Below are 72,089 nucleotides of genomic sequence, written 5' to 3' on the forward strand. Positions count from 1 at the left end.
TGAGGATATTCTAGTTAGTAAGCAAATTCAACAATAATACTTTAAAAATGAGTTTTAAAGTAAAATTACCAAACCAGATACACTGAACCTAATAAAAAAGAACGTGGGGGGAGGACCTCAAACACATGGACACAGGGGAAATTTTCCTGAATGGAACACCAGTGGATTGTGCTCTAAGATCAACAATAGACAAATGGGACCTCATACAATTGTAAAGCTTCTGTAAGGCAAAGGACAGTGTCAATAGGACAAACCTGCAACCAATATATTGGGAAAGGATCTTTACCAATCCTATATCTGATAGAGGACTAATATCTAATATATACAAAGAACTCAAGAAGTTAGACTCCAGAGAATCAAATAACACTATTAAAAATGAGGTACAGAGCTAAACTAAGAATTCCCAACTGAGGAATACCAAATAACTGAGAGGAACCTAAAGAAATGTTCAACATCCTGAGTCATCAGGGAAATGCAAATTAAAACAACCCTAAGATTCCACCTCACACCAGTCAGAATGGTTATCAAAAAGTCAGGTGAGAGCAGATGCTGGCGAGGATTTGGAGAAAGAGAAACACTCTTCCATTGTTGGTGGGATTTCAAGCTGTGTACAACCACCCTGGAAATCCGTTTGGTGGTTCCTCAGAAAATTGGACATAGTATTACCTGAGGATCCAGCTATACCACTCCTAAGAATATACCCAAAGATGCTCCAACATATACCAAGGACACATGCTCCACTATGTTTATAGTAGCCATATTTATAATAGCCAGAAGCTGGAAAGAATACTGATGTCCTTCAACAGAGGAATAGATACAGAAAATGTGGTACATTTACACAGTAGAGTACTACACAGCTATTAATAACAATGACTTCATGAAAGTCTTAGGCAAATAGATGGAAATAGAAAATATCATCCTGAGTGAAGTAACCCAATCACAAAAGAACACATGTGGTATGCACTCACTGATAAGTAAATATCAGCCCAAAAGCTCAAAATACCCAAGATACAATTCACAGACCACATGAAGCTCAAGAAGAAGGAAGACCAAATTGTGGATGCTTTGGTTCTTCTTAAAAGGCGGGACAAAATACTCACAGGACAAATACAAAGACAAAGTGTGTAGCAGAGACTGAAATTAAGGCCACCCAAAGACTACTCCACCTAGGAATCCATCCAATATACAGCTACCAAATTCAAACACTACTGTGGACACTAAGAAGTGCATGCTGACAGGAGCCTGACATAGCTGTCTCCTGAGAGGCTCTGCCAGAGCCTGAAAAATATGGAGGTGGATGATTGCAGCCAATGATTGTACTGAGCACAGAGTCCTCAATGGAGGAGTTATAGAAAGGACTGAAGGAGCAGAATGGGTTTGCAACCCCATAGAAAGAACAACAACATCAACCAACCAGAACCCCTCCCACCCATAGAGCTCCCAGGGATTAAACTATCAACCAAACAGTACACATGGAGGTACCCATGCCTCCAGCCACATATGTAGCAGAGGATGGCCGTGTTGGGCATCAGTGGGAGAAGAAGCCCTTGGTCCTGTGAAGGTTCAATGTCATGGTGTAGAGGAATGTGAGTGCTGGGAGGCAGGAGTGGGTGGTAGAACACCCTCATAGAAGCTGGGGCAGGGGAGTGGAATAGGTGATTTCTGGGGGGAAACTGGGAAAAGCAATAACATTGCCAATGTAAATAAAAAATATGTCCAATAAAAAATTATGTTATATACATTGGCTATAACATTCTGGAAAGACAGAGGTTATAAAATGAAAATCATATTACAAGGCATGAGATACTCTTTAATAAGATATTTGTCAAGGAGACACCAGAGTTATTCAAAACAACATGCTCATTTATCATTGCTCATGTTTACCCTCCATATCAACCTTATATGATCTCATACCACCTATACACTTTCGTTGCAGGAACAGAGAAATCCACTCCAATCTTCACAGGATACCTCTTCCCTGATGGCTAGCTTTCCCAGAGCCAGGAAGTACAATGCAGACTGATAGAGTAGGAAAGAAGTCAATGTTCAGGCAAATCCAACTTTTACAAATTGAAAAACTGAGCTATGAGTCAAGATATGCCCTCTGCACTGTAGTGGCCCAACTGTTATAGATGGAAGTTGTGTCGTGGTCCACAGGCATAAATTTCATACATTTTATTTTGATCCAGATCAACATCCCATGGCTGAGGAGATCATAGGCCTTAAGGTTGAACATGCTATTCTGCTAAATGGTTATGCTAATTGCGTTCTAAATATTTACGATTTTATCTATAGACCTGGGTTTCACTCAATCTTGATCTGAGAATCCTCTTTATGCTGTGGGAACATTCAATGAAACAATGTATAATAGTTAATGTACTCAGTATTAAATGGAATATCTGTATTAAATACACTACCAGGAACACACCGAGAACATAATGAAATTGAGGCAGAAAGAATGTTTACAACAAAGGATGGAGAAAAGTGTTATTAAATAGTGTCTACTGGACTTGACATGACTATGACTGTCATGAACTTCCAACAGCTGTGGTTTCCTGCACCTGACCTATGCAAGATAAAGCTAGATAAATTTCTAGCGTAGGTGGGGCAGATATCATTAAGTGCCAGATTAGTTGAGGAGTGCGGAAGATGAAATAGGTTTTGAGAGGAAGGAATCATCCATTATTAAAGATGTTATCAATGGCAGGGGTTTCATTTTCCAGTGGATGGTATCAAACCTATGTACATATGGGTCACATTACTTGGACCTAGTGGGTTAAAAAAAATAAATCTTGTGCACTTTCCAAGACTGGTGAGGTTCATGGAACTTGCTTTTACCAGTTATCTTCTTTTTCTACAGGCTTGACACTGATTGTACAGCCTAATCTGATAATGCCACCTGAACCTACCCTTTCTATGACATGTTCAACCTCCAAAAGTAATGGATGAGTCTAGGTTCATTCAAACACCAAAGGTAAACCATGATAAATCAACAACCTAAAAATTCTTAGAGATTAAAAAAATGAATAAAAAGACTTGGATCTAAAAACAGCCCAGGTCTAGTTGAATGTTTTTTATTGATTTTTTAAAAAGGTGTACAAATAATACATTTTAATTATTTAAACAAAAGGAACACAGAGAGCTCTCCCAACCTACTTTGAGAAAATATACACACAAACACATACAAACTTATGCATATACACAAACAGACAAATGAAAAATTATGTCACAGACCAAAAATTTGACAAAAATCTTTTAATCAAGGCCAATATCAGAATATTACTGTAGGAGAAAAGATAGTTTAGAAGTGAATTAAATGGATGTTTATTGAGAGTATAATGCTTCATAAAAGGTATATGAAACTTGAGAAAATATTTGATTTGCTATCAATCAATCATTAAATAATAGTAATCAGAATTTATAATTAATTATAGTGGAATTTTAAGGCAGTAGAATGACTGCTCTAACAAGAGGTCCTTCGAAGTCCGTGAGATTCAGCTGGAATAACACAGTTTTACTCCCTCTTACTGAAGTACAAACACACCCTTAGTACACATCTTTAATGCTCCCAAAGTGAAGGTAAAGTTAGTTTGTAGAATGAAGCTGCCATGTTTGAAAGTGACATTTTGATGGGTTAAAAAATATGACAAATCAGAGAAAGATTTGACAAAATAAATCAGAGACAGGATTGAACAAAAAGGAGAGTCAATTTAAGAGCAGCATGGGATGCGGAGGAGATAGTTTTTCTCAGTTTTACAGAGACAAGCAAGACAGAGGTGAAGACTGAGAATGAAATGAGCCAGAAAATTGGAATATATTGCCACTTTTTAGTAGAGGCCATGTAGAACAATTCAGTGAGAAGCTGAGAAAAGCTAGATTGAGTCAGTCAGCTTGGGAGATTAGACATGATGGAGGCTAGAAACTTCTAGGCCTAGGTCTAAGGATAGTTAAAACAGAGAGAGAAATTCTTTGGACTCAACCTAAGCTGTGTATTTGGATATCTTGGTTATAGATTTCTTCTCATTACTTCAACTGAGGAAATAAATGCCATATTTATAATTAACAATCATTTGGAAGTACATCAAATACCTAAAGTTGTTGTCTACTGACTTGGAAAAAAATTAAAATTAGTACCTGCTTCATTTCAATAATAATTGTTAAAATTCTAAATAATAAATCACAATAATAGAAAAGCCTGCCTACCTTGAAATGTTATTGAAAAAATATTGGAAAAATGATAAATTTTGTATGTCATTAGACATCTAGACTGCAATTGGTAAACATGCAATACATTTTTAAAGTATAAATAACCTTTCAATACATCATACTTCTAGGAATAGATTTCACATATATAATCGTAATATAAAAATCTGTTACTGTGTCTTTTTTCCTTTCTATTAATTTACTTCCCATTTATAGTCTCCTCAGTCACATACCCACCAATCCCCTCTCCTTCTCATCTGATAAAGAAGAGCCTTCCTTGGGTACCAACTGACCTTGGAACATCAAGTCATGGAAGGACTAGGTACATATCTCCTCCTGAGGCCAGACAAGTCAGAGAAGAGAATCTGGTGATTCTCAAAGTATAGATTAATGAGAATGTGGATGAAAACCTGCAATAAAAATAAGCATATAGTAATGTATTCATGCAGAGAAATACCACAAAGCAAACTAGTTAACAATCTAAACACTGGCATTAGAATCACTGTGCCTCATAACTGCAGTTCTGACAAGTGAGCATATTTTCCTAAAAGGGTAAATTAAATCATGATTGTTGCTACATGGTAGCATTTATGCAGTTTTATATATTTAAATTAATACACATATTCACAGATACATGTATACATACACATAGATCCCTTAAATAATTCTTTTTGCCCTCAATAAAATTTAGTCTGATCTACTACAATAAAAATAATATCATTCACAAAAGGCATAATGTTAGATTTAGATTCAATGTTCATTTGATTGTGTCTAATGTGAATATTCATAGAGAAGTACTTCTTATGAAACTGACAATTTCATTCACAAGTCCATATACAAGCCTGCTTTGCATTTTCTGAATCTTGAGACAATGAGTTTCCTTCTACAACTTCATCTGGGAATTGTATTAATTTTTCTATTTTGCTCAGGCAGTTTTATTTCTGTAGAATATTTAGACTTTCTATAAATTTGTTATTATAATATACTATGCTGTATGATGAAATAGGAGGTCTATAAATTTGAGGCCAGCCTAGTCTTTATGATAAGACCGTGTCTTAACACAAGTGAGATGCAGTTGCTTGTGCTAGCTTTTCCAAAAGTAACTAAAAGCTATGAGATCATGAATAATGATTACTATTTCAGGCTGCCTGAAACTGACTAAATGTGTTTTAACCTTGGCTTTAATTGAAAATAGCATTTTCAACAATTTATAATTCTAGGTATAGATGTCACATTGAAGGCTATAATGGGTCACTCTCTTCCTGTATTTTTTATTAGTAGTGAGAAACTTGAAGATTCTCAGTATACATATTTGTGGGAGTATCAATGAAAACATATAATAAAAATCAACATATAATATTATACCTATGCAGGGAAACACTGCCTACCATTGACCTCTCATCCGAGTTTCACTCTCACCCTGTAAAGTGGACTAGTAAAATGTTACTCCTAAGCAGATTTTGACCTAGCAATGATTCAAATATCCCACTAGCCTAGCATGGTCCTTTAGTTACTAGCTTCGACATTCAAGAAGAATATGCTGACCATCTTCGGGAATCACTAGAAGAGGAAGTCATTCTACTTTCAAGTGAAGCATCAGGTGGATCTTTCCATGTTATTGAGAACCTTGCAATAGTTTTCATATTCATAAATCAAGTTAGTAATATCATACATACACAGAGGCAGCTTTGAATGGAAAACTCAAACACTTTAGCGCCTGATCAAGAGTGTTACTTATAGGTCACATATTTAATTATGGGAAACTAACCCTCTAAGTTACTCAATATATTATGATTCTTTTACAAAAGCATGTAACTTACAGCATCAATCTTATTATTGCCTTGGGTGCAAATTATGATAATGTGTATATGCATAAATAACAATCTTGAGAATGGTTTTTTTTCAGAATTCTTCTTGAGAACTCCCTTAGTTTGGAAGTAAATTTTGCACATTCAATTATAGTCTCAGTTGCTTATGTATTATAAGCTCTCTTCATTTGTTAATTGGCAAAGTGGTCATGAATTATATTTGCTTTAGTCTAGGACTTTGAAATCAGAGGGCTATCCCATGAGCTTGTACATCTATAAATCAGTGTTAGCTATATTAAAGATGTTTAGAGGGTCAGCCATTGTGTACCCCTTTGTGATTATGTCAATGGGAAGGTTATGTCAACATCAACATTTTCTTTTTCTTAATTGCACAAATACCTATAACCAGTTGTAAATTTTTAACTTCTTCCTGGAAGAATATCCAGAGATATTTGTAGGTTCATAGAATATTAAACATGTGGTTATTTTAATCCCTGTGATGATTATTTTAATCCAAGGGTCTTATAAAATAATTTCCATACTGTTAAATAACCTCTGAAAAAGGTTGAATGAGGCACTTATTGATGGGCAAAGAAGTATGCTATTGGGAGTCATTTAATTGCTATGTTCCTTTAGCAAAATAATATTTTCTCCTAGCCCCATGACCTATCTAGTCTCAGGTTCTTGGTCACTTTATCAGTGTCAACAGGACTTATTTACATATGAAAACCAACAGACTGTGGCACCCTTCCCTAGACCTTCACATGTTCAAGCCATATGGGCTATCAGAACTGAGAAAAGAAATAGACTGTAGTGGTTTGGATAGGATTGGCTCCCATAGACTCCACTGTTTGAATGACTGGGCCATAGGGAGTTGCACTATTAGGAGTGTGCCTTTGCTGGAATAGGTATAGCCTTGCTGAATGGTGTGTGTCACTATGTGCTTCCATAGGCTATGAGGTCTTATAAGGCAAGTCTGGCCAGTGTAGCACAGTCCCTCCTTGCTGCATGTGGATCAAAATTAGGACTCTCGGCTCTGCTTTCAGCACCATATCTGAATGCAAGCTGTCATTTTTCTGTCATGATGATACTACAGTCAACATCCGAAACTGTAGGACAGATAAATGATTCCATTTTAATATTGCAGAGTGCCTTTTTCACAGCAATAAATCCCTAAATAAGACATGGGCACAGGGTCCCAAACATAACCAAGGATCTTTTTGCAACTGATACCTGATGGCAAATGAAAAATATATTTTTTTTCAATGAAGTGTCACTGAGTATATCAACCAAACTCCAGAGCAGGCCCCACGCTCAAGAACATTTTCACAACAGAAAATGAAATTTATGTTCTATTTTCTTCTTATTATTTCCACATTTCATTTTGTTTTCTCCTTGTTTTATGTTTTATTTATCTGTCACTTGTTTGTTTTGACTTTCATCTATTGGATATTATATATTTTTAGTTAGAAGACAGAAGAAGAAGGAAGGAAGGAAAGGGAAATAAAAATAAATAGAGAGAAACAGAGAGCGTGGGAAAGAGAGAAAGGGAGGGGAGAGAACATGGTAAATGAATATTTTATGACCTTTTAAATAAAAAGGAACCAATCAAATAAAAACAGATAAACATGAAACAAGGTTAACTTTCAATTGTTCTTTTGATAGAAATTTCTGGAAGGAATTTCTTTACTTGAATCTCAAACCCAAATACTGAGTTATTAGTTAAGGTGAGGCATTACCTGTAGGAAAGGGGAAAAATATATTTCCATGTTGAGTGAATTTAGTTTCTTGACTATGTGGGACAGAAACCAAAGTTTTATTCACAGTTGTCAACTGGAGAAGGGGTTTTGACTTGATGTAACCCATTTCTATTTCTTCTTACTATTTTTTTTTCTTAATCTTGAACCTAGTAGACTCATGTTGGGACCTCTGATGTATATTTTACTGTGTCTTTGCTTTTCAAGAGGTATAGGAAAAACATGATCTGTCTTATTGTGCCTGTAGGTAGATTAGGCCTACTTACAAAATAAATCTGCACTAACAAGACTTTAAAAGAGTATCAACTTAACATGTATATGCCTTTTTGGCATATAACAACTTATCTACAGTAATAAAGGCAACAGAGTACTAGTGTTGCGGGTCATTTAGAATTCTGACAATCATACTCTGGCTGTAGTATCTCACCCACATGTTTCAAAAACCTAAAGTCATGATGTTAAATCATAAACCATTCACAATTCATTAACACAGTACAACTGCTTTAGCTCTGGAACTGGATTAATTGGTTAATTTTTTGTGTATAATCACTAGTGTCCTAATCACATATTTTAGAACAGATATTTTAATTTTGCAAATGACCCTTTCTGTGTTTAGCAAATACATCATTTTTCAAGGTATTTTTAAATATTGGAACATTGTTACACTTTTCTAGCCATACACAGCTTAATATTTATGCAGATGTGTGTATACATATATATGTATATATTCATATATTATACAAAGCATGCTCTTCATCAAATATTTACCTAAGAGACTCAGAGATCTGTGGATATTGGTATGCCATATGCCATATGCCATATGGTTGAGGCCCTAAATCTAAGAAATTCAAAGGGGCAACTGCATATATACTTATAAGCTTAGGAAGTAGGCTTCAGACAGGAAAATGACTTTGGGCTAGGACAGAGAAGTAGGCTCAGATACTTTGGTCATCCTGATAAGTCCTTAGAAACAATGACCACATCATTGGGTTTAATGCCTTGCTTTTTCTTTGATTATTTGTGTTTATTGTATTACTTGTTCCTTGACTATTTGCATCTATTGTATTGCTAGATCCTCAATCGAGAACTGACCTTAATACATGCATGTAATCAAAATGGTATAAAAGCGTAAAGGAGGAGGGGTGATGGGACAGGAGGTTCTGGGGAGAGGAAATGGGGAAAGAGGATGACATCTGTACTGTAAATAAATAAAATAGCCAATAAAAAAAAGATGTTCAAAGGGGCAACTGCATATATACTTATAAGTATTTTTTAAAGGCTGTAGTTTACAGTTATGTAAAAGGTACCATCAGTCATTTAATAATTTACCCACTCTATTCTCCCTCAGGACTGGTCTAAGAATTAAGGCTGTTCATTAAGGCTGTCCCTGTACTTTGTCCAAATAACTATCTGTGTCAATACTAACCTAGATGCTGGGGAAAAACTCAGCAAATATTCATCTCAGTAAAAAGAATAATTTATTAACCTCTTAGACACCACCGGCAGTTATAAGAAAATCATAGAAACAACACATTTTATTTCACATGTTGGATTCCAGAGTGGCAGAGCAATAAGAAATATCATGAAACAAAATTGAAGTCTGTTATTATTATTATTATTATTATTATTAATTGATTACTTTATTTACATTTCAAATGTTGTTCCCCTCATCTAATCCTCCCTTCCCTTTGCCCTAAGAGGGTGCTCCCCTACACACCTATTTACCCACTTTCACCTCACCCCTATATCAGACCCCTATGCTGGTGTATAGGGCCTGTGCAGAATCAAGGGCTTCTCCTCCCACTGATACCAGATAAGACAATCCTCTGTCACATATGTAGCTGGAGCCATGGACCCATCCATGTATACTCTGGTTGGTGGTTTAGTCCCTGAAAGCTTGAGGGGGGCATTTAGTTGATTTTTTTTTTTTTGGTATGGAGTTTCAATCCCCTTTAGCTCGTTCAGTCCCTCTACCAACTCTTCTATTGTCGTCCCTGAGCCAGGGACCCCGATGAAGTCTTTTTTGTAAACAAAACTAAGGCTTATTTTCAGACATTCGCTATGTCTGTATCCAAAAGTCATCTTCTCAGAATTGGTCTTTAATTTAATTTTAATTTGAAGTTGGGTAAGTTGTATGAAATGAGATTTGTTAGCAATGAAATTTAATAAGAAGTTTGCGTGAATGTACCCTACTGTTTCAAAAAAAAAAAGAATGAAAAATGATCTCATACTCTCATGATGTATATTCTTTGGAAAGCAGTGATTCTAATTAATTAAATATGTTTTTCATAATTGCTATTTAGTTAATGACTATGAGTAAAATAAGACACTATCATAAGGTATACTATGCTACATGCTCATTATTTAAAACATATGTTTAAAAGAGGATCAATTATAAATCAAGTTTTGTAAACTTAAACTGCAATAAATAGATCCATAGTAACTACATGTATATTCTTAACACGTGATACTAATTTCAGTAAGTTTATATTCTACAGTTAAGTGAAATAAAACAAAATATTGTGTTTACACTTCAAAAGCTATTTATACTATCAAATTTATTCCATCTAATTCTTAATTTAATTCTCCATAAAAGGACAAATCTTGTGGTTGCCACATTTGAAGAAAAACAATAATTCATCAGTGTAACTTCTGGAAAGAATGTCAAGTAGCACCATGCAATTGAGTGCGGTATTTCGTGAGGGATTTTACAACCTGATCCATTCTAATTTACATTTAACTGAAACTGTTGATATAAATAATCATGAGTGCAATTCTTTAGAAAGCAATGTCATCAGAATTGCACTTTGATTTATATCCATCCAATAACTGACAAGTAGATGTGTTATTACCTGTTTGTCTCCTTGTAGCACTAAACTTTATCACCAAATTACCTGTAAAAAAATAAAAGACATATAAACTATAGCGATTCAGTCCTTAAGCTTTTGGAAGCTTTAGTATAATATCTAATAATTCTTTTATGATCTAGTATGTAATATAATCTGGTGAGACCCACCCTTTCTTGTTTCCTTCCGGTATTCTGTAGCCATATTTTCATTCTGCTAACATCTTGGTTTATGCCTGTTCTATGGAGATGAGTAAGTTGGAATGCATCAGTGGTTTATATCATGTGTTAAATCATAAATATGAGACCCTTGTCTTATATGCCCATATAATTCAAATTTAACAGGTGCTAAATAAGCTTTGGTTGAGTAAATCATTAAAGGAAAGATTAATCTTTCTGACTTGGAATTGAAGTAGCATATCATGTAAACTGGTTTTGTCTAAGTTTTACCATCTATTAAATAGCATAGTTAAGTTTGTAAACTTCAGTTTCATTTATCCAATAAAACATTACTGTATTAGATTACATAGAAGCATCAATTTTGTCCATTAAAATTCTGTGTTTGTTTTCTGTATTCTGAATTCATTTAACTTCTACATATTTCTTGTTACAATATATCCTGTGTGTTCTGATTTGATCCCCACATGTTTGGTAATGAGACACATGCAGTTCTCTTAAGACAGCTTCTCTTTGGTTTCTTTGATTTAAATCATTTAAAATGATCTATTATCCTTTTGCAAGTGAAGTTAGTCTTGTAAAGAACTTCCATTACTTTAGTGGAAACCATTATAATACAGACACACAGTCTTTGTTATGCAACTCAGTACTAAAAGTTTTGCTTTATTCTGCTTTGTTTTATTTTAAATTCTTTGTTTTTAGAAAGGGGAAGAGTGTTCAAGACAGGGTTTCCTGGCTATTCTTGAACTCATTCTGTAAACCAGGCTGTCCTCTAACTCAGAGATTGGCCTGTATCTGCCTCCTGAGTGCTATTGTTAAAGACATGCACCACCACTGCATGGTATTATATTATCAATACCTGATTTCTAAATCATTTCCCCTCTTATTGAAAATATATAATTTTCTCATACAATATATTCTATAATTTCTCCTTCCTCTACTTTTTCATATTCCTCCTGTTCTCCCCTCCCGTTTGGGTCAATAGAAAATAACAGCCTTCCAAGAGACAACTACCACACATAACAAAATAAAACAAAGTAAGATAAAGTGGAGAAAACATTATTATATAAAACTTGGACAGGGTAACCCAAGAGGAGAAAAGTGTCCCAAAAGCAAGCAGAATGGTCAGAGACACACTTGTTTCATAGAAAGGAATCCTATAAAATATTAACCTAATAGCTATAATATATAAGAAGATTCCCTGGTGCAGACCTTTGTAAGCTCTGTGTTTGCTGTTTCATTCTGTGGTAACTCATATGTGCCTTGTCTAGTTAATTCAGAGAGCCATGTTCTCCTAGGATTCTCTATCTCCTCTGGCTTTACAATATTTCCACCCACACTAGGGTTAAAAAGTTTGTTAATGATACAGTAATTTGAAAGCGGAAGAGTTACAATAATAAAAATCATAATTAATTAAGAACCTTTTACCCATTATCATTAGAACTATAGACATAACATGTAAAAACATCAGATTTTAACTTGTTCTTGTTTTTATAATCATTGAGAATATAAATACTAACATAAAAGTTTGGTCTATATCATTACATAATCAGTATAAGACTTTTATTTAATCAATTGATATGTTAACTCTCTCGATAATATTAGAATGAGCTCAAACATTGATTTATGGACTTTCTGTCTCTCCACTCTCTTAAAAGATTATTCAAATTTCATCAAGTGATTTTTGTCACCTCTTCATCTAAGTGCATTCACATCAGGTCAGGATTATTTACCATAATATGTCAGTTTAGATCATTTTGGTTTGTTTGGTTGTTTTTGGATTTGTTTTTGTTGTTATTGTTGTTATTTTTAGTTCCAGTGAACTTAATTATAGTCATCTTGCTTTGGTCTGGCTTCTCATGTGACTTACACTGCTTACACTGTTATACTCCTTTTTTTTTTTTTTTTTGCTTGTTTGTTGAGTTTTTTCCCCAATCCTGTGCTCTTTTTTCTTTTTGTAATCTTATCTTTCCACCAGGGAATTATAGTCAGTCAATTAACAATTTTCATTTAAATAATTTCTCTGACTATGCCCAATAAATTGTTTCTTATAAGCTGGTATAGTAAGAAACAGATGAATTGAGAATAGTCATCAAGTTCGTACATTTTAGAGGAATTTCCTGAGGACATGGGTTTTGACAGAATGCTTTGTTTATCTTTGTTTCTCACTCTCATTAATTCTAATCATTTGAAAGTGTCTGCTTTTATAGAAACCCTATTAAGAACATAGGATTCATATTGAGAATGAATCTGAGAATTAGTGTTGAGAATTGTCTGGAAATAAAAAATAAAACAAAAGTATGTTGGGTAGGATTGGCATTTATTACAGCTAAAATCCCTATTTACGAGGCATGAAAAAGTAGTTAATTTGCTCATATAAAGCTTTAGCCAAAAGAAGATTTTATTCAAAATAAAATTTTATCACCAATTTTCCTTGAGCCTTGCAGTTTTTCTCAAAGGACAATTTTCTCTTTTAACATTTGCAGCTAATGGTACTGTAGAAGAGAAAATAATGTATTTCTTTTAGCCTTCACTAATCACAGCTGATGCTCCTGTAACCAAAGGCAATTAAAAAGAGGAAACATTTCTTTTCACTGGAATTTTACATTATACAGGAACACTTATCAAAGAACCAAAGAATACTTTATATTTCATGCCCTAGAACAATAAAAACAGACAGTCCCAGGAAGTCCTGATTAAGAATAAAAGAACAAACAAGATACACTCTAACATTAGTAAACATAGAAATTTCAGGATAGTCACAAGACTATCCAGATATCTCAGTGGCTCTCAAAATAAAAGATAATAAAGCAGGTATTGCATGAAGGAGTTACAGCCATGTTTGGGAGCTGTATGTTAAATAATTTTATTATTCTTAGCTAGCAAACAGAAAAAAAAATTAGAGCCAGGATTTTTCTGTGGCTTCATTCATGAAGTGAGTCCCATTCATGTTCATGATCATACCTCCATTCCTGATACATTTTTAGTATAAATTAAAAGGAGAGAAAACCTTCGAGATGTTTTAGTTATTGATGCTTTTAAAATATAAACACTCAACTTGTTCCTTGACACTTTAATATATACATATATATATACATATATGTATGTATTATATATATGTGTGTATATTATATATGTATATATACATACGTATGCATATATTCATATATATAATACTTTCTGATTATTCTCACCTCCAATTATCTCCTCTTACCTCTTATCTATTTAATGGCTATTCTTTATGTATTTCAAAAGTTTTGGTGGTATTGTTAGTATACAGCCTTCCAATTATTCCTAATTTATGTTACATCAACTAATAATCTAGCTATTTGGGTTAATTTTATATTCATACACAGTAAGTTTAACATTATCCTATAGAATGTTTCTTTAAAAATGTTTTCTGGGAAAAAATTGTTTCATGGGATATCATGTAGTTTTTTTTCAGTTAAATATAGAAGTTGAAATGAGAAAGTTTGAGTTAGAAAAATCTCAAATTTTGTATTAATTTATATATGAGGGGTTAAAGAAAGGACTGAAGGAGCTGAAAGAGTTTGCAACCCCATAGGAAGAATAACAAAATCAATCAACCATACCAGCCAGACCTCACAGGGACTAAACCACCAACCAAAGAGTAAACATGAATGGACTCATGCCTCCAGCTGCATATGTAGCAATGGATGGCTTTAGCTGGCATCAGTGGAAGGGGAGACTTTTGGTCCTGTGGAGTCTTGATAGACCAATGTAAGGGAATACTAGGGTGGTAAGGCTGGAGTGGATGGGTGGGTGGGTAGGGGAACACCTTCACAGAAGCAGGAGAGGGGGAATGGGATAGAGGGCTTCTGGCATGGGGAGGGAGCCTAGAAAGGGGATAACATTTCAAACATAAATTTAAAAAAATATCCAATAAAAAGAAAAAAAACCTTACCTTTATTTTTTTCTGTTGCTTTATTTAATGTAAAATTGAATCGTTTACCCCTTCTCCGTCCTAGTTTTTCCATCTTACTCATCATGTATTGTGATGAGGAATATGCTATATAATTATATAAACACATGCTGCATTTATTCAGCGTTGTGGATCTTCTAGGGCTGATCCTTATTAGATAACCAATCATGGAGCTCATTCATGGGAAAGATTAATTCTCCTTTTCTCACCATTTCTTTGTGACTTTTAGGTCTTCATCTAGGAGTGGGAACCCTGAGATTTTCCCACATATAATGAAATAACAACTGTTGTTGGAATTGTTCTGGTCTTGTATTCATAGCCATGTTTCAGAGTTCATGGATACAGCATCTACGCTACAGGAGGAAAAAGTACAATTACAAAGCGAATTTCTCATTTTTCTGGCTCATAGAATCATTCTTCACCCTTTCCTAGATGTTTGTTCTACCTTAGAGTCTGTTCTGTTGTTTTTAGAATGAGATTAAAGATTATATTGGTTTAGGATAATGGCAATTGTTTTCATGAACTTTTTAGTCAGGTAGTTGGCTAAGTTTCCAGTAACAGGCAAGATTTCTCTCCTGCTAAACAGACCTTAAATCCAATTAAACTGCTTTTGTGAGACCCTGCTCTTATTCTTAGGCTACTTTGGGCAATTTACATTCTATTTCTATAACTCTTGTATAGGTTTTACATACTATGTAACTCTTTGAGTATATGAATGATGAACAGTATCCATGAAAGTTCAGTAATAAACCAGAGTAACAGCAGTTTTCATGGTATTTACCATGTTATTTAAATAATAGTTATTTCTTAAGTTCCTATTGATGTGATTTTAAATGATTCAATTGAGTTCATTTGTATAAACCTCATGGATTCTTGAGATACGTCCTAGTGTGATACAAATAATAAAATCCTATTGAACATTTATACTTATGGTTTTAGCCTGAGCTCTGGGAAATACAGTTTAGAACAAAAAAGAAAATAGGAATTCAGGCTCATTACTGGATTTGATTGATTTGGAGCTTTTAATCAATCATGTAGAGATTTGCAATATTTTCCTTCAAATATAATTTAGTTGTAACTGTAAACATCAAGGGTATCAGCATGGATTTATAACTACTATATCCTGCAGTTATCTTGATAACCAATAAATAAATAAGTCACCTTTTTCTAAGGTGACTGCTCTCTTTAATGGCATGCATGATTTTCTAATAAGAATTTCCAACTATTAGGTTACCTTCATTGGCTTAAATTTTCATGTTTTCTGTTCTTTAACATATAAATATTCCCATTCAATAGTTTTAAATATAGAGAGTTACAAGAGCAAGGGTTTATAACAGTCAAAGGAATTTGATTAGTAAACAAGATGTAACCTGGTTAAACCACTGAAATTCGAACTACTTTGTAATAGAGGTGCCCCACACTCAGGTGCATACATAATTGAAGAAATCTCTCAGTATGTATGTAGAGGTTTACATTAACAATCATGTTTATTGCTCTAATATTAACAGGAGCCAGAAGAATAAATCCGACACCCATTTGCAAGAGAGTGAAAAAAATGTACTATGCACACATAATAGATATTTATTCTATAATAAATAAGAAAATAATTGTCCCATTGAAGGACAACGAATAAAGTAATCATATTAATATTAAACAAAATAAGACAGACAAAAAACTACTATATTTTTGTTACATATGCACATGTACAGTCTGAAACTAGAAAGAAGAATATTGTATATTAAAGAGGATAAGTAGGCATGTCAAAAGAGAATATAGAATTGTTTTGGTGATAAATGTGAATAAAGTGTATGGTTTACATTTATGAAAGCCATGATGAAGCCCATTGTTTTATATACGATATATTTTTAATTAAATGCAGAGACCATGCTGATGGTTTCTAACATCTTTAGAGAGTGGTTCTTCTAACTTAAAGCTCAGTTGTTGTTTTGAGATGCTTGTCAGTGTTCTAATTTTATATGTCCCACTTCCCATTCTCATTTTAGACTTTGAGTTTTAATCTAGTCAAATGTTGTGTTTCCATCTGACCTTTACAAATGTGTACTGAAATATAAGAGTAAATGTTATGCTTAATTAAACACAAGATTGTTTTTAAGACAATGATCAGTTTCAATTTTATCAAGTTATTTGGGTTAAAGGCTCTGAGTCTGACTGGGGCTAAAGGACTGAGGAAAGCTAAAATTTAATGGTTTTCTTTGATTTATAACTTTCCTTTATTTCCAAAATAACCTTCATAGAAAAGGAAATTACAAGCTTGTATAGAAAGACACTCGACTATTTCCACTGGATTGCCTGGTTTCAGCCCAGCAGTAAAAAATGGAGCTTTTCAATCTATTAGAAAAAAAATAATAATGGCTGGAACCTGAGCGGTTATACAAAACAGAAATTGGCTTGGCCCAGTCACTCAAATCCTGTTGCTTTTATTGGATATGGTTTCTCTCTCAGTAAGTGCTTTTTGAGTCACTGAAGCTGGAACCATAGCTACAGACCCTTGGTTTTAGAAAACAGTCATACAGAGGTACTGCCAGGGCTCTGAGCCTAAAAGGGAATTCTGAGGAGGAATGTCTGGGTACCTAACAGTAAGACTGTTTATATAAAACCCTGTGCTCTGTGCATTATACTGTTAGTGTTGAAAGCTTTTCTCTCTGAGCAATCTCTTCTACTCTGAGCCCTCATATAGGTTTTTTTTCCTAAATTCTTTCAGTTCTTAGTTTTTGTCCTGTGTTTTGTTTGTAGACAACTGATAGAAAAAAGAAAAACCTAGAATGGTAAGCCCTTTTCCAGCATATTCTGGTGAGCTGCTCGGTTAACTAGTTTCAGAAGTAACTCACCCCAGAAGCAGCCTTGACAATTCAGAAAATGATCATTTTGAATTATTCATGACACAGTCACCCTTGACATTCTGAACATTGTGTTTGAGAATAGAAGAACTGAACAAGAGATTGTAATGGTCATTATTATGAAGTAATAACTGCTGTTCAGATGGTTAGAAGCACCCGGAAGGAGCAATCATGGATAAAACGGAGCTGCTGTACATTTGAAAGATTTCCATACAAATGTCTTTGAGAACTATAACTACTTTAGGTAGTATTTATTTTCTATCCTTTTCAATTTATTGGATATTGTAGAGGAGATTTTCTGATCATGTTCTATTCCAGGCACACCTTTGGGGTACACTCACAGATGTATTTTGGAAGCTGTATGTAGTACAAGGGATATGTAAATCAATTAACTTGTAATTGTCCTTCATGCAGAGGCGTGAATGTCTTTTTCTCAGCATCTACTTTATTCACAGAGTTTCAAATAAAAGGAAGAAATGAGACAGGACCTTTGGGTGAAAGCAAGCTGAATTTTTAGCAAGGTATGTTACACTGCTGAGTTACAAACAACTCAGCAAATTACTGAGGACATCTGGACTCAGCAGCATCCACAGCTCTAACTGGATTGTGTAATATGTAATTTTAATAACTGTGGTTTACGTTAAGCACATACATAATCTCTTGTAAATTTCAATGACTCCCTGTAACTTACTCATATCTGAATTTCAGTAGAAAGTGATTTATGCCAGATTGCTTCAAATATGATACACAGTGGAGGGGGGAGTGTTAGAGAGGGTTTGCTGGCCATTCTTGTCAGTTTGACTGCATCTGGATTTAACTAAAACTCAAGAGGCTATATATACTTGTGAGAGATTTTTCTTGATTAAAGCATTTGAAGTAGAAGAACTACTTTTAATATAGAATTTTGGAGGTAGGGAGACTCACCTTTAATCGGGATCACACCTTCTTCTTGCAGCCTATGTAGAACACATGGATAAAGTAAGCTTGCTTTCCTTACCTTCTTGTTCTCATTTAACTGAAAGATCATTTTCTTCAATGGCATTAGAGAAATACTTCTTCAGGACTTTAGGGTTTACTAAAGTCCAGAAGATATAGTCCTAGTTTCTTGGACTTTCTGTTGTTAGACAGCCATGGATGAATTAGCTGGACTACAACATATATAATTTTCATTCCTTCAGATCTGTTCCTCTAGAGAACCCTGACCTAGTAAGATCATATGTGGAAAGATTCATAGTTAATGATCAAATAGGGATCCTCAATCAAATCTTCTATCTTTCCACTACTGTCAGGTAACCTACCAACCTTTAATTCCTTAGGAGACATCTGGCAATTCCTTAATACAATTCTATGAAGTATTTAAGGGACAGATTAATAAATAATTAATAATCCATGTGAACAAAAATAATTATAATGAAAAGGAAACTATACAGTGAACAGGGCAAGTGTTTATGACTGAAACCATGCTTAGTTGAGAGAGTGTTTGTCTCCTATCCATGAAAGCCCAAGTTTGATGCCTAATAACCCACAGTCTAGGAATAGTACTGCAAACCTAGACTCCTAATAAATTAAAGCTGAAAGCAGGGGGTCAGAAGTTCAAAATTGTTTATAGGTAGACAATGAATTTGAGGCTAGCTTTGTCAAACAAATATAAAGAAGAAGAGGGAGAAGGAAAAGGAGAAGGAAGAGAAGTAGGAGGAGGAAGAGGAGAAGGAGGAGGAGGAGGAATGAATGAATATCTTAGAATTCACATTTGTTACTGCACATACTATGAAATAACTTGTAGGTTTCTGCCACGACTTGATTCCATGGCTTTGATTACTTTAACAACTCTGACCACAAAAAAAAAAAAAAAAAAAAAAAAAAAGAAGAGAGAGAGACTGGGGAAAATTCCAGAGTTCAACATAACTAAAGAAATTCAAATAGTTTTCTATTATTAAAAATCATATTCCTTTAATTATGTTTGTAGCATTTGTTGGAACATTAATATTAGAATTGAACCAATTTTAACAGTTACAAACCATTTCTTTAAATGCTTGTTGTGGTGAGTTTCAGCTCTCACAGGAAAAGATAAAAGTTTATAGGACAAAGCCCATAGAAAGATCTTAACAAGAGAAATGGAGAATTTGAGTATGAAAAAAAATGTTAAGGACTTAAGAGACCATTAAGAAATAGACCTAAATCACAGACTTAAGAGATCATTAGGAAATAGACCTAAATCACAACTATTCATTCTTGTAAACTGCACAGAAGTACTTATAAATCCATTGTGATGGTTTCTTTCTCTATATAATTCAAAATAATAGGCTTATAATATTGAAAATAAATGAAAATGAGCACTTCCTTTGAAAAAGAAAGAGCAGTTATGTGCTAGTCATCTAGAGACTGGGAGCCAGACACATCAACTTAGCTAGCTGATTACTCAAATCAAAAAGACTCGACGTATGTAGGTAACATCACCTTCCACAGCCCTTATCTCCTACTCTTGTTTCCTCATAATTTACAACCAGCATTTTTCTCTTTCTGCTTTTCACATATATGAAAACACGTCTCATTTACAGCCTTTTCTGTACTTGGCCATCTGCTTTAGCAATTGTGATACAGCTTTTAAGACATTTTAGTGTTTAGGCATCAAATTGAGTACCATGTTTGGGGATAGATGGACTTTTAAATAATTAAGTTAAATAACTAATTTAGTTAACTATTTCTACATTTCACATGCTATGTCTTTAAATGTTGTATTAATGTTTTAAGATTAATTTTTTATATGAATAATATAAGTACCATATATTTACAGGAGGATCAATTATAAAACAAGCTTTGTAAACTTAAATAAACTGTAATAAATAGATCCATAGTAACTTCATGTGTATTCTTAACATGTGATACCAATTTCAGTAAGTTTATATTCTACAGATATGACATTAGTCTCTTCCTGTAGTGTATTTCTAATATGTACTATATAATTTCAGAGAAATTAACATTATGACATATTTTATAACAAATATTTAAGAAACAGAAATGTATCACATGAGATACATGTCTCTATTTACATGAATTGCGTTCAATATTTATTTTGGTCCATTTACTTAATTAACATTCTCTTATAATGTTTTCTTAAACTGATTAAGTGTCCTGAACAAGACTACATTTTCTGTGTCATATCCATGCATGTGTGTGTTATCTTTTCCTCATAGACAATTTTAATGTTTGAAAAGAATTGAACCAAGGAACTGCTACAATTGTGATGTTTTCACAGGAACAATCATTGTAGTACAGAAATGGACAGGACCAAAATGTGCTGAGAGCTATCAGTAATAGGATAGTGATAATTATTTTTTGAACATGAGAATGGAAAGAGCTTTGCAAATAGGTCTCCAGTTTCACTAAGTTTTGTTATCTGAGGCTGCTATTGGTGTCTCCATACTTCTTTTGAAACAAAGCCAAAAGTGTCGATATGCTTTTCCTCACAGGTCATTAGTCAAAAAAGATCTGTACACCACATATCTGCTGCATGTATAATTCAATGTGATTCATTCCTTTATGTCTCTGGAATATAACAGTGACTTTTCAATCATGAATAGATCACTTATAGTGTCCTCAGAATAATCTTAACAATAAGACTGATTCAATTTTCTCTCTCCCTTCAATATGTAAATGGATATCAAGGACAGATAAATATTTTTATCAGTCTTCAGCAGAGTGCAAGTTGATATTCCTAACCTGAACTTGTGTTTCATAAGCTTACAAACTTGATTTCATTAATAGAGTTTTGCTCTAGGAATATTGATTTTAAATTAAAACTGTGCATTTCCTTCTGAACACAGTTTTACCTGCAACCTACCAAACTATACTTTTTATATTTTACCAATTATTTAATAATAGATTTTGACATCCTTGAGAATTTTCTTAGATTAATATGAACTACTTTGCACAAATTTCAAGTATGTTTCCATACAATGTTATATTTGAAATATAGAAAGTACATTCACTGTGATTTATGGAGTTAATGATTTTATGTTTATAAGCTATTGGGTATGAATTAATTATGGAAGTAAAATATGTATGTACATATATATGTACATATAATGTATGTATGTATTTATGTATGTATACACACATGTGTTTGTACAAGTTGGGTAATGTTTGGATTACCTGTGATTATTAATGTTTTAGTCACAAAACTTGTTGAAACAGAATCAATGATCTTTTCATCTGTACATGAAAAAATTGCTTGTTTCTTTTCTACAATATTTTAACAACTCATGATTCCAGGCATATAAATATCTGATTGATATAATCCTGAATAACCTCAAAATTAAGCACCAAAATTACAAAAAAATTTTTGTTAGTTTCATTATTATTTTGCTCTTTCCTGGTTTTAGTGTATTTAGCCACTTTAGCCCTTCAAATATCACTATCTACTTGATGAATATATTGCCCATTTAAAATCAAGATGTATACTTACATAGTAGACTGTCTCCTGAACATAGTTTAATGAATTGAAAAGTTCATTATTACATTGTTAACCTTTTAATGTGACTGATTTCGTAATATTGAATTCATATTGTCGCTGAAATCACATTCATTTTGCATCACAACCTTGACATTTAGTCTTAACCTTCATGTGTTTTACTCACTGGTACTGTTTATATTTCTAATACTTTATTTTATCAAATATACTTGATTTTTTTCCCATGATTAGATCTTATATAAGATACTCTATACTTTTCAGGTGGCATAGAGTCAAAATTGTATCAGTCTAAGTGAAATTCAGAGTTCAAATCTATGATGAGTATATTGAATATGTAGTTCATATTTTGAAAAATAAAAATATTAGACTCATGCTCTTTTGACTATTTTTTAGTCAATTATCTATTATCTTGAAATTTCAGTTATAGATTCAAAGCCATTTATCTGTTTTCAAACTACTACTAAAGCTCTGCTTAATTTCATTTCTTCCTGAGATTAAATTATTTTATTCTATTAACTCTTTGAAAATATTTACAATATCATTAAGACCTATGGTTTCTTTACATGTTATCTCTTTCACTTTTTATTTCTCTTTTGAGCATCATGTTTTTATTCATACAAATGGAATTTATCCCATTATCACTATATACATTAAAATCCTATCTTAAAATGCTAGTATAAAAATTCTGGCCTGTAAGTCATGTCAAATGTCTTTTTATCATTTTCTCCTTGTAATATGTCATATTTTTAGGTTCTTAATATTCTAATTTGTCTTGGATTATGTGGTAGTGTTTTAAATATTATATTACTGATGCATTTGATTCTTTTTCCTCTAGTGAATTTGTGTTTTATTTGTTCAAAGCCCATGCAACATTTGTCTTGATTTTGAAATCACCCTAGTTGGGATTTCAATGTGTATTATTTCTACCTTTTGCCCAACTTTTACCCAGCTTCTTAATGTTTATTCCTGTCTTATGCAAGTCTGTTAGAAAAAATTACGAAAATGATTTGGTGTCCTCCTTCACTGCCCCAACTTCTAAGATTAAATCTGAATTTCTAGGGTTTCCTAACTCTGGTGCTCTTAGCAAATAGACTAGTCATATTCCTACTTCATTTTAGCTGCCCATTAAAGAGATGAACTTGTTGTATGATATGGACCTAAAATAATAAAAGATAGGCAGCTCATTCCTTTGAATTCTTTTGATTAAATGATAATCTGCCTACATAAGTTGTTATTATGTAGCCCAGGCTAGCATCAAGGTTATGGTTATCTTTCAGCCTCAGACCTGAAAGTGCTAGGATTAAAATCCTATACTACCTTGAAATGCCCAAGATGCAACTCACAGGCCACATGAAGTCCATAAAGAAGGAAGACCAAGTGAGGGTGATTCGGTCCTTCTTAGAAGGAGCAACAAAATACTCAAGGGAGCAAATATGGAGACAAAGTGAGGGACAGAAACTGAAGGAGGGGCCGTCTCAAGACCACCCCACCTGAGTATCTATCCCATGTGCAATCACCAAAGGTAGATGCTGATGTGGAAGACAGGAAGTGCATGCTGATAAGAGCCTGATATGGATATCTCCTCAGAGGCCTTCAAGAGTCAGACATATTCAGAGGCAGATGCTCACAACTAGCCATTGAACTGATCATGGGGTTCTCAATAGAGGAGTTAGAGTGAAGACTGAAGGAGCTGAAAGGGTTTGTGGCACCATGAGGAGAGCAACAATACCAACCAACCACAGCTCCCAGGGTCTAAACCACCAGCCTGGGAGCACTTTAGGGGGGGATCCAGGGCTTCAGCTGAATATGTAAAAGTGGAGGGCCCTGCTGGGCATAGGTGGAAGAAGAGAACCTTGACCTCATGAAGGCTGGATGCCCCAAGGGGTGGGAATTTTGAGGGTGGGGAGGTGGGAGTGGGGGGGTGTAGATAGAGGTTACATCCACAGAGAAGAAGGAGGAGGGGCGAGGGGATTGGGGGTTCCGAGGGGGTGGTGGGGGATGGGGTAAGGGGACAACATAGGAAATGTAAATAAATCATCCAATAAAAAAAAAAAAAGGAAAAAAAAAAAAGAAAAAAAAATCCTATACTACCCCTCCAGGCTTTATTTCATTGTAAATTCTTTTCATTTTCTAGCATTTAACAATCTAAAATTTTATATGATTTTGTCTCAGAAAATCTGGGTCATATTTATTGCTATTCATTTTATTTTATTTGAATTTTTGAATTTATTCATGTAAAGGTAAAATGAAAAAAAGTGCCATTTACATCATCCTGTTTCTGTTTTTCCCAGATCCTGGTTTACTGATACATGTCACCGTGTGGGGATTTTTATCATTGGTCTTAGGGATTGAACTTGTATTCTTACGCTTGTGTGGTAAGCACTTTTCTACTGAGCTATCTTCTCAGCCCTAATATTTTTTTTAATCAAAACTTGTGGAGAACTGAATGCACCATGATTGTTTCTAAGTGTAGAGCAGTAATGATTTTTAATACTTGTGTACATTGAATACTTTGTAAAGTTTCAAAAAGTGACATCAACTGAAATACATTCATATTCACTAATTGAATTATTGATAAATAGGATATGAGGGCTTTTGCAGTCTGGATGGAATTGCTTTTATTTGATAACAGCTTTAGAGACTCAACAATTACAATTTTATAAATCAATTCCACTTGACATTAGATGACTTATTGTACAAATGATAATACCCAACGAAAGGGATGACCTGTAGAGCCATATCCAGATGGTTAAGTATGACCCCTGGTTGACGGATGAGGTGGCCCACCTATCTCAAAAATATTAACCCAGAATTTCTCCTGATTGAATTTTAAAGTAAAATTTTAATTTAAAGTTTAATTTTAAAATAAAAAGAAAACATGACTTTTGAAATCCTATATTAAATATAAACAAGTTAGGAACTAATCAAAAGTTTCAATTTTAAAAATACATTTTTTGTGACATGTTTCTTTCATTTTCAATCTAAAGACCTACATAAATTTATTTAAATGAACAGAGGACTGTAGATCCTTACTGCATATCTAAATGCAAAACTGAACTTGGTGAACATGCTGGTTGCAGGAAATTCTGATCTGCCTGTGTTCATGTAACTGTGGCATTTTTACTGCAACAGTTCCATCCATGAAATCCTCAAATGAGCTATTCATTGGAGAATCTCAATTTAATTGTCTATCTTCTGTTACCATTTATGATATAAGAACAGTATTATTCAGTTGAAGGGAACTAGTCACAAAAGGATAAACTAGTTAAAGGGAATGGTGTTGACTCATTTTGAGTCTAAAGAAATGAGCAGTAGATACACCTCAGTGTAAAAAGTGCATAGGAAGGGCCATCATGGACTCTTAGTAAATGTACACACAGGAGACTCTTGCCTGCTTGCACAGTGGTATTTGGAATAGGAACACATTCAGTTTGCTTCAAGTGATCTTTGGAACAGGGCCAGGATTCTATACACAACATGTTCCCGTACATCAATTTTTTTGAGCAGAGAGGGAATACTCTCTAATGAAGAGATGGCCTATTGCCTTTGGATAAAAATAAGAAAAATAATGAAACTCTTTTTGAGGCAAGGATGAAGAATATTAAACCCAGTAAATCTTTCTTGATGAGTAGGAGGTTTCATAAGGTGCTAATTCTATAGTATGCTCATAATTTAATAATTTTTGTTGAGTCATGTAGATCAATAAATGTATTTTAAAATACATCTATGTGACTGAATTACTCCAATATTTAATGCAAATATTAAGGTATGTATACCTCTGATGGAGAAAGAATCTTCTTGTACAACATACCTCATGCTTTATTTGCTGAGCTAATTGGGGATTTCAAGGGCATTGATATCATACTTCAAAATTTTGTTTATTTCACACACAAAAATGTTATTGGTAATATTTTTAGGACTGATTCAATATGTTAAATGACTAGGAAGGTCCACCTGTCAAAGAAATTAAATTTTATCAACCATCACTTTGTGTGTATTATGGTTGCAAACCAGAAGACATGCTAAAATGGAAGGGAAAAACTCACAGAGCTCACAAGGCCTCAACCTAGACAAAGAACTATAGGACTAAGGAAAGCTGAGAGTTGAGAGAAGTTTTCTTCTCCAGGGAAGAGCACAACAAGTGTTTATAAACTATGAAATAATCATTTTTGAAAATAAAATATATGAAGAAGGAGAGAGAGATATGTTTGAGTGTAATATTATCTACACCAAGCAGATTGTATTCGTGTATTTAATAATATATTTAATGTACATATGTGTATAACAGCAATGAAATGGAGACCAGGAATTTGAAAGACAGCAAAAGTGGGATTACATGGAAGAATCTAGAAGGAGGAATGTAGAATGGGGAAAATGATGTTATTATAATCACAAATAAATTAAAATACATACTTTAAAATTTTTATATTTTACAAATATAAATATATTTAATTTTAAAAATATGTATTCATATACATCATAAGTTAATTGTTTCTATGTCATCTTAATCATTCCCTTTCACAAATAATAAATTTTAGGTTTTTGTGTGAAAATAAATATGCTATTCTTCATTTGATGTTATATTAGTCTCCTGTGGATAATACCCTTTCCACTATTTAAAAGAGTACTTCATGGGACATCAGAAATAACAAGGAAAAGTCTTACTACAGACGTTTCAATTCTAGAAATAAAAACATAAAACCGAAGTGGTTTGTGAGCTCCTGCTGTCTCAGTGAGGACCAGAGCCAAGGACTTCACTTGTACTCACACTGAAGTTTATGATTTTCAGTGGGAAGGTGGGAAATGAGAGTACTTCTGTAATAGATTCTTTAGTTTACTCTGATACAAATATATGGGTAATCAAGGCTGACTTACACCTAGAAAACAATCTTATTTACAAAATTTCTTATCACATTAAGTAAGTCCCAACATATTGTTCATGAGTAGATATGTCATAAATTAAGGTAATCTTAAAAACAGTAAAATACTCTTGATATAGATTAAGATAAAACAGATACATTAGCTTAGTGCTAATATAAGCACAAATGGCATTTGCAATACCCAAGATAATGAGGAATAATTATAGAGCTATAGATTTGACTATTATATTTGCAAATATTATAAAGTAAATTAACTTCTGTACTATTTTCTTGGTGTGAAATACCCTCCACATAAATCTATATTTGAGCCCTAAGTCCCTATATGGTAGGGCTATTTGGGGAAATTATAAAAGCTTTAGGAGATAAAGCCAAGTAAAGGGAAGCCAGTCATTGGGGGAGCTGGGCCATATCATTACTTTCTTTCTGAGTTCAGTGCTTCCTGGACTACCAAGATGTAAGCAACCATGCTCTGGCTCCCACTGCCAGTTATGGGTTTTCATTAACTCTAAGATGCTTTTCTCAACACAGAGGGTCAGGAGACTTAACCCAAAATATGAAGCAGTAGGGGACGGGGAACTGGTGGTAGCCACTAGAAAGTCCCAACTGCCAGGAAAACAAGAAGTTTCCAGGACCCAACAAGGATGACATTAGCCAAAATACCAAACAAAGGAGAAATAGAACCTGTAGAGACCATCTTCAGTAGACAGGCATGGCCCCCAGTTGAGGAATGGTGTCACACACTCATCTCAAAAATTTTAACCCAGAATTGTTACTACTTAGAAGAAATGTAGAGACAAAAAAATGGAGCAGAGGCAGAGGAAGGGTCATTCAGAGACCTCTCCACCTAGGGATTCATCCTGTCTACAGACACCAAACCCAGAAACTATTGCTGATGTCAAGAAGTGCTTGCTAACAGGAGCCTGGTATAGCTGTCCCCTGAGAGGCTCTTCCAGCAGTGTAAGGGGATGCTAGAATAGTGAGGCAGAAAACGGGGGAGCACCCTCATAGAGGCAAAAGGGATGGAGGATGGGATGGGAGCTTTGCTGAGGGGAACAGGGAAAGGGGTCAATATTTGAAATGTAAATAAATAAAATAACCAATGAAGAAAAAACAAACAAACAAACAAAAGCAATGAGCTAAAATAGATAGTTCTTAATTTGCTCCTGGAATGGATTTTGTCTCAGCAATGAGAAAATTAACTAATATAGTATGCTAATAATATTTTATCATCAATTAGTTGATAAATAAAGTTTTCTTGAAGATAATTGGAGTGGATAGTAGCAGCAATTACCAGCCAACAACAAGAATAGTCATCTACCTATAAATGTTTATTCCATATCAGACTTTAAGTATTTTCTACATCAGATGTACCTGAAATTCTTTGATATGTGAGAAGATTATGTATATAATGGGACAAACAATGATCTCAAGATTACACAAAACAGTGAACACAAATGGTATGCCTTCATAGTACATAAACTAAAATAAGAAACAATGGACCATGTATACTTTCTTATTTCTGTATATTCTGCCTAAAAGTGTGTTGATATGGAAAAGTACTTAAATGAAGGCTAGTTAGCCAAACATTAACATAGAAACAAAAATCTCTCATTTGGGGGTTAAAGAAAATCATTGATGTTAGCAGTCTCACATATTAGTGATGAGATTTCTGGCAAGATAAGACTTTTAGGAACCAGTCTATGAGTTGGCATGATACTACTTGCTTTGAAGGTTGGTAAAAAATGATTTTAAGAAATGTCAATATAATAGCTTGTCATAACTTGGTTTGTATAATATTCTCAGCAATGTTCACTGCAAATTTAGAAACATCTTGAATTGTAGGCTATTTTAAAATATCCACTGTGATTTAATCTACTTCTTTGATAATTATGAAGTTAATGAGCACTTTCATGATTTTAAAGTGTTATTAAAATAAAATTGAAACAATTTTGTAATACAATGTAACATAACTTTATATTATAAAATGCCACTGAGAATTTGAATTAAATTAAGTAATGAATAATTTTTTCTTAACCAGTTTTTCTCCTTGCCGTTAAATAACTCATTCAATTTACTTCAGACTCTTTTGCATGACTTAATGCATGCTAAATGCATGTCTAATATCTAATGAATTTTAAAGTAGTGACATGATCATAACACAGAACTTGTTTCACCGTAAATAAATTCCATTTATGTTGGTGGTCAAAATTTGTTTTCTGTATAGTATGTTTTCCGTTTACAGGAATTGCCTCTGAGATTTGAGATTAACTAATCAGTCATGAGGTAATTTATGCTAGTAAGCCAGGTTTAAATCCAGCTATGTGCACATCTTCAAATCATTTGTAGAGTCATAATTTCCCATGATGAGTCTCACTCCTCATCCACAGTGTGTCATGTGACTCATTAACTTAATATAGACATGGCTTCACCATTGAATTAGCATGGTGATTCATAATCTGTCATAAGCCAAATGTCTGACAGTGACACTAAAAATTCATGTAAAGCCATTAGTATGAGTTCACAACTGGGCAATTTGCTTAATGTTCAAGAACCAGAAACCAAAAGCCGCTCTGCATATGTCCTCAGTTATAATTCTGTGGAGATGCTGAGGCTGAGCTTAGGTGCTCACCTTTTACAAGTGCTGTGGTGTCTGCTATTCTGAAGTACTTCTTCCTGAAATAGTAATTGTTGTTGCTATAAATATATGAATTTGTTGAAGGGTCTCAAATCATATGTGTATTGACTCAAAAGAGACAGATGAGACACATGTGATATTTATTTATTCCAGACAATATGGAGTAATCGGATGTTGCACTTGTTGGGCAAGGACTTTGCTACTAAGCCAACCCACAGTCCAAACAACTAAAAATTTGAAGCTTGTGTTCACATCATGATCTAGCTATGCATAATACTAGCATATTGCCACAGAGCAGTGATGGTATATGTCACACTTTGTAAGTGTCTAGTTTCCTTAGCATACTACTGGTTCCAGCGACCTTGTGTTGTCACACAGGCTTATATTGCTTATTGTGATGAGATTTACTGTTTAAGGATGTGTATGGCAGTAAAAATATATTGATTATGGAAGAATGAGTAGAGACATTTGACTTTCTTGAGGTCTCTGGCTTCATTTGAAAATCATATTGAAATAATAGACATTATTGGAAGAAAAACCTACAGATTTTTAAATCATATGGAAGCTCTCACAGTAGAGAGTAACCAAAATAAAGTACTTATATTGTCACGTGGGAAAATGGAGACAGTTATAGAAAAACAATGGAAATGCATAGCAGACTAAAGGAAGAGAAACATTAACTAAAAGGTTTTTTTTTTTTTTCTGCAGCTTTATCCCACTTGGTAACAGGATAGTTACTTTCAAGGGTGATTTCTGGGAGTTTTCTAGGCTCTGGTGACAAGAATGGCTCTTGTCCCCGAGTAAAGGCTTAATGTGTGCTTAACAAGAGAAATTTTACAGGGCACTAAGAAAATATTTGCTAGGCATAAGAAGAGCTTGGAGATTTGGGGAAAGAAAAATCCCAGAAGACAGGAAGTTCTTCACAAATTTGACAAAGTAGAAAGCAACTGGGAGATAGCATAAAAGTCTTCTGTCTGGAAGGAAGATAGAAAGGCAAAATGCTTTATCTTGATCAAGTGGTAAGAAAGAGCCATGAGTATTTGTTTTCTTTTTTATTTCTTTTTAATTTTTCTATTACTTAATACTTTATCTACATTTCAGATGTTATCCCCTTTCCCAAACTTTAGGCTAGAGCAAGGAAGTAAGCTTCAGACATGAAAATGACTTTGGGCTAGGACAGAGAAGTTGGCTCAGATATTTTGGACGTCCTGATAAGCCCTTAGAAACAGTGATTATGGGAGTGTTCATGGAATTTTGTTTATTGCCTTGCTTATTCTTTGACTATTTGTGTTCATTGTCTTGCTTGTACCTGACTATTTGCATCTATTGTATTGCTAGTCCTTCAACCTAGATCTGACCTTAATACTTGCATTTAATTAAAATGGTATAAAAGCAAAAAGGAGTAGGAAGGATGGGATAGGGAGGTTCTAGGGAGGGGGAATGGGGAACCGGGATGACATCTGAAATGTAAATAAATTAAATATTCAATTAAAAAAAAGAAAAGAAAGGACAAAAAAGTGGTATACCATCCATCCCACTGGGAGAATGTGGTGCTTCGAGGCTTTTTGTGATAGCAATAGTAGCTATCTGATCTTGCTTGCTAGTCAATACTTGTGTAACTATGTAGTGATGTGGCAATGAGGGCTTGGGGGTTATTTATTCGGGTAAGGGGAATAATAGCAAAGACAGTTTGCAAAATTCTTTTTGGATCTTGATGTTCTTTGTTAAAGATGTGGGTTAAACATGGTCTGAGCATTGACATTTGTAATTCATGTGCTTGAGATACCATGGAAGATGGGTTGCTGTGGGTGTCAGGACACACAGAAGTCCATGAGATACAGACTAGCTTGAGTTACATGCCGAGACACTGTCTTAGAAAATGAAGGAAAAAATGTGATTAGTAAGAGGTTATTATCCTAAGATAAAAATCCAGCTCATTACACAGTAATTGTTTGCCAGACTTTTATATGGAAAATAAATTGCATGGGATCTTAAATATCAATAAAATGATGGTTGTATTTGTGATTATGTTAAGAAGGAGGCCAAATAATATTTCATGATAGACAGTATTATTTACAGGTAAAGGCAACATTGTACTTATTCTATTTTCAGGTAGATGTCTGCTCTCTTATAATACCATGTTAACATATTCCGAAGAAACTCAATGCTAGATACTAAAAATATCATTTTTTAAATAAAACATTGAAGCTGTATCAATTCTTCACATGAAGTCACTGCTCCTTTTTAAAATGTACTTAATCAAGAAATTAATATTAGACAATTGAATAAAATATCAGGCTAGATTTTACCTCTCTGTTTGAAGGCTTGCTTTGTACGTACTTCACTCATGATGGCTTTGGTAATTTCAGCACACAAAACAAACCAAAAAGGTACATGATGAAAACTCCATATACTATATTTTATAATACTCAGTTTCATATTTGTTCCTGACTTCCGAATTCACAGAAATCTATATGTGGGTCCCAAACAACTAGAGCAGGAGCTATACCAAATGCCTTTGCCTACAGGAGCCTAGCATATCTATCCTTTGATAGGCGCTACACAGCAGCTGACTAAAACAGGTGCAGATACAGACAGGCAAACATTAGATGGAGGTCCAGGACAATTATAGGAGAGTTGGGGGAAGAATTGAAGGCCCTGAACGGGATGAGAATCCCATAGGAAGACGAACAGAATCAACTAACCTGGACCCCTGGGAGCTCTCAGACACAGAACCACCAACCAAAGAACATACAGGGGCTGGACCTAGGGCCCCAGCACATGTGTAGCAGATGTGCAGATGAGCCTCCATGTGTGTCTTGTCAGGCTGCAGTAGGAGAGGATGAGCCTAATCTAGAAGAAATTGATGTGCCAGCGTGAGGAGATACTCATGAAAAGGCCCAATCTCAAGAGGAGAAGGGGAGCAGAGACGGGGCTAGGGAATCTGGAAGAGCAGTATCTAGGTTGTTAATTAATTATTTAATTAAAAAATAACAAACCAGTAATAGATACATCTTGTAATAAATTTCAAATCAAAACAATAAATTTGTTTCTAAGAGTAGAACACATTAGTACCTTCTGTTGATTTTCGTATTAACCTTATCATATGTAATTTTATCCTTCTGTTTCATCTGAAGTCACCTGTATTTTGTCCTTTTTGTCGTCCATCTCAGTTGAACTAGCTTAATGCCGCCTAATCTATGGTAATGAGATCATAGCTTTCTTACCACTTCCTTTGGTGGCTTCATGGAAACATGCTAGTGTGTATATGTAAGTGTACACCAAATTTTATTCTGCAAATATACTTTTGTATAGTGGTAAACTCTGGGAATATGTTTACCACAAATCCTCAATTCCCTCTCTCTCTCTCTCTCTCTCTCTCTCTCTCTCTCTCTCTCTCTCTCTCTCTCTTTCTCTCTCTCTCTCTCTCTCTCTCTCTGATCATGAGAGTTTGAAAGCCATTACCTTCCAGGTTTGAGGAAGACTACACGAATTTAGTCTCTGTTTCTCTCTTTAGGGTCTTCTTTGAAGACCTTTAGCAATTCATAAAAATGGGGATGTAGCCTCTACAGAAAGTAGAAACCTACAAGATATCATAGTCTCATTGGCCTGGTGACCCCAATGTGAAAATTCAGATGTCTAGACACTGGAGAAAATGAACAGAAATATTAACATTCAATTTCTCAAATATTTTGTTCTAAAATCCTTAATAATTCTCAAATATCCTAGAGAAAGTAAGTACCAAAAGCACTTAGCTAGAGAATTACCTAATTACTAAAAGATTATGCCATTTTCATAAGTGTAAATGGAAGTATATTGATGATGCTTAAAATTATTGATCCCTTTCCTACCTCAAAAAAGACTACATATTCTATCAGAAAGACTTATTTTTGTTTTTATTTTTCCAATTCTACATATTTTACTAAAAAAATAAAATCTAACTAAAAAATAACCCGATAAAAGTTAAAACAATGAATATACAAGTAACACTAATATTGGATTTTAATATGCAGGCTTTATATAGTTGTGATTCATGTCAATACATGGATTGATTTTTTCTGGACAGGACATTGTATATGGAATGAGGTGGGAAAAATGAGTTCAAATACACTGACTCACTCAACTTTATGAAGTTGTCCAATAAGTTTATTTTTCATGTCACACAAAATTTGAGCTTTACCTTAGCCCTATGAATTATTACCATCTGGTTTCCATTATGGAAAGGCATTGATTTCAGGCTCATTGATGTTTTGTGTAATACATATAATATATGCTTTTACAACATACATTTCCAATTCAATGTAAACAAGAAAAAGTCTTGGCCAAAAGAGATATTTGAAAGAAGAAGTTGGCAGACTTCCCCCGATCATTGGAGCATAAAAGAGTAAATTAGTTTAACAGCTGACAAGTAAGTGACTCAGGCTTAGTGTAATCAATGGGTCATATATATTTTACAATATTTATAAATAAAGGCAGACTACACCAATGGAAACTAGCCAGAATATTTCAACATGAAGCAATACCAGTCTTTGTATGAGAGTTGTTTTTTTTTCCCATTTCTGATCATTTTTATCCCTTATTATGTAATTCATCAAATTAAAGAGATTCCTGAAACCTACCTACTTTGACCTGTCTACTTTCGATAGGATATATATATATCCTATCAGGTAAAAAAAAAAATTAAATAATTCTTTAGGAAACAAAAGAAGTTAACCCAGGAATTGAGAGGACTCTGTGGCCCATTGATTCTCTTTTTACCTGGGCTCAACCTTGGATTCAAAAGACTTGCACAAATACTACTAATATAATTTCTAATAATTCAGGACCAAATTCTTTTGCTAAGTTTCTGCCTCCTCATATCTTATCTAAGACAATGAAATGCTGCCAGGATTCATTATCTGTTACCTCACAGTCTCTTAGTGGTCAGATTCACGTTGATGAGTGCCTGTTAACAAAGCTAGTTTTATTTCATACGGAACAACTGTGCTTGGCTTACCTTTGGACCTTTTAACTGTTCTAGCGGTCCCACAATCTCACTTACCACTTTTGATCATATTCCCATCTCTGTAATGGAGAAAGATGTTAAAAGTAGACAAAAATAGTCAATACTGAACTCTTTCCCTGTAGAATATATTACTATCTGTCCTTGATACTTTCTCTAGGATCTGGCTTTGATTCTGACAGTAATTAAAATAAAGACTTTTAGATTTTTCTGGCAATCATAATATGCCATATGGATATATAAAAAGAAATACAATAAGGCTTCTGAGTAATTAAACTTAGGATTTCCCTCTTGAATATATATATTCTTAAAAATGAAGCTGTGAATAAGAGACAGCTGCATAGCACTCTTCCCAACTCCCCTTACTCCACATCAAGTCATTTCCTATAAGCAGTTTATGAGCTTGTTCCTCATAAGACAAAAGTCAAGTATCCTCACACAATTTTTCTTTTTCAGGTAATTGAAACAAGCCTCCTATTGATTTGCTTACAAAGTTAATTTTACATAAAAATCACTGGAAAGAATTAAAATTATGAATTAAATAAAACTGAAAACTCCATTGTAGAAGATATGCTGCAAGTTAGAAGTTTAATAGTTACAAGACAGGACAGATAACAGGATTGTGAAGGCGGTTTTCCCAGGAAAGGTTATCCATTTCACTCTAGATGTGCTGACCCTGAGATTTCCCCCAAAGTGGGAAACTCAACTTCATAATTTGTGGTAATGAGGACTGTGCTCACACTCTCCCATGGAGCTGAAAACAATAGTTATAAACTTTAATATTAACAGTTTTACCAAGACAGCAAATTGATTAAATAAGTGTTTAATATTAAATGTGGACCTATAAGCAATACCCATAACATAAAACTAGTAAGATACATTTCAAATGGAGCATCTTTAAATAAATAAATCTCATTGAAATATCAAATCACTTACATTGTTATTTGTCTTTTGTAATACTCTTTTAGGAAAATCATGTTCCCAGAGACAATTTTATCAAAATTTTCTGTAGTGTAGAACACCTGGGTTTCAGTCTCTCTGACTCAAATCTAGCAGCATCTCTTGAAAGTGAACTGTGGTCAACTCAATTTTTAATTTAAAAAAATCTAGCTACTGTTTTATATCATACCAAAATTACATAGCTTGATCATAAAGCACAACAGTATAGCACTCATGTGTCGTTCTTAATGAAGTCAATCTATTGCATGCTCATAATAGGGAAGAGAATGTATTTGGACTGTTGTATCTGGGTAAGGAGATGGATTCTCAGTAAAAGAAGAGCTGATTTAAGCTACAGCCTATAAAAACTGAAAAGTAACATCACCGTCCTGTATTTGTTTACCATCTGCCAGGAAATTACATCCATCTATTTCAGGAGGAAAAAAAGCCAACAGAGATAAATCTAAGTTCACTAAAAAGAGTTTGTGTTTATGGCAGTGCCCAGCATGCTGGTATTGCTTAATAAATGTCAGATCTGATGGATAATATTCATTTAGATGTTACATGCTTCCTTTTATATTTCCCACTGCAAAGCTTTGAATTATAGGCAGTGCAGTTAAATGTCTTTATTCTAATTTAATTTCACAATACCTAATTATGGAAGCTTACAATATTTAGTTTAAGTGTCTTAGGACTAAAGAACCATTGCTATTTGTATTTTCTATTCAATTGCACACATGCCAGCAAACACTTATTGCAATCTCTCAGGGGCAGGCAGGAAGATGCATATGGTTCAGGAATTACAACTCCCATCTTCAATAACATCCCAACCTAATCGACAAAATATATACAGATGTAATTAACTATAAACCTATGTATCATTTAATTCATTATTTTGAGAGCACACATTTTTTGCATTTATCTACTTTGGATCAACATTCCTTTAATACATTGTTTCCTCCTCATCTTTAATTTTAAAAGTTTTCTTAAGCGATATTTTGGCTACTTTTACTATATAATTCAGCAGAAACCACAGCAACATGTTGGTTTGAAATGAGTTTGGGAATATTGCATTAAAACTGTGTTGACAAATGGATAAAATTTAACAATATAAAAATACATACCAGCCACTATGCAGTGAGAGGACACTCCACTCTAAATGTAATAACCAAGGAATGCTGCATAAAGTAAACTTTACTCAAGACTGAATAAGATTCTAAGTCTGAAAAATAAGTGCATGAAGTAAAATAAGTAGCTCTTTTTATCTATGAACCTTAAGTTTTTCAAAACAAACAAAAACAAACAAACACCCTAATAAGTCTTTACATTTTAGCATGTAGTACATCTCCTTGGAGTAACATGTTTCTCATTTAGAAGGTATCACTTTCTTAATTTTTTTCAACACTTATTTTTGCATGGAACTCTCATTAAGGAGAGAATGCTCGCATAAAATGGGTATTTCTTTGATTAGGAATGAGGAGAATAGGCTTTTTCAAGTCCAGGTGACATAAAGTTATTTCTAAACACTCACAGAACTATTTTTTTTTCCTTTTAAATGATTCAGTTTGTAAAACTTCATATCTTTCTTTTTTGTACTTGAAAATATTCTTTACTAAACATCAAATTAAATTTACTCTTCTAGTATTTAAGAAAACGAAATATCTCTTCAAAATGTATGGAGATTATGGAAAACCTTTGACCAAAGTTCCATCCTTGTGAATAGTCAGAAATGTCATACAACATAGTCATATATGTGATACAAATTTTTACCTATTTTTCTGCAAAAGATATTGAAAATGAGCCATGCATGCAGTAATATTTCAGTTTCAACAATTGAATTGTCAGCTAATTAAAATGGAACAGAAATGAAGGTACAAGACACATTAAGTATTTTTAACCAAGAAAAGATTGTTGATCACCAAGTCAAAACATCATTGTAATCATTGCTTATATTTTTGTGGAACAAGAAATTCTCTTCTGTGTTCTATGATTTTAAATTATGCAACCACAGTTATATCAAAAATATTTTATCTTATTTTCATTAGTAATTGGTTATTTTATTTATTTACACTTCAAATGTTGTCCCCCTTCCCAATCTCTCCTCTGCAAATCCCCCATCCCATCCTCCTCCCCTTTGCCTTGAAGAGGGTGCTTCCCAGACTCCTGTCCCACCTCTCTAGCATTTCCATATGCAGGGTCATCAAGCCTTCACAGGACCAAGGGCCTCACCTCCTGTCAATGCCTCTTCTATATATGTAACTAGAGCCATAAAATCTAAGTAAGTATATTATTAAATACTGAAGTATACTATGAAATACTGATATTACTAGACACCAAAATTTCCTAGAAGGCTACATAGACTTAATAAAAACAAAACTAAACTATTTCAAAATACAGCTACTATTAACAACTTAGTACCTCTAAATTCTAGCTCTGCAACCTGGACTATGGATTGCCACCATGATTATGCTGTATATTTTCCTTTCAAGGACAGGTGATTTCTTTTGCAAAGAACACCATTGCTCACAAAAAAGCTGACCCGTGGTCCAGTCTTCTCATCTGTAAAGTAGGGTGATTGGAATGTCTCCCTGAGAGAGAGATGGACAGAGACTCATTAGTACAGAAAACAAGCTTCAAGTTGAGTCTGCTGATCATACTCATCCAGCCTTTGATTTCAGCTCAAATGTCAGTGTACATTTGTAACATATTTTTTTACTTGCAGACTAATTCAGTCTTTTACAAATTAATAGATTCCTAAATACAGCATAATAGTTTAATGAGGTACTTCTTAATATCAGTGGGTTCCTTGAAGTGTAAAAGAAAACAGTCTATATCAGCATTAGTAAAGTTGTTAACTTTATTACTAATTAATTTAAATACAACTAAGAAATGAAATTTTGCTGAATGCTACACTTTCAAAAAATTTTGTTAAATCTACTCTGTAAACATTTCAGATACGATTTTTAAAATATGTGTTAGGTAGTGTTCCTTCATGTTTGATTTAAAATACTATCTTGTATATAACAAGTAATTTACTTCTCCTTTCGTGTATACACCTGAAATCAAACTGAGAATATGTCTAGAAGAAATTCTTCACTAAAAGCAGTATTCAGCATTTGAATTTACATCCAGTTATTTCTATGTCGTTATGCTGGAATATCATATATGCTGGAGGGCATAACCAATACAGTTTTATGTCTGGCTCCTCAGAAGTTTCAATAAATATACACCTAATTCATTAGATACAGAATTAAGATTGATATTTAAAAAGAGAAACATTGGAATAAGTAATCAACATTTTCAACATTTAATTTGTAGTTTCATCTGTGTATATTTCCATAGTAAAGTATATTTATCATCATCATCATCATCATTGTTATTACTATTATCGTTCCTGGTTAATTGCCTCTGTTGTTCTTCCTGTGAAGTTCCTGTCCCCTTTGGGAACATGCATAATATGTACTCACTCATGAATTGATATTAACCATAAAATACAGGATATCCATGCTACATTCTACAGACTCAAAGAAGCTAAACAAGGAAGAAAGTACCTTTTTAAGTCTTAAAGTTAAGACTATAAGGACCAAATACAGAAGTTTAGAAAAACATTCAGGATATGATAATGTCAGACATATTTTTTAATATTGGCTTCCCTTTCAATGGGAAACTGGAGAAATACTGAAATGATGTTTACAAAGGCACAGTGTGAACAATTTTTTAGGAAAAAGATTTGCAAATAGATGTCTTAAAAATAAAATGTCAAAAATTGGATTATACAAAGTCATGCATGAGGTACGAAAGTGTGAAAGCTTCAATTGTGGCTTATGCAGTAATCAAAAATTAATTTTAGATATTCTGATACTTACAACATTCAATAACAGCATATAGCATATACATATTTGTAACATCATAGCACTTGAAATCTTCACTTATATTTAGCATAGTGTTATCTTCAGATATTTATATTGGTAAAAAAAGGTAAATCCAGTAAGCCACATACAGTTCATATACTAATATAATACCTATTACAACCTAATAATCAGTATAATGGTTTATTCAATATAGTGGCTGTGTCAGGAATAATGTATCTACTATGCCTAAAACCTGTGACTTTTTAATGCACTCACCTTAATCTTTCTAAAGCTCATGCTGATAACTCATTTCATGACTTATCTTTGTGTCTTCAAGTTGTCACCAGGTCGACATGTGTAGTTATATATTGAAACTGTTTCCAAAGTTTTCTTGGCATCCTGTGTTTTTATATAATAACCTAAATTGATTTTCAGATAAGAATGTGAAGCTTTCAATTTGAATTGATTTATGCTTTCAATAAAGCAAAATACCTTCTTAAATAGGCTACGACTTTACAAAAACTCCACAGGATACTCAATTCTGAACTGTTATAAATTAAGCGACCCCTTTTGAAAGCTTAGAACATCAAAGATGAAAGCACCTGGTCTTGTTGTTCAGCAGAATAGATTATTTATGCCATTAATGAAGTATTGAAAGTTTGCAGGAAGAAGTTCACTCAAAACAGAAGAGACATGGTAAATTAAAATATTAAACAATACAATTCAGTATGTCTAAAAGGGATGCATAACTTCGTAACTAACAGAATTATGAAAGATAGCAAGGAAGGAGATAATAGATAAAAAAGATTAGAGGAACGCCAGTTGAACACTTTTTTTCTATAGGCATGAGAGATTCCAGATGAGAAAACTTTACTGATTCTGAGTGAACTGGTAGATGAGAAAAACTATTGAATTATGAGAAAAACTATTGAATTAAAAATTCGCTTTCTTCAATTTCCTTACACACACACACACACACACACACACACCACATACATTGGCCAAGTCATATAAAATGATTATATATATATATATATATATATATATATATATATATGAGTGATTTTATGTTCTCCAGACTTTTTAATAAAGTAATTTTGCACATTATTTTCTGTAACCCTTCCTCACTGTTTAGAAGCTCTGAATAAATATGACAGAGCCTTGAGATGGGAATATCCTTATCCCTAATCATATTTAAATGATATATGTTTCATGAGGAAAAAAAATCTAGTAATGCCTCATAAGCCACAAAGGTATCTAAGAATTTTATCACATGGTATTACTCTAGTGAAAAAAATAGAGTATTGTTTTCACTGACAAATGAAAATGAGATATGTATACTACTTAAGATATGAATCTCAAAATTCATAAGTAGGTCTACTTTAAAGCTAATTTACAACTGCTAGAGACATTACAAAGGATAGAAAGAAATTATAAATTCTAGATGACTGAGAATTTTCTAGAATCCCAAACAGCTTAGTATCAAGATATGTACAACTGATAGCACTTCCAGACAGACTCTAGAAAATGAATTTCTTTTAAAAAATATACATTTCTTAAGTATCATACCCTTTACCCATAAAACTATTTTAAACTCTTTTTAAAACTATGCAAAGTACTGTAAAATTATTTGTTTGTTTTATTTATCTACTGACTATATGTGCTACAGACATATTCTACACACTTGCATTAATAAGGTACTTACTAGTAAAATATTAATCTGGCTGAGAATATGGCTCAGTTTGTGGAGTGCTTGCCTATGAAGCACAAAACGTTGAGTTTGTTCCTGAGCATGCCTGTGCAATAGTGGCAGGAGTGTGTGGGCACAACCTGTCACACAATGATTAGATCTGGGATATCCAGGAAAGAACTGTAAACAGCAAGATAGTATAATACTGGCTACCTAGTCATGGCTGCTGAGATCAAAATGCCCAGAGAAGAAATGTAATATTGTTGCATTATTGTTAGCTAAACTGACAGGCATCAAACTGCCTTCTAAATATCTATGTTTATATAAAGACAAAAGCTAGTGAAATCTTAAAATCAGAAGGCATTGTTTGAAGTGAATCATAGTAAATGCAGGGAATCATGGCTTTCTAAAATGCTGAGAATAGTTGAAGGCTAAGGGCTCTATCCTAATCCAGATATTTATATCACTTTCAGGAAGGCTCAGGGAAATATTTGAGAGAAGAAGTCAGAAGTATGAAAATGCTAACTATACAGCTGTGAAATTGAATCCTCTGAACTATACACAGCCATTATAACCATATACTTATCTTCACAGCAGCTACATGTACAAAATTACTTCTTTCAAGAAAGAGTCATGGATAGGGGATGGGTTTATCAATTGTACCACTTCCTACTAAACTACTTCCTACCATCCTTTTTAATTACTATTGTTGTGATTTTAAAAAATAACATGTATAAAAACAACTTGAGAAGGAAAGGGTTCATCTGACTTACACTTTCAGGTCACAAACAATCACTGAAGTAAATCATGGCAGACAATCAAACAGGAACTCAAAAAAGAGAACATGAAGTTATAGAGGAATTCTGTTTGCAGGTTTACTCACAGGCTCTCTCTCAACTGCATTTATTTTTGTACAGTCCAGTCTCATATGCCATTGGATGTCACTGCCTACAGTACACTGTAATGTTCTATAGATGTTTGCAATTGAAAATATGTCCCACAGACATGCCCACAGACCCATCTGATGAAGACAACTCTACTGCTGAGGACAGGAAGCTCCAACAGACAACCGTACAAGCCATAGTCAGACACATGACTTTGGTTACACTCAATTAATCACAGAACAAATCTATCAGATACAAAGATGAAAAAGATATTTCTAATATGGTAATAGATAGGATACTAGATATAATGGGAAATGATTAGGACTGAGAGTGAGAGTATTACTCAGCTATTAAAAACACTGAATTCATGAAATTCTTCGGCAAATGGATGGAATATATCATCCTGAGTGAGGTAACCCAATCACAAAAGAACACACATGGTATGCACTCACTGATAATTGTATACTAGCTCAAAAGCTCGCAGTACCCCAAGATACAACTCACAGACCACATGAAGCTCATGAAGAAGGAAGACTAAAGTTGTGGGTGCTTAGGTCCTTCTTAGAAGGAGTAACAAAATACAGGAGAAAATATGGAGACAAAGTGTGGAACAGAAACTGAAGGAAGGGCTGTCCTGAGACTGCCCGACCTGGGTAGCCATCCCATGTGCAGTCATCAAAGGCAGACGTTGTTGTGGATACCAGGAAGTGCATGCTGATATACCTATCTCCTTAGAGGCTCTGCCAGAGCCTGATATATACAGAGGCAGATGTACATGGCTAACCATTGAACTGTTCAAGGAGTTCTCAGTGGAGGAGTTAGAAGACTGAAGTAGCTGAAGGAGTTTGTGGCCCCACAGGGAGAGCAACAATATCAACCAACCAGAGCTCCAAGGGTCTAAACCACCAGCCTCAGAGCACATAGGGAGGTACCCCTGGCTCCTGCTGTATATATAAGGAAGGATGGACTTGTTCGGCATTGGTGGGAGAGGAAGTCCTTGGTCCAGTGAAGGCTGGATGTCCCAATGTGGGGGAATTTGAGAGCAGGAATGTGGGAGAGTGTGGGAGTGTGAGGACACACCCTCATACAAGCAGGAGGAGGGGATAAGGGATAGAGATTGTCTGAGGGGGAGGGAATGAGGAAAGGGGATAACATCTGAAACGTAAATAAATAAAATATCCAATAAAAAAGAGGGATCATAATAAAAAAATGATTGGAATATATTTTATACGTGTGTGAATATATCACAAAATAGATTTAATTTATAAAATAAGTAATAAAGATCATCTCATAACCAATGATGTTGTAGAACAAAGAAAAATTCTGGTTGTTATAGATTCAGCTAATGGACATAAGTAAACTGTGTAGTCTACACTTTGAATTGTGCATGGCTAAACAAAAATGAATGCTGATTTAGAAAAGCACAGGTGAGGAGGTTAGGCAATGTCACTCCTCTTAGAGCTAAGAAAATTTACATGATAAGAAAGGAATAAGATATTGACACAAGTGGCAATGAGAGGAAAAGGAATTTCACATTCTGGAATATGACATAACTGGCTATTACTCATCACTGTTTATGTTAAACACTTTAAGTGTATGGCTTGGATATGGTTTGTCCCTGAAGGTTTTACATGGTGAAAGTTAGGTCCCAGTGCAGATGATTAAAGGACTAGGAAACTTTGTTAAATGGAGTCCAGTCCTAGGCAGCTATGTTGAGGTATTGGAAGGAATTGATTCTAGTTTCCTTGGAGTAATCTAGTTCTGAGGGTGTTCTAACAGAGTAAACTTGCCTCCTGACCAAACCCTGGGCTCATATCTTGCTATGTAATATTCCCTCTTGTCTATGATATTTACATGGTGTTATCTTCTGTTGAGAGGTAGTGATGGTGTCAAGCAAAAAAATAAATAAATAAAAAACCTAGCAGACAAGGTTTGTGATCATGGACATTTAGATTCAAAAGTTTACGTACTTAAATCCCTCCTCTCCTTGGAAAAATGCCTAGCCATTTAATGATGTAATTTGAACCAATACAAGGATACAAGAACCTAATCCCTCTCTTTAAAATGAGACTGTAGAATAAAACAGTGAGTTTAGTCATTTTTAACCTTCCTTATGCTGAAGTTTGAGGCAAGTGTATTTTATAAAATTTGGCTGCTCCCAATATGGTAATTTGTTTTATGTATCTTCCAGTAAAGCAAAATTTCTAATGCAGAATATTTCCAAATGTACACAGGTGTTCAAGAAATTTTAAAGAGCAAAACCCTTTTAGTATTAATATATAATTAAGGAAAAGAGGGGATATTGAAATTCTCCTACATATATAATGAAATTCACCACTTTGTACAATTAACATTAGTGTAAATACTAATAATACTTTAGTTGTTGGCACTTGACATTCTTCACTAATTATATCAAGACTAATAGGGCTCAAAGCATGAAGCACAAATTCTCTACCTCTTCCAAAATAAGGATTCTTCTAAATAGAAGGAAAAACTCTTAAGCAGAGTAATCTATTATGATATTGGGACCTGACAACCCAACTTATCCTGAATACAATTCTTCTCTCAGATTACATGTTTGCCCATCAGCTTAGTCATAGCCTTGTGTATGAATCTGTAGTCACTCAATTTCTTGTTGCCATATGATATGGTTTGTACACCTCTGCTATTTTTGCAGTGTTTCTAAACACAATTTCTTTGAAACTGCATGGCACAGATAATTTATTTTTTCTGCTGGCCACGAGTTTGTATTAGTTGCGACCTGCTCTGTGAGTAATTTTACAAGTGTCAGTTGCTTTACCTTCAGTGGCCTATTGAACCCCAAGACTCTTCACCATGCTTTACAACTGTTTAAATGGGCAAAGAAAACAAAAAAATTAATCTTCTAAAAATCATTTAGGGATTTCATTTTATGTATTTTGTTCTTTTACCCATTATCCATTTTCCTAAATTCTCTCGGTTCTACCTTAAATTTTGCCTTGCTTCCATATCTGTGTCTTAAACAAAAATAACTCACTGAGTACAATTTCTGCAGCCCACATACTTATTAGTATAAAGTCATCCATAGAAATGTGGCTGACCTTCAAAAATCCTGATCCTTAAGGGAACCTGATCCTACCCAAGTCAATAGCAACTCACTTATGGAAGAAGGTTCATGGGCTTCTCCCTTTGTCAAGCTAGAATATTTATTGGATTTATCTCATACAGGTCTGTTGAAGGCACCATAGCTGGTGTGAGTTCATTAGTTCAATTGTCTTGTCTGAACAGATAATTTCATTTCATTCTTCACTGGCTCATGACCCTTAGAACCGTTCTGTCCCTCTTTTGCAATGACCTTCAAGCAGGAAAAGTGTGTGATATAGCTGCTTTATTTGTACATGAACATTCTACATTGACTATTTTCTGTAGTATTATTGTTTCTGAGTTTCTGAATTAACTGCCCTTCACTTGGGGAAGACAACTGTAAAAGCAAACAAAAATCTTCTCTGACTATGTCTGATTTCTGCACTAATCTATTGGTAGATACATTTTTTGTTTTTATTTCATTTTTATTTTTAATAATTATTCATTCCATTCATTTACATCTCAAATGATATCTCACTTCCTGGTTGGTTACCTTCTCTACCAATCCTCCATCCCACATCTATCCTCCCTCTCCCTTTTGCCTGTATGAGAGTGCTCCCCCAACCACCCACATTCTCCTGCCCCACTGTTCTAGCATTCCCCTACTCTGGAGCATCAAACCTCCCTGGAACTAAGGGCCACGTCTCTTGTTGCTGTCAAGCAAGGCCGTCCTCTGCTAAATATGTATCTGGAGCCAAAGATCCCTTTCAGTACAATCTTTGGTAGATGTACTACCAAGTCTATAGTCTCTGGGAGAACTGAGTGGTCAGGCTAGCCTATGTTGTTCATCCAATTGGGTTGCAATCCTCCTATGCTCCTCCAGTGTTAGCAAAATAATAGTAGGTTGACCTTTCAAGACTCAGAACCATGAGTACTTAGGTGCATTTTGCAGTATCAGGAATAAATTTCCTTCTCTAGAGTTGACTGTATATTCAATCAGAAAGTGGTGGATTACCTCAGTGTTATTTCTGCCAGTACTGCACTCAAGGATACTGCTTGCCACATTGATCATTATTGCAGTTCATAGGGCTTAAGGATGGATAATATTGATATTTTCTACCCCAGCAGTAGTCATATCATCTTCAGATGTTATGAAAGATAGCCAGCAGGAAAAAAAGCTTCCTGGTCATACCTACTTTATTGGTTCATGTCCTGTCCAACAAAGGGTTTGTTGTCTTTGGTAGTGGGATCCTATCATAAACGTTCAGTGAGAAAACAAAAGCAATACCAATGGGTTAAAATGCATCAGTGTTTTCTGATCAGCTAGGTTGCACAACCATCTGTGATTAACAAGGGAATAACATCATTAAATCAAAAATATGTTTTACTGGGACATGATTCTGATTGTCTGAGTCTTAGAAAAACACGACCACAGAAACAAACAAACAAACAAAGCTGTGATTAATAGGAGATCAACTTTATGACGCTAAAAGCTTTGAGAATATATTTCACCATGGTAAGCACACAGGTGCTGTGATTCAAAGGGTGTCAAGAATGTGTCCTAAACTGGAAACCAAATTTGATAATGTGTATACCATTTGGTACTGGTCATCCTGTAAACTGCCTGATTTCAGCTGTCATGAAGAGCATCTGAATTTTGGCACTTTAAGAGGCCAGGAGAGAATATTGGAGAAGGAGAAGACATAGTTACAGAAGAAACCCCAGAACTGAGGGGATCATTGAGAAAATCTGAGACTTGGAGCTGTAAGAGGCCAGTATATAACATGAGTGATAGTGTAGTCTCAGTTGTGAAGAATATTCAAACACATTGGAGATACCAGGATCACAAGACAACCACTAAGGACATTAACACCTTTTGTGGAAATCTGAACTAAGCCAAATAGTCAAGCTCTGTGTGCTGTGTATTGTTTAGATAAAGATGTGGGACTTCTTCAGAGCTCAGATTGTACTAAATAGGTCCTAGATGTTGAGTATTAAGCTACAGAATTTAATTTATAATTCTTGATTTTTTATTTACTCTGATCTAATTATAACTGTGCCCTGGTTCTTTCATTTTGAAATAAAGTATTTATCTTGTTTTTGATATTACATTAGGCTACAGTTAAGAAATTGAATTTTTAAAGAGCCCTTGGGCTTTTACTGTGCTAAAATGTTTAAAAGCTGTGAGATTAGTAAAACTAGAATCTGATTTGTATTGTGATATTTACATGGACTCTTGGGACAAGAAAAAAGGTGTGGTTTAAGATTGAGGCATTGCAGTGTCAAGTTGACAAGAGGGACATTTGCAATGTTGACAACTGGCTTGTGGGTTCCTTTCCCCTAATCTGCCATTGTTTTTCAGTGATATCAGGACACAAAGTAGCTGGGGACCAAGGTCTTAGGCTATATTGAGTATGAGAGATTTGAAGTACTTAGAGGACATCTTGTTTATAGGCATATCAGGGCTTGTTTATTTAGTTAAAGTCAGGTGGGAAAGGGGACAAAGGATAAGGGAGAAATAGCCGAAATGGGGACAGGAACTTTCCAAGCATATCATCTAGATTAACAGCTTGAGGATCACGTGGTTTTGGAAAAGCCAGTTCTTTGTAAGGGAAACAGACGTTTGTTTGGATTTATCATGACATGGATGTTATCTCTCTGGAAGGTAGTAAACCCAATCCCAATTTGAATAGATTGTGGCACCACTCCTGAAGTATTCCCTCAGAGATGTCAGAGATGGGCAACACTCTAGAGTTCCTCATCTGGATTGGGAACCCACTCTGGTTGTCTATTGGACACTGTTGGGAAGAGGGAACCTTTATGAAACAGCTTAGCCTTTTATGGTTTAAGCATCTGTCCAGCCCAGAAAGACAAATATGATCAGTGCTTTGATAAGAACTTATCAGAGATGTTGCTTTCTTCAGTAAAAGGAAATAATTACTGAGAACTATATCCAGATAATATTTATAGTGAGAACCTTGGAACATTCAGGCCTAAGATGGATGTCTCCATCACATCTTTGCTTTCAGGGCTCAGGGATTTTGAGAAACAGTGGTTATGGAGCAAACCAAAGAAATAAAGCCTGTAGGGAACCACACACGCTCCGGTCACAGGGGGAGGGCGGCGACAGAGTGGTGGTCTCGGATGGCAGGTGTGCAGAGCTGACCTCGGAGAAAAGGCTTCTCATCCCCTGTCCCGTGAGCTGGCACGCAGCAACAAGAGACACAGGACACAAGCCGCGTGGCTAACTAGAGTACAGAGACCGCCAGGGCAGACGAACAACTTCTCTCCCTCCCCCTGCCCCGTACAGACAGGGGCACGTGCGAGCCTTGACTTACTCAAATGAAGAGTCCAGAATTTAAGAGACATGTGATGATTTAAAATATGTTGATTTATTAACAGATGACGGGCTTGGGTGGTGAATGATGAAACGCTCTCCCGAAACATGTCGGAAGGTGTCTTGCTTATATATTGGAAACGGAGGAGAAGGGTGGGGCTAGGGAAATCTTGAGGCAGAGACTTGTTCTCTCTGCCCTCTCTCTGGGCTCTGGGGAGTGTGGCCAAATTACAGTCCCACATCTCACCCTTTATTCTTTCACAAAAAAAGAGGGGCATCTCTGAAGGTGGAGTCATGTGACAAGTGACTCTCACGTGAGTCTCTCCATGGGAGGGATTGTGGAAGCTGAAGCTGAGAGAGTCAGAATGTTTGGGAAGGCCCGAAGCACCTACTGTGTGAGGCTAGTCTCAGAGACCAGCACATGGGGCTTCTAGGGCCTTATCACCAAGCTTTCTGGCCTCTACAGCTCACTGTCTCACAATTCTCTCTCTTAGGAGAGATGTCACCTGCGATGAAAAGTTTGGATGAGGAAATCAAAAAAAAGCACTATGTAGGCCAGAGGTATTAGTGTAATCATATCACAGGGTAAGGGGAGTTGAGGGTGGTAGGTAAGGTAAGGGATCATTGAATCAATTGAATTAATGTGGTACAGTTTGAGGGTGGTAATATCTGACTAATCTAGATAGACATTACGCTTTCCTCACTAACATGTCACTTCAGCTATGTCACTTTGGCAAGAGTTCATCTGCAGTTGGTATCGAGTATCTCTGGGTCTTCAGTCAGACGAGATGACTGGGAGAAGGCAGTTTGTCAGGTTTCAGGAGATGACGCTGTCTCAGCATCAGCTCATCTCTGGAGTCTGTAGTCTGCCGAGATGTAGGCAGCTTGTCTCTGTTGGATCTGTGGATATAATCACAGGGAAGCAGCATCTCCAGCAGGGAAATGTCTGAAAAGTGAATATTGAATCACTCTTGGAAAGTCAAAGGTGTTTGAGGGAATTGGATGGCTGAAGAAGAAAACATTGTGTTAATAACATCTGGGGTAGACATCCACAGTTTGTCTGTGAAGGAAAATTAGTTGTTAATTAAAAGCTGAAAGGTCGTGGTGATCAGCTTGTTGATTTAACCTGTGGAAGTAAATTTAGATGACTTTCAAACCTTGAAGAAGAAGAAAATTTTTAAAGAGTTGAAGAAAGTGTTGGACATATATCACAAGTATTAGAGAGAAAAAGAAATACTTAAACAAAAAGCAAAAATTTTGTGTTGAAAAGCACGAACACTGTTGTTGTAGGTAACCCTGTTTGGGAGAAAATTATTAACGAAGGGTTTAAAATCAGTGGGGGAAGGGACCTGTCAGAAGCCAAGGCATTCCCCCTTTTATTTTTCTTAGAGAAAAGAAAGGCTAACTTTGAAGAAATGTTTGGCAGGGCTAAACCTAGAGGCTAGTACCTAGAGTCAGCAGCTCGCTGTTCTCAGAGGGGGAGGGGAGGACAGGCAGTGGCAGTTTCTCTAGGCTCAGTCTGGAGTTTTTAGTTGTGAGATAGAAACTGTAAGGTAAACAAAGGCAAAGGGGGTGCAGATTGAGTCTCAGACCCTCTGCTAACAGGCAAGACAGCTGGGCTATAGCTGGCCGCAAATGACTTAGAAGGTGAAGTGGGTGGAGAGGGTAAACAGGGAGCCAGCCCTGTTGTTACAGGTGAGTCAGCTGGGCTGTAACCAGCCGGCTGCAAATGGCAGGGGAGTGGGGGAATTTTAGCATGAAAAGTCAGGAAGTGCATGGGAGAATTCTTGGGGAGAGGGGTAAAGAATGGCGACTAAGGAGTGGAGGACATGTGGAGAGAGAAGCTCAGTTTTTTGAATTAGGCAGAAGTTAGATTGTAGTTAACAATTAGAGAAAAGCAAGAAGGAGAGAGAGTGGGGGTGGAGCTGGATGGACAGAGATGTAACTCACTGCTTTTGTAGGCGCCAGTGGGGAGAGCTTCTGAGCTGGCTCTGTGTACCTGTCCACCACTAACCAGGGGGCGAATGGTGTCTTGTGTGTCTTGGGAGCGCGCGGGCGTGGAGTTGTCTGTGTCTCTTGTCTGGAGCAGATGTCTCAGGAGGGCGGAGATCATCATAGAAGCAGGCGCAGAAAGCTTGGTGTTTGGATAGGAATGAACTAGTCAGATCTTAGCAGGCATAGGCGTAAGACTCTTGGATCTGCTCTGGGCCTCAGACATCTCGGGGAGTTGAGTGCGCAACAGGGCAGGTTATGGGGGCGGGAGACTGTGCTTGGACAGCCAGTACACCAAAATTGCCTCTATTTTGAGTGTCTGTGGACAAGTAGCAAAATAGAGGTGAGGAAGCATATGCGGGGCGTATGCTGGGAAAAGGGAGTCTATACATTGTGTCCTGCTGGAAGTGATTCTTTCATTCGTGGAGTTCGCATCACGTTGGTTGCCAGATGTAGGGAACCGCATGCGCTCCGGTCACAGGGCAGGGTGGCGACAGAGTGGTGGTCTCGGATGGCAGGTGTGCAGAGCTGACCTCGGAGAAAAGGCTTCTCATCCCCTGTCCCGTGAGCTGGCACGCAGCAACAAGAGACACAGGACACAAGCCGCGTGGCTAACTAGAGTACAGAGACCGCCAGGGCAGACGAACAACTTCTCTCCCTCCCCTTGCCCTGCGCAGACAGGGGCACGTGCGAGCCTTGACTTACTCAAATGAAGAGTCCAGAATTTAAGAGACATGTGATGATTTAAAATATGTTGATTTATTAACAGATGACGGGCTTGGGTGGTGAATGATGAAACGCTCTCCCGAAACATGTCGGAAGGTGTCTTGCTTATATATTGGAAACGGAGGAGAAGGGTGGGGCTAGGGAAATCTTGAGGCAGAGACTTGTTCTCTCTGCCCTCTCTCTGGGCTCTGGGGAGTGTGGCCAAATTACAGTCCCACAAAAGCCCTCTAAGCAGAGTAGAGAAAATGGTAAACACATGAACTACGGGATGTCTTCTGAAGTACTATTTCTCATAATATTTTGGCAGGAAAATTTTTTAATTCTCACAGTTCCATTGTATACATACTATGGTCTTCAGCTTTGTGTTTTCATAAAAAATTTTTTGTGTATGTCCATGTGTGCCTCTGAGTTTCCTTGTTCTCATGCTTTTCCTTTGTCTCTTCTTCTTCTATTTGTTTGTTTCTTTGTACCTATATTGATTTGTTTTCTTTTTATCTTTCATTTACTTTATTATTTTTCTTCAGGTCCCTACCTGTTTTCTAAAGGCCAATGGGTATTTAATCAGAAAGGGAAAGGAGATGGGGAGCATATCAGAGGAGTTGAGGGAGGGGCAATCTTAATCAGAATATATTGAATGAAACAATATGTGTTTTAATAAAAGAAAAATAGTAGGTCTGTAGTTCCCAGAAGATGAAGCGCTGCGACCTGCTTTCCAGAATCTTAGAGGTACTAACCGCCTTTGAAAGTCGGACTCCCCATCCAGGAGCCACTGCACTCAGAGCAGCTGAAACTGAATCCTGAGTCATCGAGGACCCACTGCACTCAGAGCAGAAGGATTTCCAGATCCAAGAGGTGGCCTGAGTCCCAGGAGTTCTTCCACCCAGGAGATTAGGAGCATAAGACCACAGAGACCTCTGGACTCTGAGGAGCTCTGCAATAAGCAAGATAACTGGAAATGCAGACTCCAGTTTTACACAGTGAGGGCAGATACCACTAGAGTTTACCAGATGGCGAAAGGCAAGCGCAAGTACATAAGCAATGGAAACCAAAGTTTCTTGGCATCATCAGTGCCCAGTTCTCCCAATATAGCAAGCCCTGAACACCCCATCACACCTGAAAAGCAGGATTCAGAATTAAAATCACTTCTCATGATGATGATAGAGGATTATAAGAAGGAATTAAGTAACTCCCTTAAAGAAATACAGGAGAGTACAAGTAAACAGATAGAAGCCCTTAAAGAGGAATCACAGAAATCCCTTAAAGAAATGGAAGAAAACACAAAGAAGAAATTAAACAAAAACATTCAGGATCTGAAACTAGAAATAGAAACAATAAAGAAAGTTCAAAGGGAGACAACCATGGAGATAGAAAACCTAAGAAAGAGATCAGGAGTCACAGACACAAGCATCACCAACCGAATACAAGAGATAGAAGAGAGAATCTCAAATGCAGAAGATACGGTGGAAAATATTGACACAGTTGTCAAAGAAAATGCAAAATGCAAAAAACTCCTAACTCAAAACATCCAGGAAATCCAGGACACAATGAGAAGACCAAACCTAAGGATAATAGGTATAGATGAGAATGAAGATTCCCAACTTAAATGGCCAGTAAATATCTTCAACAAAATTATTGAGGAAAACTTCCCTAACCTAAAGAACAAGATGCCCATAAACATACAAGAAGCCTACAGAACACCAAATAGAATAGACCAGAAAAGAAATACCTCCCGTCACATAATAATCAAAACATCAGATGCACAAAACAAAGAAAAAATACTAAAAGCAGTAAGGGAAAAAGGTCAAGTAACATATAAAGGCAGACCTATAAGAATTACACCAGACTTCTCACCAGAGACTATAAAAGCCAGAAGAGCCTGGACTGACATCATACAGACACTAAGAGAACACAATTGCCAGCCCAGATTACTATACCCAGCAAAACTCTCAATCACTATAGATGGTGAAACCAAGATATTCCATGACAAAACCAAATTTGCACAATATCTTCCCACAAACCCAGCACTTCAAAGGATAATTGATGGAAAATGCCAACACAAGGAGGGAAACTACAACCTAGAGAAAGCAAGTAAGTAATCTTCCAACAACCCCAAAAGAAGATACAAACATAACTTTACCTCTAATAACAAAAATAACAGGAAGCAAGAATCATTTTTCCTTAATATCTCTTAACATCAATGGTCTCAATTCCCCAATAAAAAGACGCAGACTATCAGACTGGATATACAAACAAGACCCAGAATTTTGCTGCATACAAGAAACGCACCTCAGTGACAAAGACAGACACTACCCCAGAATTAAAGGGTAGAAAACAATTTTTCAAGCCAATGGTCCCAAGAAACAAGCTGGAGTAGCCATTCTAATATCAAATAAAATCGACTTTCATCCAAAATTAATCAAAAAAGATAAGGAAGGACACTTCATACTCATCAAAGGAAAAATCTACCAAGGTGAACTCTCAATTCTGAACATCTATGCTCCAAATGCAAGGGCACCTACATACATAAAAGAAACTTTACTAAAGCTCAAAACACACATTACACCTCACACAATAATAGTGGGGGATTTCAACACCCCACTGTCAGCAATGGACAGATCATGGAAACAGAAACTAAACAGAGACACTTTGAAATTAACAGAAGTTATGAACCAAATGGACTTAACAGACATCTATAGAACATTTCATCCTAAAACAAAAGAATATACCTTTTTCTCAGCACCTCATGGTACCTTCTCCAAAATAGACCATATAATTGGTCACAAAACAACCCTCTACAGATACAAAAAGATTGAAATAATCCCTTGCATCTTATCAGATCACCACGAAACAAGACTGGTTTTAATAATGACAAAACCAATGGAAAACCCACGTGCACATGGAAACTGAACAACTCTCTACTCAGTGATGACTTGGTCAAGGAAGAAATAAAGAAAGAAATAAAAGACTTTTTAGAATTCAATGAAAATGAGGACACATCATACCAAAACTTGTGGGACTCCATGAAGGCAGTGCTAAGAGGAAAGCTCATAGCTCTAAGTGCCTACAAAATGAAACTGGAAAGAGCACACACTAACAAGTTGACTGCACAACTAAAAGCTCTAGAACAAAAAGAAGCAAATACACCCAGGAGGAGTAGAAGGCAGGAAATAAGCAAACTCATGGCTGAAATCAACCAAATAGAAACAGAAAGAATAATACAAAATATCAATAAAACCAGGAGTTGGTTCTTTGAGAAAATCAACAAGATAGATAAACCGTTAGCCAGATTAACCAGAGGGCACAGAGACAGTATCCAAATTAATAAAATCAGAACTGAAAAGGGAGACATAACAACAGAAACTGAAGAAATTCAAAAAATCATCAGATCTTACTACAAAGGCCTATACTCAACAAAACTGGAAAACCTGGATGAAATGGACAATTTCCTAGACAGATACCAGGTACCGAAGTTAAACCAGGAGCAGATAAACCATCTAAATAGTCCCATAACCCCTCAGGAAATAGCAGCAGTCATCAAAAGCCTCCCCACTAAAAAAAGCCCAGGACCAGATGGTTTTAGTGCTGAATTCTATCAGACCTTCAAGTAAGACCTAATACCAATTCTCTTCAAACTATTCCACAAAATAGAAACAGAAGGAACACTACCCAATTCGTTCTATGAAGCTACAATTACTCTCATACCCAAATCCAACAAGGACCCGACAAAGAAAGAGAACTTCAGACCAATCTCCCTTATGAACATCGATGCAAAAATACTCAATAAAATTCTAGCAAACCGAATCCAAGACCACATCAAAACAATCATCCATCATGATCAAGTAGGTTTTATCCCAGGAATGCAGGGATGGTTCAATATTCGGAAATCCATCAATGTAATCCACTATATAAACAAACTTAAAGAAAAAAACCATATGATTATCTCACTAGATGCTGAGAAAGCATTTGACAAAATTCAACATCCCTTCATGATAAAAGTCTTGGAAAGATCAGGAATTCAAGGCCCCTACCTAAACATAGTAAAAGCAATTTACAGCAAACCAGTAGCCAACATCAAGCTAAATGGAGAGAAACTTGAAGCAATCCCACTAAGATCAGGGACTAGACAAGGTTGCCCACTCTCCCCCTACCTATTCAATATAGTACTGGAAGTCTTAGCCAGAGCAATTAGACAGCAAAAAGAAGTCAAAGGGATACAAATAGGAAAGGAAGAAGTCAAAATCTCGCTATTTGCAGATGATATGATAGTATACTTAAGTGACCCCCAAACTTCCACCAGAGAACTCCTAAACCTGATAAACAACTTCAGCAAAGTGGCTGGTTATAAAATCAACTCAAACAAATCAGTAGCCTTCCTCTACATGAAAGATAAACAGACTGAAAAAGAAATTAGGGAAATGACACCCTTCACAATAGTTGCAAATAATATAAAATACCTTGGTGTGAATCTAACCAAGAAAGTGAAAGACCTGTATGACAAGAACTTCAAGTCTCTGAAGAAAGAAATTGAAGAAGATCTCAGAAGATGGAAAGATCTCCCATGCTCATGGATTGGCAGGATTAATATAATAAAAATGGCCATCTTGCCAAAAGCAATCTACAGATTCAATGCAATCCCCATTAAAATCCCAACTCAATTCTTCACAGAGTTAGAAAAGGAAATTCTCAAATTCATATGGAATAACAAAAAAGCCAGGATAGCGAAAACTATTCTCAACAATAAAAGAACTTCTGGAGGAATCACCATCCCTGACCTCAAGCTGTACTACAGAGCAATAGTGATAAAAACTACCTGATATTGGTACAGAGACAGGCAGGAAGATCAATGGAATAGAATTGAAGACCCAGAAATGAACCCACACACTTATGGTCACTTGATCTTTGACAAAGGAGCTAAAACTGTCCAGTGGAAAAAGGACAGCATTTTCAACAAATGGTGCTGGTTCAACTGGAAGACAACATGTAGAAGAATGAAAATTGATCCATTCTTATCTCCTTGTACAAAGCTCAAGTCTATGTGGATAAAGGACCTCCACATAAAACCAGATACACTGAAACTAATAGAAGAGAAAGTGGGGAAAAGCCTCGAATACTTGGGCACAGGCGAAAAGTTCCTGAACAGAACTCCAATGGCATATGCTCTAAGATCGAGAATTGACAAATGGGACTTCATAAAATTGCAAAGTTTCTGTAAGGCAAAGGACACTGTCAATAGGACAAAACGACAACCAACAAATTGGGAAAAGATCTTTACCAATCCTTCATCTGATAGAGGGCTAATATCCAATATATACAAAGAACTCAAGAAATTAGACTCCAGACAACCAAATTACCCTATTAAAAAATGGGGTATAGAGCTTAACAAAGAATTTTCAACGGAAGAAACTCGAATGGCCGAGAAGCATCTAAAGAAATGTTCAGCATCCTTAGTCATCAGGGAAATGCAAATCAAAACAACCCTGAGATTCCATCTCACACCAGTCAGAATGGCTAAGATTAAAAACTCAGGTGATATTAGATGCTGGCGAGGGTGTGGAGAAAGAGGAACACTCCTCCATTGTTGGTGGGACTGCAAGATGGTGCAACCACTTTGGAAATAAGTCTGGCGGTTCCTCAGAAAATTGGACATAGCATTACCCGAGGATCCAGCTATACCACTCCTAGGCATATACCCAGAAGATGCTCGAACATATAATAAGGACATATGCTCAACTATGTTCATAGAAGCCTTATTTATAATAGCCAGGAGCTGGAAAGAACCCAGATGTCCTTCAACTGAGGAATGGATTCAAAAAATGTGGTATATTTACACAATGGAGTATTACTCAGCTATTAAAAACAATGAATTTGAGAGGTTCCTAGGTAAATGGATGGAACTAGAAATTATCATCCTGAGTGAGGTAAGCCAATCACAAAAGAACACACATGGTATTCACTCACTGATTATTGGATATTAGCCTAGAACCTTGAAATGCCCAAGATGCAACTCACAGGCCACATGAAGCCCATAAAGAAGGAAGACCAAGTGAGGGTGATTCGGTCCTTCTTAGAAGGAGCAACAAAATACTCAAGGGAGCAAATATGGAGACAAAGTGAGGGACAGAAACTGAAGGAGGGGCCGTCTCAAGACCACTCCACCTGAGTATCTATCCCATGTGCAATCACCAAAGGTAGATGCTGATGTGGAAGACCGGAAGTGCATGCTGATAAGAGCCTGATATGGATATCTCCTCAGAGGCCTTCAAGAGTCAGACATATTCAGAGGCAGATGCTCACAACTAGCCATTGAACTCATCATGGGGTTCTCAATAGAGGAGTTAGAGTGAAGACTGAAGGAGCTGAAAGGATTTGTGGCACCATGAGGAGAGGAACAATACCAACCAACCACAGCTCCCAGGGTCTAAACCACCAGCCTGGGAGCACTTAGGGGGGGATCCAGGGCTTCAGCTGAATATGTAAAAGTGGAGGGCCCTGCTGGGCATAGGTGGAAGAAGAGAACCTTGACCTCATGAAGGCTGGATGCCCCAGGGGGTGGGAATTTTGAGGGTGGGGAGGTGGGAGTGGGGGGGGGTAGATAGAGGTTACATCCACAGAGAAGAAGGAGGAGGGGCGAGGGGATTGGGGGTTCCGAGGGGGTGGTGAGGGATGGGGTAAGGGGACAACGTAGGAAATGTAAATAAATCATCCAATAAAAAAAAAAGAAAAATAGAAAATATATTTCTCTGTGCCCCTAGAAGAAGCATTGTAAGTGTGGCTGCTGAGTCACATGTAAGTCAGTCGGTAGCAGAGAGGAGAGAAGCTGTGGATATGTTCTGATCTATGAAGGTCTGAACGATTAGTAATCACCAATCTAGATCTGGAGCCCCTTGACAGAGAGTTAGCCTGGGATAGCCTCCAGTCTAGCACCATGCAGGCTCAGACAGGCTCTCAGGATGGGGAGAAACCTAGAGACTAGAAGAACCCCACCTCGGACTACAGCCTGGAAGGAGCCTAAGACAGAAGACCTGTGCCAGGGCTGCTAGGACAGTAGCAACAAGGAGCAAGACTGAGGCAATTACCAGGCCAGAACCTCTAGGCCAGGATAGAGACAAGGAGCTAGCCTGAGATAACAGCCAGGTTTGGAGTTGGAGCCAGACCATGCCCAAAATGACCTCTGCTCTGTACCATAACATCCAAGCAGAGCATAGCATTCCTGAGATGACCTTGGCACTCAGACACTCTAGGTTCCAGTAAAAAGACCAAGTAAATGGTGGAGAAATGGAAGAGAAAGAGAAACAGAAGGAAGTAGACACAATGGAGAAATGCAGAACTGAAGAACTCAGGTACTGAGGAACAGCCTGATGTGAGGAGCCATGATGTGATGCAATCTGGGATAATGGTACAGTTACGGCCTGCATGTTGATGTGTAAAAACTGTGCAAAACTGGCAGCACCCTTTACCTAGGCATCTCAGAGGAGCATGCTCCACACAATGCAAGAGATGCTGATGAATACAAGTCTGGAAGAGTTAGCCATACCACTTGTCTTCTCTATGCTGGCATGGACCACAGAGATATACTTTCCTACCCAATTGTCCCTATCCACCTATGGCAGGTGGAAGTCATGACAGCAGGAGAGCTGCCATGGCCTTCTCCAGCTACAGCAAGCAGGAGAGCAGCCTCGCACCTTGCCTTTTCAGCTAGCTGACTCTGGTGGTAGGGCCCAAAGTAATCTGGCCTATAGGTTGTGAGCATGGAAGAGCTAGCCCTGTAGCTTGTCTTCCATAAAGTGACATGGGTGACAGAAAGATGCTCCACCTACCTCTTGCCTCCTACAGCAGAAATGAGAGCTAGCCTAGTGTAATCAGAACAAGAGAGACAGATCTGCCCCTCATCTGATGCAGTACTCAGGAGAGCAGACGCTGCACCTCGCATGGGCAGCACAGATGAGCTAATGCCAGATGTGGGGTGTGCTACTCCCAAAAGTATGAACACTGGAAAGCTGACCCAGCCTCTAGTCTGCTAGGCTGTGGTGTGGATAAGAGAGAGATGTCCTTCTCCCTTACTTTGTCCTTCACTATCAATGGCATGTGGAGGAACTGGCAGCAAAATAGAGTTGGCGCTGGTTACAGGGGTTGCTGTTGAGCATTTCCAGGGCCCTTTAGTATCTTGTGGACGAATACATCTGATACTTCTCAGACCCAGTTTCAGGGCCTTGAGTTGGCCCACCCAAACATCAACCTGATTGATGAACTGGTAGAGGGTTTGAAGGGGCCAGTGCTATAGATCCAAAACTACAAGGTCTCCATGACACAGGGCAACAAAAGGATTTCTGAGATGAGTCCCATTGAGGTTCCAGTACTGTTAGAGTAGCCAAAGCTCATAAAAGACCAATGAATCATTGCAAGGAACATTTACAACCAAAGAACTGTGAAAAAAAAAAAAGATATTCTGTGGGATACATTAAAGCACACTACACCTTCCACTGCTTTTTTTTTCTTTCCTCTGTTGTGTTTATGTTGCAAGCATGAAGAGAAGGTAAAAAGGGAGGGGTGAACAAAGAGATTGGAGTGCATGGTGCATGGTGTAAAATTCACAAAGAACAAATGAAAAGTTGAAAATTTTCTTATCTATTCAGTTATGAAGCAACATGGAGTTTCTGTTTGATATAATTTTGTTTCTGTTTGAAATAATTTGTTACATATTCATTCTTAGACTATCCTCTTACATCATCCCACAAAAATCCAGACTTTTGCTCATGATAATTTCCATTGTTTTTCCTTCAATCTGCTCTTCAGACTCTAGTTTTATGAAACTGCCTTTTCCCTTGCTTTTTTCTCCTCCTTTGAATGGCTTTTTTTCCTAGTATCCTCTTCTGTGTATCGTTATGAGAAAATGTAATTAAAACTATGATTTCTTTTTTGGAACTTGTTACCAGGTTTTTAAAAATTACTCTGCATAAAATTGTTCCTAAAACCATGTTGTTCTAACAAAATAAACATAAGTTCACATTTTCTGTTTTAAAACATTAACCCCTAATTTGTAGTAAGCAAAACCTTTAACAGGTTGTGTGTTATCCTGACATGTTGGGCAAAGAGATTCATTCAGAGATACAAAGTGTCTTTATCTTTAGTGAATTAATTATGCCTGTTATATTTATTACTTTATTTTTCTGGGTGTAATTTATATTCAATAGATTTTTTTTTTCAAAACAGAGTTAAATGAACCTTTGAAGGTGACAGTAGAACAATTGGGTTTGTATCAGGATTTTGTTCCTTGTCTCTAATGAGAAAGTTATAATTATCAATTCAATATCAATTCAATAGCTTATAATAACGTGTGTGTGTGTGTGTGTGTGTGTGTGTGTGTAATGTTCCATGTTGGTTTCAAATCTCAGATGCACAGCCGGGATAAAGATCTCCAATCTTGGCTTCCTTCAGCTGCAATGGGAACGTCAACACTATACAGTTCTTGACTTCTGGAATGTTTTGGGAAAAATAGAGGCAGAAGGTATTCAAATTGCTTTGTAAATTGTCTCAGAAATGTGAAAAAGTCAGTGGTGGAAAACTGCAAAAACATAACCATTGAAAACAAGTCCATGTTCAGGTAATCACTTTGCTTTGATCATTGACTTTCTTCTGTATTTAAATAGTATTTAATAAAAATCATCATGAGGGACAATGAAAGCAGTTAAACTGGGTCTGGTGACACATAGAAAAGTGACTTTGATGACTTTAACTTATCAGAGTCCAATCACAACCCTATATCACATAGCCTCTATTTCATGAAAGAAGTTACATACTTGAGAAACTCTTTGGATACAGGATAGTTTATTTTTTTCTTTTCCATAATTTTCTTATCTTTTGTTTATAATTTCAGTTCAGTCTTTATCCAGAGACAAAAACTATAATTAATCATTATTACTGTTATAAAAATACAGCTAGTTATAATCAAATAGTCTTGGTGTCCTACATCCAAAACTCAATTATAAACAGAAACAAATGTGGGGTGCTTGGCTGGGAGAAGCAGCTGGGTGCCTGGATGACAAGTCTTGAACCCTGGACCTTTTTCAGGATGACAGGTGTTCTGCTCTGCCCCCAGGCCCTAGTTCTTTTCATTCAGCTTCGGCCTTCCACAGCCCCTCCCAAAAAGAGGTCTATGACCATCAGTCACAAGATATAGTGCCTCAGACTCTCCCACATGTAGATGAGGTATCTTCAAGCTCTCAGACCAAGCCAATAGGCATTATCTGCTGCCAGACCCTAACTCACTCTGAAACTGTACATAAGGGCTCTATTCAGGAGAAGTAAAGGTGTGTTTGAGAATCATCCTGGTGTCTGAGAGTTTCTGTCTCAAGAGCTGTAACACTTGGGGAGATATCTGCTCTTCCAGAACCTGCCTGGGACACCAAGCTGCTTCCTTGCCAGCTAGCCAGCTTCCTATTGGCCCAGCACAGGCCAGCTCAGCTCAGAGAGACAGGTGCAGCACCTGGGAGTGACCAAGCAGCAACAGTGGAGACTCAGGCAGAGGCAGCAGCGAGAGCAGGCAATCTCTCCTCCCTGCTCACACTCTGTACCCTTTGGCCTAGATCTCTCAAACCAGGCAGGGCCGGAGACCAACGGACAGTGGAGACACCAGTGGAGGCAGAGGCAGAGACAGTAGCAGACCCTCCCTGCTCTTACTCTGTCCTCATCTGGGAGATCATCCTGGGACACCCTCTGGAACTGGGGACCCACAAACAAATATGGATTTTTCACAAAATCATATAAGTGTACATTTATTTTTTCATGCCATAATTGTAAAGGACATTTTTTAAACTTAGGTTACTGAGTAAATAAAAAGAATATTATAAAATACCACATCATAAACCATTAACAAGTACACATTTTCGGTTCATATAAATAAAACAAGAAAGGAAAATGTCAAAGTCTGCAAATTTGTGATATTTTTGTCTCAAGATACTAACAGCTTTAAGACAGTATATTCTCATTTCATTATATCTGACAGATAGTGAAAATAGTTCAAAACAAGCAATTTTGTGTTAAAATGTGCACAGGAGATCCATAGTAACTAGGAGTACCTGGGGCCTGCTCTAAACAGAGGCACAGGAGGACCACACTAACCAGAGATAACACTGTTTACCTCCAAAGAGACTAGTTCTAACTCAGGCTACAAAGTTCTAACTGCCTCCACCAAGGCTATTTCCAATCAGAGACACTCTGGCCAGTTAACACCAGAGAGAAGCAGATGGCCAGAAACAAGCAGATCATAAGTGAGAGAACATAATGAAATTTGGCACCATCAGAACCAAGTTCTTCGACCACAGGAAGTCCTGGCTACCCTACAATGTATGAAGAGCAAGATAATGACCTAAAACCCTATCTCATGAAGATGATAGAGGCTTTTACAGAGGGTATAAATAATTCCCTTAAAAAATACAGGAAAACACGGGCAAATAGGTGGAAGCCCTTAAGAAGAAACAAATAAATCCATTAAAGAAATATAGGAAAATACAATCAAACAGGTGAAAGAATTGAATAAAACTAAAATGGAAATAAAAACAATAAAGAAAAATCAAAGGGACGCAATTCTGAAGATGGGCAACTTAGAAAGAGAGCAGGAACTACAGATGCAAACATCAACAACAAAATACAAAAGGTAGGAGAGTTAATCTAAGATATAGAAGATAACCAAGAAGATATTGACACAATGATCAAAGAAATTTCCACACATAAAAACTTCTAACTCAAAACATTCAGGAAATCCAAGACATATTAAAAAACAAATGTATGAATAATAGGGGGAACACGCTCATAGAAGCAGGGGGAGGGGAGAAGAGATAGGAGGAATTGCAAAGGGGAAACTGGGAAGGAGGATAACATTTGAAAATAATAAAAACAGGAAAAATAAATAAAGAAGAAAAGAAAAAATATGTAAATTAAGAATAATAGGAATAGAAGATAACAAAGATTTCAGCTCAAAGGACTAGAAAGCATCTTCAACAAAATCATACAAGAAAATTTTCCCAACTTAAAGAGTGAGATGGCCATATATGTACAAGAAGCTTATAGAACACAAAATAGATTGTACCAAAAAAGGAAAATCCTCTTATCACATAGTAATCAAAACGTTAAATGCACAGAATGAAGAAAGGATATTAAAAGCTGAAGGGAAAAAGGCCAAATAACATGTAAAGGCAGACTTATCAGAATTATACCAGACATTTCAACAGAGACACTAAAAGTCAGATGTCATCCAGACCCTAAGAGAACACAAATGCCAGACCAGGATACTATACCCAGCAAAACTCTCACTCATCACAGAGGGATGAACCAAACTATTCCATGACAAATCAAATTTAAATAATATCTTTTTACTAATCCAGCTCTACAGTGAAAGGATAGTAGAATGAAATCTCCAACACAAGGAGGGTAACTACACTTAAGAAAACACAAGAAACTAAACAGTTTACAACAAATGCAAAAGAAGAGAATCATATGCACACAATACTACCTCCAGAAACAAAAATAATAGGAACTAACAACCATCTGTCTTTAATATCTCTCAACATCAATGGACTCAATTTCCCAATAAAAAGATACAAGCTAACAGACTGGATATATAAACAGGATCCAGGATTTTGCTACACATAAGAAACACACCTCGGTGACAAAGACAGACACTACCTCAGAGTAAATGACTGGAAAAATTTAAAGACAAAAATTTCTAATTTTATGATTTATAATAAACTCTGAGTCTTTGTTTCATAATTAATAGCTGATCTTGATGTAGTGTAGCTATAAATATTATCAATCATGCTCACTCCCAATTACAAACCCAACTCAATATCTTCTTCAAATTTAACAAAAAAGGTAGACTGAGCAGTAGATTGGAAATTCAAATAAACTTGTTTTAGGAAAGTAAATATATATATGTACATATACATACATACATATATATTTATACATATATATACATACATATATATGTTCAGAAAGTTTTGTACATATATATAATACATACTGACTACATAACTTACTGTATTCTAGGAAATAATTTTATTATGTAACGTAAATCTTATGTCATCATTGCTTTCATTATTTTATTCAATTATAACGCATCATTGACCTTATACAAATTTATAATAAACTACTTGATACGTTGAAGTAATTTATCTGTATTGACTTCCTCAGGTGCTAATTGATATATGTTGTACTTTATATAGTTAACATTTTCTTCTCCCATTGAGAGTTTTTTCTTTGTACCTCTAATTATATATTTGTGTGTGAGATTTCCACAGAGGACAGAAGAGAGTGGCAGATCACTTGCAGTTGGGGTTGTAGGTGATTATGAGCTGCACAGTGTCTGTCCTGAAGCCAAAATCCAGTCCTCTGCAAGAACAGCAAGCATTCTTATTGACTAAGCTGTGTCTCTGAGCTGACACATATCAGGTTTTCTAAGGACACTTTGTATTCATGAACTGTAAAGTACATTTTAAGTACAGTCTCCATATTGTGTATGAAATCTCATGTACTGAAACATTATTTTTGTTGTAAATATTACCGGAATATGTAAACATGTTGTCTTCTCTAGTTTAAGTGCTGTGATCTTGTTTTTTTTTTTTGTGATATTGAACAGACGTTGTGAGAGTAATCTTCCTTGTCTCACTCCTAACATTAGAGGGAAATTTTCAAACTGTTACTAATTAGCATGATAACTCTGAAGTATCATACATGCTTTCTGTGTGGAAATACATTCTCTCTTTACCTGCTCTGCTCAGATAAATTTTTAACATGCAAAGACATCATGTTTCCCACAAGTTCACTATATTCAATTTTTGAAACATATATACTTGTGCTTTGACCTTTTTAAACTGTTTTTGTAGGATACAATTTTTTAAGTGTTTAAACCATGTTTGTGTTCTTGGGATAATTCCTACTTGACCATAAGCAATAATTCCTGCTACTATTCTGTATAATGAAGATTTCTTTCATTATATGTTCACCTAGGATAATGAACACACAAATGTGCTTCACTGTACTGAAATGGACATTCCAGAAGCTTCTAAAAAATGTATTATCTTCCAAATAATGCCTAACCTAAAAATAATTCCAAACCTAAAAATTCTGTTAATTTAACAGGCAGATAGGGACTTCACATCTTAAAACATCTATCTCTGATTTTGCAATATTTCTTCCTCAAATTAGAATGTATTTTGCACTGTGGTTACTCTTAATAAAACTGAAATTCTTCTAATCCTCAGCTATAAAGTCTGTAAAATAACTGAAAAATAGCCCTTATCTTAGAGCTACTGTGATTTTAAATAAACATAATTACTTTATTCAATATGTTCAATACTAGATGCCAAATAAATGTTAGCTATTAATATTATTATTTCAATCAATGTTGTATGTGTCAAATAATTAAATATATTTGCCCGGTGGTGGTGCTTGTCTTTATTTCTTGTACTTGAGGGTCAAATGCAGACCAGTCTTTGTGAAATCATGACTAGCCTACTCTACAGGAAAAATGACAGGACAGTCAGGGATGAAAGACTATCTCAAAAACACAAACACAAAAACAAAACAAAACAAAACAAGAATTATATATATTTCAGCGTGTGCCAGGCTACATGTCTGCCTTGCTGCTGGGGTGCCCAGTGTACTCCCAGCATGCTGCTCAGGGGAGACAGATTACAGTCTGTAATGTGGGTCCTCAGTCCACGTTTTACTAGGGTCTGTGACAATTACTGTGGTTCCCAGTCTCCTCTGTACTCAGGCACTGCTGGCTTCCTCTAGGACTGCATAAGGGTACCTTGGTTCATGGCTTGCCATGGGTCTGGAACCCCAAGACACTAAGTGAGAAAAGACAGGCGTTTGGCCATATCCCCAGAACCCAGGGTCTTGAAAAGCAGTCTAGTCCCAATAGAACTACATTCTTCAGTCACATAGGCCATTACAGCCCCTCCCAAAGTGCACAGGTAGAGGACCTGACTATAGGCCTCAGGCCCTAGGGATTTACATACTAAAGAAGGCCAGAGGACGGAGCAAACTAACGATCCTACCCCAGCCCCTCCCCATTTCTCCCTCCATATTTAACTCAGGACTGCCCTGAGTTTCATGGGGGGATAGAGGGAGGGGGTACTTCCAGATCCATCCACCATCCACCATGACAATAAACCCATTTGGAACCAAGGACTTTCTCGTGTCATTGGAGCCTGCCATCGCCAACGCCTCCAGCTTCTAGAACCTTAGACTTTCTCCTGTATGTGGGACCTGCCAGTGTGGAACGCCTCTGGGAATCCACCACCACAGCAGCCTACTTTTCCACAGTTTCCAACTAGGAGTTGGGAATTGGGTCTCTGGTCTATGCTTCCCCTCTGGGCGTCGAGGTGCCAGGCAGGAAAAGGAAGGCAGAGCCCAGGGGCAGAACCCTATTTAATACTGAGGGAGTGTAAGAGTACAGAGGGTCTGAAAAAGAGGAGGCCTTCCCTGAGAGATTATAGGCTTGGCTCTTTGAGACTAAGGCCTCTCCCTACAGAGATCTTTGATGAAGAGATGGTCCATGCTTGTGTAAACTGCTTTATTTGGTAGCGAATGTGAATGTGTACACCTTACTCAGGGTGAACCAGGGATTAGATATCCTTTGCAGTAAGGAATGCCCAGAAAGGGAAAGCTATTGGCTGAACACTCAGAGACAATCTAGATACCTCATTAGCATGGAGAACTCCAGGTTTTTATGCTACATGCCTAATTTCTGGGGTTTTCTCATTAGGAAGTCATGGTTACCTCTTTCAGGGCAGGTAGAGCTTGACAAGGAACTGGCCCCACTCCTACTGTTCTCAATTTTGAGTTTCATGGGGTTTGAGTTCACTCAATCTTACAAGTTCTTCTGTCTGGTGGCACAGTACACTTGCCCCATAATCATGATTCAAAAGCAGTTGTTGAATAAAATAAGTCTCTTTTTAAGTAAAATTTAATTTCTTGTCTAATACAGTGAACATAATTTTTCACTTGATATGAAAGGTTCATTTGGAAGAATATGACAACTTACAGTCGAAAGAGATTTCAAAAGTAAAGGACAAACCATGACTGAAGGAATTATCTATGTAATTTTGTCACTTTACAGTTCTTATTTTTACCCACACCCACACTTCGAGCGCTTCATCTGTTTACATTCTAGAAAAAGTCACTCTAGAAAATCACTCTAGAGAAAAATCAAATTAGCATTTGATGTGAGGCAAAGCAAATGAAGACAGATATCTTGAAGCATTTTGAATTCAGCATTATTATTCAAACTTTTCAAAAGCATTAGTTCAAAGTCTGTTTGCTTTAATACTCCATTTTCCTTTTTTTTTTCTAACTGTGCCCATGTGAACAATAGAAAAGCTGTAGATATCATAATATTCTGAAAGGGAAAAGAAACCAGTGCATCTAAAATATGTTTATGGAGAATATTGACAATGCTACTGAATACAGTGAATCTGTTACTAACTTCAGAATATTATCTCAGAGATATAGGAAGTTAAGATGAAAACCTAGTTATAAAGAAAAAGAATAATAAGTGAATAACAGGGTAAAAATTCTTTATTGCCATGTCACATAATGAGAAGAATTGACTGGGTAATATACAAGCAATTAAGAAGACAAAATAAATGAAAAACTCATTGACATGTATGAGACAGTGTTCATAAGTTATCCCAACTCAAATTTAGAGTATTTATATGCAAGAATAATTGCTAATCTATAGAGCTGCTTTGGGGATTTATCAGCTGTCAGTCAAGGGTATCGACATGCTTTTCTTAAGAAAATCTCATATAAAATTGAGGGGAAAGGAGGTAATTGAGTTTTCTGACAACTAAAGTGATGATTTACATTGTTTTAAAATGTTCAGTTCAGTATAAACTGGTAGTACTCATCGAATAAATAAAGGAACCTAAGAAGAAGTTCAGGTGCTATGTATAACAACAGAAATACTGTTACAGGTGTCTCCTCTTTAAAAAACTGAGAAGTTCTGTCCTTTTCATTATCCAGTGATGGATAACTGTCCACTTAAAGCACTGAAAGGCTTAAATCATGATTTAGTTCTCTCTTAAAAGTGGGTACACTAAAATCAATATTAAAATGCTCAGTATGAGAAAATATCACACAAGGATCAAATTGTAGAAAAAAAATATTCTTTAAAGAGTGGTGCATGTGTGCGTGCGAATATGTGTGTGTGTGTGTGTGTGTGTGTGTGTGTGTAAATGAGTAGAAGTGTCTACACAGAGCAGAACAGAAGAAGGTGTCAGATGTCCTGGAGCTACATTCATATGTATTCTAAACTGCCATACATGTTTGCTAGAAAACAGAGTTTATATGCTATGGGAGATTTGTATAAATTCTCAACACTGAGCATCTCACCAGACACACTACAGTGATTAAAGTCTCATTATTCCAGCAATAAATTTCCAAAAATTTTTACCCAAGCATTTTAAACTGAATTTTCATATATCTGGATGGGTGTAAGTTTAAGATTAATCATATGTTTTCAACCTTCATTTTCTGTCTGAATAATTTTAGGACACAGAGGTTTTATTATATTTAATTTTTAAAGTATTTTTCATAATTTTTGCATCTATGTTTTCTTCATAAGATTAGTAGTAACATTATTGAGTACTTTAAGGTATAAAGTATATGATGTTCATAAATAAAACATAGAAGATTGCAGTATGCCTTTTCAGATTATGCTAGAAATATTTTAATACAAAGATTATGTTATAGGTTATGTTTGCATATTTTTTCTATTTAGTAATTAAAAAGTTTAAATTAAAAAGTTAAAATTACATTTTAATGATTACTATTTGATCCATACTAGTAATTCTTATATAACTAAAAGAATAATTAAATTTTTGAATACTTTTCCTGTTTTTAAATTGGAGTATAGAACAGTGGCCAGTTTTTTATTTCCCCTATCAAGTATGTTTGAACGTTAATTTTGGATTGCTTAATGATTTTAAATTCTTAAACATGTTTCAATACTGAATCTTATCATTATCAAGTTTAATAAAATAGGGTTAAATTAGCTAGCTTTTTATATTTTTAATATATTTTTTGTTTTTTAATTATATGTATATGTATTGCATGTCTATATGGGGAAGTGAATATCTCTATATGAAGATGGCTATGTTGTCCAGCAGAGAGTATTGGACCTCCTGGAGTTAGAGATACAAGCAGAAGTGAGTTAGACCATACAAGAGCAGCAGGTACTCTTAATTCCTCAGCCATCTTTATAGTCTCACATTGATCTCTCCAGTATTCTTTGATTTCTCATGGTCTATATAAAGTATTACAAGTAGTGATTTTTAAATGGTTCAAAGTCCCCAACAATGTGGTATATTTGTCTTAAAGATGGAAACAATAATGAAATTTGGGAGAGAAAAATAGTTTGGTGACTATCACATGAATTAAGTATACAAGATCAAATGGATGAAAACTGTAACAACTATTCTGGTATTACTATTATTATTAGACACTGTATTGTGGTCATATTTATCCCTCCAAACTCCTAGGCATTGTACTTTTATGACTTTAGTTACTTATATACCTTTGTGTCCTCTGATTTTGTGTTGTTGCTGTTGTTGAACTATCAAGTCCAATTTGTTCTATTGGTATTTTGGGGGTGTATAGTCTTTGGCTATAGTACGGTTGACTCGTCACAAGCAACATCCTTCAAACATACTTCTCCTGTCCCAGGAGTTATCAGTAACCAATAGTTCCTTACCTCATGATGGGATTTCATATCTACCTCCCTTCTCCATGATGATATTTCCTGGGTTTATGTATGAGATTGTACTTGCAAAATGTTTATATGTGTAGTTATCCTGTTGTGTCTAGAGGTCACAGTTACCTAGTATTTGTCAACACCCTCTGTCTTTTATAGTCTTTCTCTTCCCTCTTCCCTCCTTTCTCTGAACCTTGAAGGAGTAGGTATGAGGTAAATGTCTCAGTTATGGCCGAATATGTCACGTAATCTTATCCTCTGCACCTTGTATAGTTATAGGTCTCTCTGTTAACCATCAGCTACTACAAATGAAAGCTTCTCTGATGACAATTGAGAAATGCATTAACCAATGGGTATTATAATAAATCTTGAGAAGTTGGTTTAAATGTTATGTTCATTTATCAGAATAATATAATTAACTTCTGCCCTATGACCTGTAGCATGTCTTGCCATAGTTTATAGGTCCAAAATGTTGCAGGGTACGAGTTTAACCATGTTGAGGAGGTTGTCAATTAAATGAGAGGTAGTTGTTTCATTGAATAATATTCATGCTACTGTTGCCCTAGTTGACAAATCCTGTCCGGCCAGTTGTTATAGCAATTTTCAGAGTTCACATCTGTGTTAAGAATTATGATTACTTCTCCAGTAGCATGAATAGTACCTTCCAGTATTAGGAAAACTCACCAGTACAGGTAAAGCACCCAAGTCAGTACTATCTTGATATCTCCATACTCTGTGATTTAAATACTTAACATTTTCATCAACAAGGTCTTACCAATTTCTGAAGGGCAACCAAAGAACTGAGATTAGCTTGTAAGGTTTGAGTATCTATGGGGACATTGGTCATGTCCTCTAAAAAGCAATCCATTAGTAGCACTGGCTCTTAAACTAGCAACCTGTGATACATGCTAGGACAATATTTTCATGTATTAAGTTAAGAATATTTAATATGTACATAATGTATAATATGTGTCTTGAAACATTCATGGAAGCAGGTAGGTTTACATACGGCTTTTTCAATATTCTTCCCAATTTAGGATTCTAGTGGAGATTATAAGAATTATATAATTATAAATATTGAATGAGCAGTATAAGATTCCCCAATTGTTAGTGGGGAATATTTGTTGACCATAAATTTACCTATATTATTCTAAAAACAACCACTTTGCAAAGAAAAGAATTAGCTTTAGCTCTAAGTGAAGATATACCTAGTAACAAGCATGGTTACTTAAATGGAAACAATAAAAGCAATCATCATTGTCATAAGAAAAATATATTTAATGAATCAGTATCATACCTATAAGACCTCATAGAAGTCTCATATGACAAAGCAACCAATGGACTCAGTATTTCTAACATAATTCTACCTTAATGTCCTTTACAATAGTAGCAAGGGAGGACTACTTGTCTTCATTACATTTCTTCTCAGGCTCCTTTCTGCATTATATTATTTAAAATACATCTATCCCCAGATTCAATGTCACATAAATTCATATATGGTGGTTATCCTGAATATTGAATGTATGTTATAATAATTGATTTGTACAAATATATCATAATAGACTTTACTTTCTTAACAAAATAAATTGACACCTTGATTTGCTTTTTGTGTAGTAAACTCTTTTCCATTTTCACAAAGAAAGGCATGTATAATTTTAGCATATTTTCTAGAGTTATTGTAATTGTTCTACATTTAAGTTTTTAAAATTAATTTATACATTTACTTTAATTCCTGATCCCAGCTTTTTCTTCCTCCTGACCTCCCAGTCTCTCCCTTTCACCCCCTTCCATCTCCTTCTCTCCCTTTCTGATCAGAGAAGAGTAATCTTCCAATGGATATCAATCCATCTTGATGTACAAAGCTGCAATAGGACTAAGCACTTTTATTGAGCCTAGACAAGAGAGCCCACTTAGGAGTAAAGGATACAAAGGAAAGCAACAGTGTCAGAGACAGCCCCTGTTCCATTTGTTAGGGGTCCCACATGAAGTCCAAACTGCACATCTGTTAAATATATGTGAGGGCCTAGGTCAGTCCCATGCATGCTCTTCGGTTGGTGGTTCAGCTTCTGTGAGACCCTAGGGGACTAGGTAAGTCAATTCTGTAGATATCCTTGTGTTGTCCTTGACATCCCTGGCTCCTACAATCCTTTCTCTCCCTCTTCTATAAGATTCTCAGAGCTCCACCTAAGGTTTGGCTGTGGTTCTCTACATCTGTTTTCATCAGTGGCTGTGTGAGGCCTATCAGGGGATAATAATGTTAGTTTCCTGTCT

The 72,089-nt window shown here is 35.9% G+C and overlaps 2 non-coding genes across 2 annotated transcripts; both read left to right on the plus strand.

The window, feature by feature from the left end:
• Positions 1-35,170: 35,170 nt before the first annotated feature.
• On the plus strand, positions 35,171-35,330 carry LOC114629342. The gene has a single exon (XR_003712638.1). It is a non-coding gene; the product is annotated as a U1 spliceosomal RNA (small nuclear RNA).
• A 22,472-nt stretch (positions 35,331-57,802) lies between these two features.
• On the plus strand, positions 57,803-57,928 carry LOC114629340. The gene has a single exon (XR_003712636.1). It is a non-coding gene; the product is annotated as a small nucleolar RNA SNORA17 (small nucleolar RNA).
• Positions 57,929-72,089: the final 14,161 nt, after the last annotated feature.

Source organism: Grammomys surdaster, unplaced genomic scaffold, assembly GCF_004785775.1.
Source record: "Grammomys surdaster isolate TR1022 unplaced genomic scaffold, NIH_TR_1.0 279, whole genome shotgun sequence".
Classification (NCBI taxonomy): Eukaryota; Metazoa; Chordata; class Mammalia; order Rodentia; family Muridae; genus Grammomys; species Grammomys surdaster.